The sequence below is a fragment of the Nicotiana sylvestris genome, chromosome 12, assembly GCF_000393655.2.
Source record: "Nicotiana sylvestris chromosome 12, ASM39365v2, whole genome shotgun sequence".
NCBI lineage: Eukaryota > Viridiplantae > Streptophyta > Magnoliopsida > Solanales > Solanaceae > Nicotiana > Nicotiana sylvestris.
In genome coordinates this window covers 43241343-43313431 of record NC_091068.1, presented here as the reverse complement: position 1 = coordinate 43313431, position 72089 = coordinate 43241343, and the positions used below count along the sequence as shown (strand labels likewise).

The window sequence follows — 72089 nt, the reverse complement described above, 5'->3', positions numbered from 1 at the left end:
AAACTTGCTCTTGTGTTTCTTGTTGCCTTGTTGTCCTTCATTCTTTCGGAGACATCCGTTTGTTGCCACCTTGAATTGTAACCTGAGATGTTTTCCCCTTCTTCAGGTGGGTGCCTGACTACTGAACTTGATATGTATTCCCTGCTCTCCAAGCGGGCTCCTGACTTCAAAACGTGAGTGTATCCCCATGCTATCCAGGCGGGCTCCTGATTGCAGACTTGAAATGTATTACCTGCTCTTCAGGCGGGCTCCTGACTTCAACATAAACAAAGCAAAGAATCTGAAAGCTAAACTTAAATGGTACTCCCTTGTTCTCCAGGCAGGCTCCTGACTGCTGCATTTGAAAGTATTCCCTGCTCTCCAGGCGGGCGTCCTGACTGTTGCGCTTGAAAGTATTCCCTGCTCTCCAGACGGGCTCCTGACTTCAACTTGAAATGTATTCCCTTGTTCTCCAGGCGGGCTCCTGACTTCAAAATGAACAAAGCAAAGAATTTGAAAACTAAAACTTCAATTGCACTCCCTTGTTCTCCAGGCGGGATCCCGATTGCTGACTTGAAAGTATTCCCTGCTCTCCAAGCGGGCTCCTGACTTCAACGAAACAGACAAAACAAAGAAAATTTTCTGCCCCAGTTTGGCGGCTGGGGACAGATGTGATTGTAAAACTAAATTATGTTACCAAGTGTTACTAAGGATTTGAAAGCTAGGTCCCATTATTCAAGGGGGGTTCTTGACAACTCTTAACTAACGACAATTTAAAATCTAAGTTATATCTTCTACGGTGAGACTTCTGCTAAATCTTGCTATCTAAGAGGATCTCTAAACTACTCCCCATTATCCAGGAGGGTCCTGAAAATCAAAGATCAAATTATATCTTAAGGGTGACAACTTTCATGTCTGAATTATACTACCCTACAGCAGAGTTTACGCTAAATGTTGGTATTTAATCGAAATCTTAAGCTAAGTCCCATTATTCAGGAGGGTCCTGAAAACTCCTAATTGAATCCTATCTCGGACATGCAAACTTCTAAGCCAACTTATATTCCTTTGGGATACATTTATGCTAGATTATGTTATTTTTGAACTTTAAACTAGGTCCCATTTTCCAAGAGGGTCCTGAAAATTAAAAATCAAACCTGTTTGGTGCCTTCCTTTCTTTATGGAGGGTTTCTCCGAGAAAACCAAAATTTTCTGCCCATGTTTCAATCAAAGAAAATTTTGTCAGTTTAAAATGGTAGTTAGTTGATGGCATTCTTGCTGAAGATCTTTCCGCTACATTGTTTTGTTCTGACTGGCTTCCCCGAACAGGCCCTGAACCGCTTTGACTTTCTGACTGACTTTCAAACCCCCATGACCTTTGACGAACCGAGTGTTCTATACCCATGCTGTTATTTTGCCTCTGACACCTTTATCTAAACCTTTGCATCCCCCATGACATTACCAGTCCCTTCCACCGATGAAACTTCCGGTGATTCCTTGTACCCTCCCCTTACATCGTGTTATCCTTAGTATGCTCTGACCACGATGTGCTTTGCAATTCTGGAAGTTGGTAGTGAGTTTTGAATTGCTTTGAACAAGACTGATATTGAAACATCTGACATTGAAACTTCTTAGACAGATAAACCCAAAAGAAATGAAATACAATGACTTTGCGGGTTAATGATAAGAAGAATCCAAAACCAGATGACTGCTACAAAAGGGAAAAAGAAAAAGAAACTTATCTGAGTGTAACAGCTGGTACCAATGATCATGACGTGTATTTCGGATTAATCGGCCCAATCTGTCCAACCAATCGACTGTTAGTTGACGTACTTCATTACCTCAGAATTTCCATGACCTGATTACTTTACCCAAACCTTGACCTTGTTCATCCTGCGGCGCCTTGAAAGGTTTTCACCAGCAGACCTCTTTCATTCGTTCATCTCTCAACTCGCTTTCGCCTTACGGTGCCCGTGAGGGTTTTCACCAATAAGACTCTCTCATTTTAATTTCTCTCAACTCTCATCGCCTTACGGTGCCTGTGAAGATTTTCACCAATAAGACTCTCTCATTTTTATTTATTTTTCATTTCTCTTCTCCTTTTCCTTTCTTGTTCATTCTTTCTTTTTCTTTTCACTTACTTATCCTCCGTACTTGCGTTTCTGAATTGTGCAGTTGATCCCGAAAGAGGGGTATGAAAGAAAAAATATAAGGCTTAAAAGGGGTGACAATGGATAAAGTGTTTAGATAGCAGAACAAAATGCCTTCGTCATTTCAATCTTCAAAATATGCCAAATACAAACAAGTACAATCAAAGAAAGAAATCATACATAGTATCTCTTGACTGCATCGGAATTGATAGCCATTTCTACACATTTCCCTTCTATAGTTGTCAAATATAATGCGCCATTGCACAACACTTTAGTTACAACAAATGGCCCCTGCCAGTTTGGGGCAAACTTTCCTTTTACTTCAACCTGATGAGGCAAGATACGTCTCAACACTAGTTAACCCACTTCGAACTTCCATGGACGTACCTTCTTGTTATATGCTCTTGCCATTCTCTGTTAGCACAATTGGCCATGACATACTGCCGCCAATCTCTTTTCATCAATCAGACTTAACTGCTCCAAGCGGGTTTTGACCCATTCAACGTCATCAATTTCTGCCTCAGCAACAATCTGAAGGGATGGGATTTCAATTTCTGCGGGTATTACTGCCTCCGTGCCATACACCAACAAATAGGGAGTAGCCCCTACTGAAGTACGAATAGTAGTGCGATAACCCAGCAACGCAAACGGTAGCTTTTCATGCCACTGCCTAGAACCTTCCACCATTTTTCAAAGTATCTTCTTTATATTCTTGTTGGCTGCCTCGACTGCTCCATTTGCCTTAGGGCGATATGGGGTGGAATTGCGATGTATAATCTTAAACTACTGACATGTCTCCATCATCAGATGACTGTTGAGATTAGTGTCATTGTCCGTGATGATCACCTTAGGAATCCCAAACCGACAGATGATATTTGAATGCACAAAGTCGACCACTGCTTTCTTGGTCACAGATTTGAACGTTTTCGTTTCAACCCACTTAGTGAAATAGTCAATGGCTACCAGGATAAACCTGTGTCCGTTCGATTTTGCCAGCTCGATTGGCCCAATGACATCCATGCCCCAAACAACAAAAGGCTGTGGTGCAGACATTGTATGTAATTCAGATGGTGGAGAATGAATCAAATCTGTATGCACTTGGCACTGATGACATTTACAAACAAAACTGATGCAATCCCGCTCCATAGTGAGCCGGTAATAACCTGCTCGGAGAATCTTCTTTGCCAGAACGTACCCACTCATATGCGGTCCACAAACTCCGGAGTGTACCTCGGTCATGATAGTTGTGGCCTGTCTTGCATCTATGCATCTTAGCAATCCCGAATCTGGAGTTCTTTTATACAATACCCTTCCACTGAAGAAAAACCCACTTTCCAACCGTCGAATTGTTCTTTTCTGATCTCCTGTGGCTTGTACCAAGTACACCCCCATCCAGATGTATTCTTTTATATCATGGAACCATGGTTCCCCATCAAGTTCTTCTTCCACCACATTACAGTAAGCGTGTTGATCACGGACTTGAATCTGCAAAGGGTCCACATGAGCCTTACCTGGATGATGTAGCATCGACGCCAAAGTAGCCAAAGCATCTGCAACTTCATTATGGATCCTCAGGATATGCTTGAATTCTATCGACTGAAACCGTTGGCAAAGGTCATGCAAACATTGTCTGTACTGTATGAGTTTCAAATCCTGTGTTTCCCATTCTCCCTGAATTTGGTGCACCAGGAGGTCCGAGTCACTCAAGACTAAGACTTCCTGGACACCCATATCCACAGCTAACCTCAAACCTATAATGCACGCCTCGTACTCAGCCATGTTGTTGGTACAGTAAAAACGAAGCTGAGCTGTAACAGGGTAGTGTTGCCCTGTTTCAGAAATAAGTACCGCTCCTATTCCCACACCCTTCATGTTTGCAGCCTCATCAAAGAAAAGTTTCCATCCCGGCTTCTCAACTTGTTCCAACTCATCAACATGCATCACCTCTCGTCAGGGAAATAAATTTTCAAAGGTTCGTAATCTTCACCAACCGGATTCTCGGCAAAATGGTCTGCCAAGGCCTGTGCTTTCATTGCAGTCCGAGTCACGTAGACAATGTCAAACTCTGTGAGCAGAATCTGCCACTTTTCAAGCCTCACTGTGGGCATAGGTTTCTGAAAGATATACTTCAATGGATCCAAGCGAGATATGAGGTAAGTAGTATAAGATGACAAATAGTGTTTCAGCTTCTGTGCTACCCAAGTTAGGGCGCAACATGTCCTCTCAAGATGAGTGTACTTAACCTCGTAGGATGTGAACTTCTTGCTGAGGTAATAGATGGCCTACTCCTTCTTGCCAGTGATATCATGTTGACCCAATACACAGCCGAATGAATTGTCCAATACCGTCAAATATAGAATCAAAGGTCGCCCTGGTTCTGGCGGGACCAACACGGGTGGATTTGACAAATAGCCTTTTATCTTATCAAACGCCTCTTGACATTCATATGTCCACTTGACCACTGCGTCTTTCTTTAACAGCTTGAAGATAGGATCACAAGTTGTCGTGAGCTGAGCGATGAACCTGCTGATATAATTCAATCTCCCCAACAAACTCATCACCTCGGTCTTGTTCTTCGGAGGTGGTAATTCCTGGATGGCCTTGATTTTTGATGGGTCCAATTCAATACCCCGGCGGCTGACTATGAACCCCAACAACTTTCCAGACGGCACCCCAAAAGCACACTTTGCAGGATTAAGCTTGAGATTGTACCTGCGAAACCTTCGGAAGAATTTCTTCAGATCCCTGACATGGTCAGACTGCTTTCTAGACTTCACGATCACATCATCCACATATACCTCGATTTCCTAGTGTATCATATCATCGAATATTGTTGTCATTGCCCTCATGTAGGTTGCCCCAGAATTTTTCAAACCGAATGGCATGACCCGGTAGCAGTTAGTTCCCCACGGCGTGATGAATGCCGTCTTTTCTGGCTTTGGCAATGCCCATGCTTTCTTTTTCATTTACCTAGATCTTCTAACATCTGCAACGGTAGGGTTGAACCCCAGACCAAAAGTATCTAAATTCCTTGGAAGGGAGACTGGCTGCACAATACCTTGTAGAGATGTACCCAAACCCTTGCCCGGTACGAAATCGTTTTTCAACATTTCGACAGCTACCATGACTGATGCCGCAGCCATCTTTGGAGTTGGCACGCACTTTCCTTCCGAAATTTTCTCTACTGATACTGTGTCGGAAACATGATAAACCCATGGTCCCTTGACATCGTCAACCTCTATGAACGGAACAATGGCACCATTGGGCACACACAAATTATCCTCGCCATGTACAATAATTTCCTGTCGATCCTATTAAAACTTGACCATTTGATGCAGAGTAGATGGGACTGCTTTGGCAGCATGGATCCAGGGTCGTCTCAACAACAGATTGTATGAAATAGCCACATCGAGCACCTGGAATTCCATAGTAAATTCAATTGGCCCTATTTTGAGCTCAAGCACTATGTCCCCAACTAAATCCTTCCCTCCACCGTCGAATCCCCGAATACAAATACTGTTCTTATGAATTCTTTCATCCTCCACTTGCAGCTTGTTCAATGTGGAGAAAGGACAAATGTTCGCGCTAGACCCGTTGTCAACCAGTACCCGAGTAACCACAGAGTCTTCGCATTTCACCGTCAGATAGAAGGCTCTATTGTGCACGGTACCCTCCTCGGGCAACTCATCATCGGAAAAGGTGACTCGATTTATTTCAAATATCTTGTTAGCTATCTTTTCCAAGTGGTTTACTAAGATTTTTTCAGGAACGTGAGCCTCGTTCAAGATCTTCATCAAAGCACGACGGTGTTCGTCTGTATGGATCAATAATGACAAGAGCGAGATCTGAACTGGTGTCTTCCTTAACTGTTCCACAATGGAATAGTCTTGCGCTTTCATCTTTCTCAGGAATTCTTCTACTTCTTCGTCAGTTACTGCTTTCTTCACCAACACTGGATTATCTTTTGAGGTCTTAGCTTTTCTTAACTCTTCGGGAGCAAAGCATCTCCCCGATCGAGTCAAACCATGAGTCTCACACACTTCTTCTCTAACCTCTTTCCCCTGGTAAGTTACTGTCACTCGTTCATAATTCCACGGGACCGCCTTGCTACTGATCACTAGAAGCTGAGTTACTGGTTTTATAATAACAGGCTCTGTGCGATCACCCTTCACGACCATGACAGGTTTACTTGTAACCCCTGATACCACCACTTTAGCTTTCTCTGGTTTCACTGCAACAGTACTTGATGACCTTTTCTCGGCTACCACAGCTGGCTTGTTGTCTACTTCTTTCCACTAGACCACTGATTTCCTACTAGTTACCTTTTCCTTTGAACTGGTTTCACTGGAGCGGATCATCATCACCGTCTGCGAGGGTTTCTTAGCCTCCCCTCCTTTGTGTATCAACTCAATCATATGGGTCTCATGGTGAGCTGGTAGCGGATTCTGGTTAATGTTTGGTGTTTTTGGGGCCTGAACCTCGATCCGATGAGTATTAATGAGCTCTTGTATAGCAGTTTTTATTTTCCAGCATTTCTTTGTGTCATGGCCCAGGGCCCTTGAACAATACTCACAATTCACTGAGCGATCAAGATTTTTGGGAAGGGGATTCGGCATTTTGGCCTCAATCGGATTCAGCATACCCAACTGTCTCAATCTGTGGAATAGGTTGGTATATGATTCTTCCAATGGAGTGAAAGTCTTCTTCTTTTACAACCTCTCATTCTTAAAAACTTGATTAGGTCTAAAACCTATTCCAGGAGGGTTTTTGTAGGCTTTTGGGGTGGATGGGTATTTTGTGGAGCTTGGTAAGGACTCTATGGAGCTGGCACACGCCATTGCGTGTGAGTGGGAGGTTGGGTATAGGTTTGTGCGTGATATACAGAAAAATGGGGATCTGGCGGTGGGTAGTAGTGTTGTGGTGGGCTATATGGAGTGTGGGGGTATGTTTGGGGATAGGGTCGAGGCTGGTTGTAGAATGGTGGAAGGTTCCTGAATCCACCCCAAGCTGCCGACTCGATCGTCGCAATGTCCTCTTTCTTCTTCTTTCCGAGTACACCCCCAGTACCGTTTTGAATGGACTGGGTGGTTGCTTTGATTGCTGAGTAACTCATGATCTTATTGGACTTGAGTCCCTCCTCAACCATGCCTTCCATTTTCACAACTTCATTAAAGGACTTGCCCACTGCTGACACCAAATGACCAAAATAAGTGGGCTCCAAAGCCTGAAAGAAATAATCAACCATTTAGCTTTCTTTCATCGGAGGGTCAACCCTCGCCGCTTGCTCTCTCCAGCGGAACCCATATTCTCGAAAACTCTCACCGGGCTTCTTCTCAATCTTTGTCAACGACAGACGATCTGGGATGATTTCGAGATTATACTGAAAATGACAGGCAAAGGCTTGGGCCAAATCGTCCCATGTGTACCACCTGCTATGATCTTGTCTGGTGTACCATTCTAGCACCGACCCACTCAAACTTTGGCTGAAATATGCCATTAGCAATTTGTCTCTTCCGCCTGCTCCTCTCATCTTGCTATAGAATCCTCTTAAGTGTGCTACCGGGTCGCCATGCCCATCGTACAGATCAAACTTGGGCATTTTGAACCCTACTGGCAACTGAACATCTGGGAACAGACACAAATCCTTATAGGACACACTCACTTGGCCTCCCAACCCCTTCCTATCTCGGAATGATTGCTCTAAGCTTTTGACCTTTCTGATCATCTCTTCATGCTCGGTATTTTTGGGCGGTTTCTCGGTCTCTGTCGGGATCTCAAGATGAGGAGTGTAAGGATATAGTTCTGGAACTTTGAAGGTGGGTTCAGGGGGATAGTACTGGTTGTCATGAGTTTGGAACAGGGGTTCACTAGAAGATCGGTGTAATGTAGCAGGTGGAGGTGCCACAAACATAGGTGTAATTGGTGGAGGAGGGTATGAGACTTGTTTGGGTGGTGGAGCTTGAGAAGTATGGGAAGTGGCGCCATGACATTGTTGGTAGAGGGGAAAGGCTGGAGATGAGTTCACAGTGGGAGGCTCCTGAGGTTGGGCTGATGGTGGGATATAAGCAGGATTGGCGGGATAAACCGGTGGTGCATGCCCTTTCTCCCAAGCTTGGTACATTTCAGCCATCTGCTGTTTCAGCTTATACATTTCTTCCCTCATTGCAATAACATCCATTTCTTCCACCTCTTTCGATGGGTCGACAATACTTGTTTTTGGTTCCTGGTCGACCATATTCAGCCTGTCTTTCGATCGGGTGTTGTAGGAGTGAGTTGCCAGAATGCCAGTCAACTAACCACCTGCCTGAACTTAATACATCAAACAAACAACCTTGTTAGCGATTAGGCTTTAACAGATTGGTAACCGCACATTGGGCATGAATGCACCTAAATAGTTAACCGTCTCTCTATTATGTATTTGATCGGTTGCATGCGTCATCCCGCCCTTTTCTTTATTTTAGTTGCGAACATCCCTTTTTCTTCCTTTCATTTTGGCCTCTGTTCTCTCGTTGTTTTTACTCTCTCTTATTTTCTCTTTTTCTTTCTTGTTTTTCCGCTCTTTCCTTTTCTTTACTATCATGGTTTTCCTCTTATTTCTTTCCTTTTTTTCTCTTTCTTTTTCTTTCTTTTGGTTATGGTCGAATCCTATGGAGATTGCCTACGTATCATGTCCCCGCATGAATCAGATCGAGCGTAGTTCTGGGAGATAAGTATGAAAGTAAATAAAATGTTTTTGGGATTTTCAGTTTTTATAAAAACAGATGCTTCGATTACAAGACTCAATACTAACAAATTCCAAACGACTTACAGACTCTGATGCACAGACTCCGAAAATAAGCCATCATACTCCAAAGAAATACAAACTCAAAAACAGAAAGAAAATACAAACCCAACATGACTTACAGACTCTGACAGAAAATGAAATACAGACTCAAACGGAAAATCACGAGTACATCAATGCTCCTGGTGCCCGCGGGACATCATTCGGTCTCGCCATGGGCCTATGTGCAAGATCCCTTTGAAGTCGGTCCAAGTCGTTCATTATTTTTTTAACAAAGGTCATCATCGCTATAAAGAATGTAGTGCAAGTCATATACTCATAGATGTGGCACTTCATAACGATGTAGTCAGCGATGTTTCTAATTATCTCTCTTATGACGCCCTTTTCTTGTAACAACCGCCCAATCTGCTAGGCCCTAGCCTCCAAAGTTTGCTCAGCTGCATAATTTTGTTCCTGAAGTTGTTGCAGGTCTGTTTCTAACTGCGCCAATGCCGTATAACAGTGTTCCCTTTCAACCTTGAAGTCTTTTGCCTGCTTGATCATTTTATTTTCCATGGCGATGACCCTCTTTTTCAACCCTGCGACCTCATCGTCGTACCTTTCTCTCAACTGCTTAACCAGGCGTACCCATTCATCTGCATTTTTAGCCAATTGTTTTTTAGCCTTGGCTAGTTCATTTTCTGCTTTGTTCAAATCGAAACTATAGTCACTCACTTTCTGCCTCAGGTTAGCTATGAGTTTTTCATCTCTGTCGCTTCGGGCTGGATTTTCTGCCGCTACTTTCATTTTCTGAATTTGAGCTCGAAGGGCCTCATTTTCTTTGGCTAGCCTTTTCTTTTCTCCTTCATCTGCCGCAACTTGCAAGCTACTCTCGAATTGAAGCTCCCTGACTTGCTTTTCCAATTTTCCTATTGTGGCCCTGTACTCATTCTCCTTAGCTACCCAAGCCCACTGTTCTTGTGACGCTTCAACGAATTTCTGAATGTGAGGCTTTTTGGCTGGTCTTTCTGGTTCAGCCCTTGCAGTGTTCTTCTTTCTATACCAAGCAAGATAGGCGGGTGAGACTTTGCCTCTAGATAAATCACGCACTCGAGTGTTTACTGTCAAGTACTGGCATTCATTCCAAATAGAACGAACTGTCTCTTCATGAAATTGACCATCAGAACTAACCTCGGCCGCATGTACACTAAGATCTTCATCTGGGTGCATCATCTGACACCTTCCCAACTGTCTCATCGCCCGGTAAGGAGTGTAAGGCTGAATACCTCGCAGACCCATCAGGAGGAAGTAAGGCCCAGTGGCAGTCATATACACAATTTCTTCAACAGGAAGCCAACCCAATGTCCACTCTATTTGCCCTGCAGTAATGGAGCGAAGGAAGGATATCCACTCTTCAAACCCCTCTGGCAGCTTAAACCCTGCAATTCTTGTGTCAAACTCTTCAATACAACTTTTCTCTATGGATCCATAACTCATATACTGAGGGCGATGGCACAGGTGCTCGATCATCCACATCTATAATAGCAAACTGCACCCCTCGAAGAAATCTGCCCTAACTTTACAGGCTGTGAGAGCTCGGTATATCTCAGACACTATCATAGGGGCGAGAATGCTCTTGACATTGGTAATCAGGACCTTGACGACTCCGGCTACCTGCAAATCAATATTCCCGTCTTTTCGGGGAAATACCACAAGGCCTAAAAAAGCTACCATGAAGGCGAAACGCCTATGCTCATCCCATTTTGTTCGGTTTCCTTTGCTACAAACTCCGCTTGTCGGATCGTTGAATCCCCCCACATGTCCGTACCTCTGGTATATAAAATGTAGAGTAGCAAAACCATCATCCAACTCGGAATACGGGACTCCCTTGCTTATCTTTAGCAAATCCATGAACTTGTGAGAGTTAACGGCACTTGGAGCGATCAGATACTTATGCCTTAGCCCCTCAGTACTTCCCATATAACCTGCTATCTCTTCCAAGGTTGGGGTGAGTTCAAAATTCGAAAAGTGAAATACATTATGGGTCGGATCCCAAAACATAACCAAAGCCTTTACGACATCTACTTTGGGCCTGATTTTTAACAACCCGGTGAGACTTCCCAAATGTATATTGACCTTATCTTGCTCAGATTTTCCCAGATCTTCCCACCACATATGCAACTTCAAAGCGATCTTGTTCATGACTGCTATCGGTAAACATGGACTTGTGCTCATTCTGCACATTTATTAGGGTGACTAAGCAAAATCAAGACTCATTTGACTCAAAGACAAAATCGACACTTTTTTTTTCTTCTCTTTTTTTCAAAAATGAAATTCGATTTTGCAAATATGGCCTTTCAGCACCTTGAAGACGAAGATTTTAAGGCTGTGTTGGCTAACCGGTGAAAACCTTGAAAAATGACCACAGGCGGCTGTTCTTGCAAAAACAGCCTTCCGGCGCCCTTTTAGGGACATTCGGCTATTTTTGACAAGAATGGCACCACCCTAATTATCTTCAAAAAATAAAATTTTTGTTCTTTTGGCCACTTTCGCAAAAAAGGAAGTTGGACCCGATGGGGGTTGCCTACGTATCTCACCCTGTGAGAATCAAACTGGCGTAGTTCGGGCAAATAAAAAAAACTTCTCTTTTTTTTCTTCTTTTTTTCACTCCATTGGCAAAACTCTTTTTTTCAATTGGCAAATAAAACAAACTATTTTTGAAGACAAAGATTATTCAATTTCTCAAAAATTCGACAGAGTTTCGACATGATTTGGACATTGGTTTTTTTTCAAAATAGGCGATTAACTCTCTTTAACCCTCATACTGCTATTTCTTTTCCAAATTCTCTCCATTTATTCAAAAGCCGGTCAGCCTGCAAATCTGGAGCAAATAAATGCACAAGTAGAAAGTAAGATGCATCAGGGTGAATTGCAAGTGAATAAAATGTGTTGAGAAGTCATTGATAGTTCCAAACAGTCCCAAATAATAGCGCTACAGTGTCCAAATAGTTAATGGAACAGTAGATCCTGCTACTGTTCATCGCGGAAAAAAGTGGCGATCTGAGCTCAATGGCCATAATGGCTGGCGACCAGCCTTCATCTATGGCTAGTCAGCCATCAACAAGCTTCGATCCATCAAAAACAACAAAAAATAACAACAAACAACCATTAGATTATAGCAGATTGTTAAAACCATCAACAATCAACAACCAGATGAACGAGAAAGATGCATCAGTTGAGCCAATTCCTTTCAAACCAGCTACATGCTTACATGGACAACCTTTTGTCAAGTTTACAGAATCAGAGGTGGATAGAATGAATATTATTGAAGGTCTACAGTACACTATGATGGGTAAGTTCTCTTACGGATGGCCAGATCTCCAAGAAGTGCATCGATTAATCCCTGTACAATGTGGTATTAAAGGAGATTGTAATATCGGATTGTTGAGAGACAAACATGTACTGATTCATCTAACTTTGAGGGAGGATTTTCAGAAAATCACGTCAAAAAGCACCTACTATATTAAGGCAAAATATGGTTATGAATACCAAATGAGATAGCTCATCTATGATAAAAATTTCAAAGTCGAAGAAGAAACACCTATGGCGATGGCATGGATTTCATTTCCACATTTACTGCCCACGTACTTTGTGAAAGAATGTTTGTTTTCTCTAGCATCTACTGTTGGAAAACCACAACAATTGGATTTGGCAACCATAAACAAAACAAGGCCTAGCTGTGCTAGAGTAAAGGTACTTGTCGACCTACAAGCAGATTTGCCGAAGAGAGTGCGTATAGACATCGAGAATGAGGCTACTGGAGTTACGAGAACTGAATGGGTGAAAATCCAGTATGACTTCGTGCCAAAATATTGCAAGGAATGCAAATTGCAGGGCCATGATATGATAGAGTGTTGGAGCCTATATCCAAATTTAATGGAACACAAATATGACGAGAAACAGACTATTGATGAAGCTGTGGTTCAATCCAATAAGGACTTTGTTTCAGAAAAATAGGGTAATTTGGCTACTATTTCGAACCAAAATGGACCTCTGTTTCAGGGTGATGCAAGGCAATTGTTGAATGCAATAAGAGATGCCAATCACCTACAAGAAAATGACAATGTCACTCAAATGCAGGGAGTGGTCGATGACACTTCACATACTCAGAATAAGACGAAAGGTAAGGCTAGTGCTACAGGAACTATTGCGATCTTCACAGGTCAAAAGCCTACTAGAAATTTAGGAGGACAATGGAAAGAGGTGAAGGATAATCGTGTGAAGCCTGTCAATGCAGTTTCAAATGGTATGGTTGCTCAGACTGAGGAATCTGCTACAGGTTATAACTCATGGTGTAATCGAGCTGATACATCTGCACAACAGGGTAAGGAAGAGGATGGTCGGGAAAAAACTATCGCATTGAATGCAAATGAGAAATCCGACGATCAGCAGATGATGGATGCTAGTACATTAAGTACTGCAATTCGAAATAATGCAGAACTACCAGCTACACTAGTTGGTACATCTCACAATGCTGAAGCAGTTACGCAAGCAGCTCCCCTTGAGTTTGCTGTGAATATTGCATCAGATAGTGCAGCTGATGTTAATACTAATCCTGGGCAGCAGCAGTCCAATGCAAACAAGACTGGGCAAAAGCAGTCCAATGCAAACACAACTGGGCAGCAGCAGTCTAATGCAAACATGACTGGAGCCAAAGTAATGGTAACTGATATACTTGTTATTTCGTTGGAGGACAGAAAGTTGTTGGATGCTTTGGGCAGTCCAAAACCACACAAAAGTGCATACTCATCATACTCAAAAATGACCGGACTGAAGAGGCATGAACCATTGTGGATGGTTATACAAGATGAAGCTAATCAAAAACTTGAGGACAACTTACGCGTTGTCATCTCCGAAGAAGCAAAAGAGGATGACTTTGATTGAATCTTGTCCGGAAGAGGCGGCTACAACTGGAGATTTCACTTCTAACAAATCTGAAAAAAAGAAGGTGACTCAAGAAATAACACTCAAGCAACTCCCAATAAGAGATGAAAAGAAAAAAGGGGTTACCACCTCCAAATCTACGAAGTCCAATAGATACGACAACAAATGAAAAACTTTGAAGATTATTTGAAGACAGTTAAAGAGGATTTTAAGGACGTTCAAATTGAAGAACTCACAAGTTTGATAAATGAGGGGCAAGATTCTAATTTCTACATTGTCTTAGTTTATCATTTTCAAAGCATCATCACTTGTAATAGCATCATAGAGTGTGTTATAAACTCTATGGCGATCATAGAGTACTTGGTACTTTCAAGTTCCTATTTTTTACATGCTTGCTAGAAGATGAGGCATTCTCTTTGCCTCAATAGGATTGGTAAGGTAAGGTTTAGCACGGTTAGTGTTGCCTTGGTCCTATGTCTTTGGAAAAATATCCACATGGCTATGAGATTATATGCCCTCGTGAGACGTTGCCGGCAGCTACACCATGAACCTCTACATGAGGCTGCCATCATAAGGCAATGTGAGGCGCAGAGGAGTGATTATATAGCCAAGGCATATGGGTAACAATACTGGTGCTATTGTCCCCCTTATTTATAATTTTTCTAATTATTGTATTTTTGTTTTTCTTTTATTAATTGCCTAGCGGATTGCCAAAAAAAAAGATGCATCAGGGTGGTCTTTTATCTCGGGTGCACCTGTCCTAGACAGAACCAACCCCTATGTTGAGTCTCCAAAGTCAGATATGCACATGATGCAAGCAAAACGCTCCTACTAGGGATCCGGAATGAGGTATTGTTATACTAGGTTTAAAACCCTGGGTTTATTTGTTCTAGACCTGGCTTACCCAAGCGGACAACTCGAGCTGAGGAGGGGGCTGCGTACCGGTAACCAAAGGATCATTTGGCTTTGCAACTTGTCCGAGCCTCATTCTATTTGGGATTTGACACTAACAGAAAGAAGTCACGACCAGCGTGGACTCCTCAGGAGAGAGAAGAGAGGGGTTCCGTAGCAATTTATATATATAGTTCAGATAATATCAAAGCGATAAAAAGCAACATTTAGCACATTAGGCCCAAACATGTGAACAAAATTAGAGAATAAATAAAGCCAAATACAACAATTCATCTAAGCTCGAATTCTTGAACCCTGAATCAGAGATTCTGGGTTCGATCCCCAGCAGAGTCGTCAGAGCTGTCACACCTCCTTTTTTCATTACATCCTCGAGAGGGGTATAAATACACGGGAGTTTTTCCAATTAAAGGACAATCGAAACGGGAATTATATTAAGAAATTCAGAGTCTCCACTTGGGAGATTTATGGTGTCCCAAGTCACCGGTTGAATCCCGAATCGAGGAAAATATTGACTCTGTAATACAGTCCGCGAACCAGAAATCCGGATAAGGAATTTTGTTAACCCGGGAGAAGGTGTTAGGCATTCCCGAGTCCCTTGGTTCTAGCACGGTCGCTCAATTGTTATATTTGGCTTAATATCTGATTATAAACACATTTTAGCCTATGGTTCAATTTCAACTTTAACCACTTTTATTCATTTTTAAGAATATTGCAACGTTAATAAAACACATCTCGAACCACGTCACATAAATGCACATGCGGTCCTCGACATATTTTAACATTGTCGAGATTGGGATTTGGGTCACATAAATGCGCACCTGAGTTTTAGGAAGGTAATATTATTAAATGACGCGCCTAAAGAAACTACGCGTTTTAACTTTGCGAGGGCCGGGGAAAATTTGCTAAATGGCATGCCTTGGATTTATTAACTAGCTAAGGCTTAACGTGACTTGAATTTAAACTAAACAGACGTATAAGCTAGCCAGAAAAATAAAATGAAGCCCGTATTTAGCTTATGCGAGAAACTCGATTGACCAACAGGCGCAGTTAGCATTTATGCGAGCATGCTCATTGAGAACCCAAAAGGGAAAATAGGTTCGAGTGGAGCCAGTACTTGAAAGCCAAGAGAGAACGTTGTGCCAATGCTATGGATCCCAGATGCACGTTCTGACGTGATTAATTAAGCAAGATCACCCATTATGTGTAGAGCTTAGAATTAAACAATTAGGGGCAGGCTTTTGCAAATGTAGACAAATACAAAGCATGTTTTTGATATTCAAATCCCTCCCAAGATGGCAGCACTCTTTAAGGTCATGAGAACCCAAACATATTCATTTAGACTCTGGCAAACAAACACAACGTCTCCTTCCAATAACTAAATCTCATTCCAACTAGCCTTAAACAAATGGTTAATTTCAAGTGCATACATTACTCCACACCTAATAATATTAAACCTCTGAGATTACTCAATTTTGAAAGTGTTTACAGAATAATATGCAATCCCTCACACTATGTCCCTAAACTCTTTCCTTACAATAGAGCAGACTTCAAGACTACAAGATTCAAACACTCATTTCACATGACATTAAACAGTGGATTGATTCCTGCCCGAAACGTTTAAGCAAGACTAAGGGGTAAATTAAACTATTCTTAACATGGATCTATATATCACAAGTTAGACCTTTTTCTCCAATCAACACTTAACAAGCAAACCTTAGATCACATCACAATATCCTTCCAATAGAAAATTACACTTGTCATTTTGCAAATTCCATATGAAATCGTCACACTGACTCTCAATAGCAATAAATAAAAAAAACTGATAGCATAACCAGCACAAACCATCTGTTGCACTATCCCTAACAGTCCCAAATCAAACATAGGCATACAAACTCGACTGCCTAAATTAGAGATTAAGTAGAAGACACAGGGAATCAAGCTATTAAGACATCATACAAATGAGGAACTTTTAAAGGGCACAGATTCATTTTTACAGCACAACAATTAGGCTAGCATGTATAATATAAGATCTATTACAGATCATTCAAAGAAACAGAAGAAGAGAATGAAGGAAAATCCAGAAGAAAAAAAAACAACTTGTATTCAATCTGGCCTCAACTCGAAGTACATGTTCTGAGTCACTCGTTGACAATGATTTGAAGTAATACCTGGTAATGAACAAGGAAAATAAAAGAGGTGAAGAATCAGCAACACACAGCGGCAGAAATCAAGTTAGCCAAGCAATGAAACGATAACAAAATCAGCAAGTCAAGCCTCAGATTTTCAAACCCAAATTCTGATGTTCAAAAATCCAGATACACCATTTCTGCTGAATCCTTTCAAATCTGACTTCTCACAAGGGAATTAAAACTTGAAATCAAGCAGAAAACTTAACAATTCCAGTATTTTTTGAAAAACAAAAGGACTTCAGCCGTTTTTAATTCTTACAGATTTTTCTTTCTTCTAATCCTTTCAGCTCTCCAATCTCTTAGGTTTTTCTTGAAAGGCAAGAAATGATGCCTTTATAGGCAAGCAAAGTAGGGCAGACTTCATATTGTGATTTTGCACTTTAGCCCTCTTTTAATTTTCATTTTTGCTCATGAAACCTTAGTTTAAAATCAGATTTACCAACTAGCCCCCACCCTAGCTTCCTAGAAGTTTCCTTAGGCTGTTACAAAAGATTGCCTTGCCTATACTACCCATATTACCCTTAACAGCCCTATTTATTACCCCTGGGACCTCAAATGGGTTATGGGTCAAATGACCCAATGGTTAAACTAGACCTGGGCTCAAAAAATCCATTCGAACTCTCAGAATGGTTTTTGAAATGAATTTAGAGCCCAAATGAAATGAACCCAAATTGAGCAGACTATGGCAAATAGTAGAAAATGGCTAAACAATTTTCACAAAACTTAAAACATAAGCTAAGGGACTAAATTATCATATAATCCTAATTGAAGTAAAAAGGCTAAACACACAAAGTAAAGTCAGAAATTAATCGTGTTGTCAAAAAAAGAGCTAGACTGACTAAACAAAAATCACATAACCAACTTGGAACGGAAAACTGAGACGGAACAAGACGCACATCACTCAATCTCAGTTTAGAAACTCGTTCAATTTATTTTCATTAACTGGAGGGAAAAAGAAGAAGATAAGAGGAAAGAAGGATGAAAGAATCACAAGCGTAAATGAGAGGAAAGAAAGAAACTCACCAACTCGGGCTCGACCCTTGGATTGACTTTCGATGTAAACCCCCGAATAACGTCAACCACTTGTTCTTTGACAAATAACGTTACTCCTTGGTAGCACTGGCCCAGGATACTCAAAAAAACTGGGAAAATATCATTGCATGCGCAGATTTGACTCTGACCTCTAAGGCTCGAACCTTAGACTTGAGATTCGAAACGCTCTGGCAAGATTCGAGGGAAACGGAGTGAGGATTCGGTACGAGGGGGTCTTAGTGGCTATGTGGTATTAATCTGGGGTCATTTGGGAAAAGTTGAGCTTTTGGTCTGGTCTTTGATTTAACATTCAAGACTAACGGGTGGGATTCGAAGGACACAAGTCAGGGATTTGGGAAAAGGAGATGAAGGAGGTCTTAGGGTGTAAGTTTGGTGGCGGTTCACGGTGGCGCCGCCGGGGTAAGGCGGTGGAGTTTTGAGGCGGCTCAGTTAGGGTTAGGTACGGGCCTTTTGATAGACGGGGGTGTTTGGGACAATGAAATGAGGGGGGTAGGGAGTTTAGGACATATATATATATATATATATTAAAGGACCCAGGCTTCTCGTCTGTTTGATCAAGAGACCTCGACGGTCCTGATCTGATGCCCATGAAACGACGTCGTTTCACTTAGTTGGGGGAATGGACCGGGTATAGGCGGGTTTGGGCCAGGTATTGGGGCGATTCATTTGGGCTGGGGACAAATAAATGGGTTTTAAGCCCAGATTTTCCATTCATTATTTCCTTTTTTCCAATTCATTTTTTCTTTCTTTTTTTTTTTAACAAAAATCTTTTTCTTTTCCAAAATTGAAATTAAAACTTAAATTGAATCCTAAACTAAATTATCCTACTACATTAAATTAATTAACCCTAATAATTGGTAACTACCAAAATTCTACATTAAAATTAAAAGTGCAAAATAAACTATTTTTGTGATTTTTACCATTTTTTATAGAATAATTAATTTGTCTATTAATCCTAAAATGTAAAATTAAATCCTAAATGCAAATGCAACATATTTTTTATACTTTCTCATCAATTAAAATGCACAAACAAAATACAAACAATTAACAGAAAATGCTACAAAATCCGACAAAATTGCAAACACTGACAGAAATTATTTTGTTTTGAATTTATTGGAGTAATACATATAGGACAAAAATCACGTGCTCATAGGGATCAGTTTCTACTACTCGCAGAGTTTGCATATAACAACAGTTATCAGTCGAGTATTTAGATGGCTTCATATGAGGCTTTGTATGGGAGACGGTGTAGATCTCCAGTTGGTTGGTTTGAGCCGGGTGAGGCTAGGCTTTTGGGTACAGACTTGGTGCAGGATGCCTTAGACAAAGTGAAGGTGATTCAGGAGTGGCTTCGTACAGCGCAGTCGAGACAAAAGAGTTATGCTGACAGGAAGGTTCGTGATGTATCCTACATGGTTGGGGAGACGTTTCTATTGAAGGTTTCACCCATGAAGGGTGTTATGAGATTTGGGAAGAAGAGTAAATTGAGTCCTCGGTTTATTGGGCCTTTTAAGGTGCTTCAGAAGATTAGGGAGGTGGCTTATGAGCTTACTTTGCCACCCAGCTTGTCGAGTGTGCATCCGGTATTTCATGTTTCTATGCCCCAAAAATATATTGGCGATCTGTCACATGTTTTGGATTTCAGCATGGTTCAGTTAGACGGTGATTTGACTTATGATGTGGAGCCAGTGGCTATTTTGGAGCGTCAGGTTCGAAAGTTGAGATCAAAGAATATAACTTCAGTGAAAGTGCAGTGGAGAGGTCGGCCCGTGTAGGAGGCTACCTAGGAGACCGAGCGGGAGATGCAGAGCAGATATCCTCATCTATTTGAGGCTTCAGGTATGTTTCTTGACTCGTTCGAGGGCGAACGTTTGTTTAAGAGGGGGAGGATGTAACGACCAGGTCGGTCGTTTCATTAGTTACCGCTCTGTTTCCCCCATTTCTGCTTTCTTATGTATTGTTTAGCTACATTTCATTGTATCGTGTTGGTTGGTTTGGGTTTGGAGTAGTTTTGGAGTGATATGAGACACTTAGTCTCTTAAGTTGGTCATTTAGTTGGAAAAGTCAATCGGAAGTTAATTTGTGAGTAAACGATCTTAGAACTTGGGTTTTATGGTGCGGATAGCTTCGTGAGGTAATTTGGGACTTAGGAGCGTGATCGGAATGTATTTTGGAGGTCCGTGGTAGATTTAGACATGAATTGGCGAAATTGGAATTTTGTCATTTTCCGGTTAGTAGTGGAAATTTTGATATCGGGGTTGGAATGGAATTTCGAAACTTGCAGTAGATCCATTGTGTCAATTGTCACATGTGTGCAAAATTTCAGGTCATTAGGATGAGGTTTGATGGACTTTTTGATCAATTGCGAAATTTGGAAGTTTTGGAATCCTTAGGCTTGAATCCAATGTTATTTTGATGATTCGATGTTGTTTTGAGTGTTCCGAAGGTTGGTATAAATTTGAATAATTATATGTGACTTGTTCGTATTGTTGGTTGAGGTCCCGGGTGTGAGCACGTAATTTTTGCCTTATATGAATTACTAGCATAAATTCAAGAAAATAATGTTTTCCCATTATTTGCAATTTTGTAGATTTTTCATAGGATTTTTGTCAATTGTTTGCATTTGTCTGTGCATGGTTTATTTTATTTAAATCATGTAATACAAAAATACTCTGCATTTGCATTTAGGATTTATTTTTACATTTTTAGGTTAATTAGTAAATTAGTTTGTTTTATAAAAATAAAAAAATCACAAAAAATGACTCACTTTGCATTTTTAACCTTTTAATTTTAAATTTTGTAGCTCTTCTTTTAATTTAGGAGTTAATAATTTTTGTAAATACTATAATGAGTAACTAGCTTAATTTGGTAAATTATTTTTAATTTAAGAGTTAATTTGGTTTGTTAATTAAGTCAAAAAAAAAGGAAAAGAAAAAAAAGAAATGAAAAATTTTGAAACAAAAGAATAAAAGGGGAATGGGATTTTGATTTGTTAAAACCCAAGTTAATCCCAAATCGGGGTTGAGCCCAAGTAGCAAGATCACCCGCTCCAGCCCAATCACTGTCCCAAATGCCCAGGTCCGCCCTCCCCAGGCCCAAAATTCGGTCCAACTTGGTAATGACCAAAACGACCCCATTTTACCTCACTTAATCTCAGCTCTTCGTCCAATCCAATCCAATGGCTCTGAACTCCCTTCCCAATTCCCATATAACTGTCCTAAGAGCCCCTCCCCCCATCCCAAACCTAGAGACCACCTCTCACTCTTCACCATCTCCCTCTAGCCGCCCAAACCCTCCACTAGCCTAGCCGACGGCGCCGCCGCCAAACTCATCCAAACCCACTCAAATATTTACCCTATAATCCTTAATAATTTCTCACGCCTAATCCATCTTTGTTTTGTTCAAACAAGCAACGAATTCTTTCCAGTTTCGGATCTAGAATACCCCTTTTCTTATTTTTTGGCAAAAATGGAAATGGTGACATAAAGTATTAACCATTAGGATTTTTTTGGACAATACTTGTATCATTATTTCCATGGTTGGCCAAGAACTAGTTTGGGGTGCATCCTTGGGTCAATAAAGAAGATCTAAGCGAAGTCATGCATGCAAGGGGTAAAGATCGGGGTTTAAATCTTTCTTTATGTAATTCTTTTTATTTTTAGGCATCACTGCCGACTAAATAAAAAAAAGAGATTAAAATGTAATTTCTTTCATTAGAAGTGTTCTGTCCAATTCGTTTTTGTTTCTTTCTTTATTTATTATTTTTTGTGTTTTGTTTGTTTTTTTTATTTTATCGGCAGTATGTTTGTTTGTTTTTCTTTTTCTTTTTTGTTTTGTTTGGGTCATGGTTTAATCACTACTTTTCTTCTACCTTTCTTCAACCATACCATAGTCCAAGATTGTTAGGTTTTGTGTAAATTTGGTGGGCTTGTGGCCCAATCTATTTTAAGAGTAAGGGAATTTAATTTTAGGGAGGTAAATACTAGTGTTGGTAAGGGTATTTAGGGCATTTATGACCAAAAAATAATCTGATAACCACCTAGGAAAGTTCTAGGAAGGTGAGGGTGGGGGTCTGAATGAGTAAATAGTGCTAAATTTAGGTGAATTTGGGCAAAAAACAGATTTGTTAAAGATAGGTTTTGAATTTAGAAGTTCTGATTTGTTGCCCTAAGGAGAAGGCTAAATACACAGTATAGGTTGAAGGAAAAAGAGGAAGGGAGGCGGGTACGGCAGAAAACAAAAAAAATTGGCAAAGAAAAACAATTTTTCATCTCAAGCTTTTCTTAGCGCTTTGGTTTTCTTAGCATTTTCTGGTTTCTTTTACTGATCCTGGTCTTGAAGAAGTGTTGAGAAGGACTTTTGTTGTTGCTATAGTGACTGCTGAGCTCCATTTACAATTTTCAGACTTTTATTTTTGATTCACTTTCTAATAGGTATGTAAACTTCATTTTGATAGGAATTTAGAACGAATTCTGCTCATGTTAAGTCCTTGTTTCCAGATCTGTTTTTGCATTCTTCTATCTCTATGAATCCATTTAATTCTCATCCCATAATTAATGTCATGATTTTTGCTTCAATTAAGTATAAAAATCATTTAGGTTAGTAAAGTAATATGTTAAATGTTAGCTTGTGGGGTCCGAAAATGTTCAACTAAACTCATGCATGTCTCACTGATTGGATCCTTTTGTAATAAAAATTATTTACGAAGTGAAGTGTACTGCAAATAGAATCTTTATTATGAAACTCTTTGTGAATGGAGATTAAATTTGTTAGATGGAATTATGTGTATATGTAAATGAAATGTGGTTTGTTATATTGTGTCTTGCTTGATGGTGACTTTTCATTCCATAAGCATGTCCCTTCTGATAGAATGTGTACCTTGGTTAAAAAAGAAAATGTCAAATCGGTAGGGGAGGGATGGAACGTCCCCACTGTTGAATTTTGATATTTGTTCTTGGTAAGGATAGTATCTAACATGCATGTCATTTTCAATTACGACTGTCTTAGTTAGAGAATGTCGAAATTCTTATTGTGTGTGATTTCTTGCACTCGACTTGGTAAATTCCTTGGAATCTGAAGGAAGTTAGCGACGATGAGTCCTTTGAATCGCTACTAAGTCTTAATTAATTGAAGGCGCATACTGTATTACGGATCTTAGTGGAGAACGATAGCCGGAAAATAGTCAGCTGATGGACATGAATAATTCGCCCTAACCATAGTTAGAACATCAAGACTACAGGTATGGTTCCCGTGACATAGTTGCGATGATTAATTTCGAATTCGTTTTAAATATGAATATCCGTAGTTCTTAGTTGAATGTCTTTCCTTTAATAAATTTGAGGTGTGTCATCCAATCACCTAGCCCATGGCCCTCATAAATATCATAACTAGCTATTTAAAATGAACCTCGTAGCAAGCTTTAGGCACGTAACTAAACTATCACAACTACAGGTACGGTTCCCGTGACGTGGTTGTGGTACTTGGTTTTTTTAAATTAGATAAGTAGGAATATCTTTAGTTTGCCTTTAAAAATATATACAAACCTTTTCTTTAAAATAATTTAAGGTGCGCCATACATAAATAAAAATCATAACATATGGCCCTCACAAAGTTAGCCTAGAAAAATGCTTTCAACTTTCGTAGTTGCTTTAGGCGCGTTAATTAAATAATTGTCATGGCTACGAGTACGGTTTCCGTGACGTAGTTGTGATGCTTAATTTCTAAAATCCGTGGGTACATTTATGTGACCCGACCACAATTTAATTTTTTTAATAAAATAAACATGTTGTAGATCGTGAGTACGGTTCTCGTGACATGATTCGCAATATGTAACACTAATTTATTAAAAGCGGTTTAAAAATAATAAATGCACATAGGTTTCAAATATGTTTTAAAATCAAATAAATAGGCCAATAATAACAGTTGAGCGACTGTGCTAAAATCACGGAACCCGGGAATGCCTAACACCTTCTCCCAGGTTAACAGAATTCCTTACCCGGATTTCTGTGTTCGCGGACTGTAATACAGAGTCAATCTTTCCTCGATTCGGAATTTAACCGGTGACTTAGGACACCATAAATTATCCAAGTGGCGAATCTGAATTTTAAATAAATAATCTCGTTTTGATTGTCACTTAAATTGGAAAAAACTCCCTTATACCCTTCCGGGGGTAGTAAAAAGGAGGTGTGACAGCTCTAGCGACTCTGCTCGGGACTAGAACCCAGAATCCCTGGTTCAGGGTTCAAGAATTTGAGCTTAGAATAATTGTTATATTTGGCTTTGTTTATTATCTGGTTGTATTACATGTTTGGGCCTAATGTGCTAAATGCTGCTTTTTACCGCTTTGATACTATTTGAACTGTATATAAACAGCTACGAAACCTTTTTCTTCTCATCTCCGGGAATGTGCACGTTGGCGTGACTCTTTTTCTATTAGTGTCATACCTTAAATTAGGAAGAGGCTCGGACAAGTTACAAATTCGGATGGCCTTTTGGTTCCCGATACGTAGCCCCCCCGGCTCGAGTTGTCCGCTCGGGTACACAAGTCTAGAACCACATAACCAGATTTTGAACTTAGAATAACTCAGCCTCATGTCGGATCCCTAGTAGGAATGCTTGTTTGCATCATATGCATTTGGCTTTGAGGACTCAACACAGGGGTTGGGTCCGTCTAGGACAGGCGTACCCGCAAATAAAAGACCAACTTGATGCATTTTTATGTGCTATCTATGCATTTAATTTGTTTCGGACTACATGTTGACTGGCTTCTATATTAAGTAAGAAAAAACAAAAATTTTGTTAGAGGGAAAAGGAAAAAAAATCAAGTGTGGAGAATGAGAGAAAATTTCATCCTTTGCCCAAAATCCGGTATCCAAAACATCCCGAAACTCTGCCGAAATTTTTGAAAAAAAAAAGAGAGAAAGAGTAGAAAAATCATTTCAAAATGTTTTATTTTTTTCAGTTTTGTCAAATTGGCTGAACTACGCGGATTTGATTCTCACCGGATGTGGGATACGTAGGCAACCCTCATCGGGTCCAGCCCCATTTTTTGAAAATTTTGGAAAAAATATATGAGGCATCATCATTTTATTGTAAATAAAATAGGTCATGCCATTCTTGTCTAAATAGCCGAATGTCCTGACAGGGCGCCGGAAGGCTGTTTTTGCAAGAATAGTTGTTTACTGTGTTTTGCAAAATTTTGGCCACTTAGCGAGCACAGCCCTAAAAACTTCCATTTCAAAGTGTTGAAGGGCCGTATTCGCAAAAGTAGCCCTGATTTCTTAATTTTTTAGAAGTAACCCCTTTTGTCAGTTTTTCAAATGAGATTCACTTTGTGTGTAAACCAGTCACCCTAACCTAAATGTGCAGAATAAGCACGAGCCAAAACTTGCCAATGAAGGTCATGACCAAGATTCCTTTGGAATTGTACATGTGGTGGGAAGATCTGGGAAAATCGGGATGAGATATGGTCAGACAGTACTTGGGGGGGGTCTCACCGGGTTATTGAAGATCAGGCCTAGAGGAGCCATAATAAAAGCATTGTTTACATTTTGGGATCCAGCACACAATGTGTTTCATTTCTCGGAGTTTGAACTCACACCCACTTTAGAAGAGATAGTTGGTTATGTTGAGAGTACCGAAGCTTTGAGACATAAATATCTGGTTGCCCCGAGAGCCGTCACCTCTCACAAGTTTCTTGATTTGCTAAAAATAAGCAAGGGGATCGAATATGAAGATTTGGCAGTTGGGTTTTCTACTCCACAGTTCATATATCAGCGGTACGAACACATAGGGGGATTTGAAAACTCGGAGAGCAAAATTTGCAGCAAAAGGAATCGACTAAAATGGGAAGAGCATAGATGTTTCACCTTCATGGTAGTATTTTGGGTCTTTTATTGTTTCCTAGGAAGGATGGAAATATCGATGTACGTGTAGTCAGGGTCGTCAACACTTTGCTTACCCAGGCCAAAAGCATCCTCGCACCCATGATAGTGTCCAAAATATTCCGAGCTCTCACAGCCTGTAAAGCCGGAGCATACTTTTTCAAAGGGTGTAACTTGTTGCTGCAAATATGGATGACTGAGCATCTATGTCATCGTCCTCGATACATGAACCATGGGTCAATGGGAGAAAGCTGCATAGAGAAGTTTTATACAAGGGTCGACGGGTTCAACATGCCATAAGGGGTCGAAGAATGGATATCTTGCCTCCGTTTCATTACTGCCAATCAAATAGAATGGAAGTTGGGCTGGCTTCCTGCTGATGAAATCATATATTTGCCTGCTACCGGTCCTCACTTCCTTTTGATGGGTTTCAGAAGCATACAGCCTTATGCCCCGCACCGAGTTTTGAGACAGCTGGGGAGGTGTCAGATAGTTCCAAAGGATGAAGACCTTAGTACTCAGGTAGTCGAGATCGGTTCCAATGGTCAGTTTCATGAAGTGGCAGTTTGCTAGATCTCGAGTGAGTGTCAGTACTTGACAGCAAGCACCCAAGTGCGTGATCTATCCAAGTGTGAAGTCTCGCCCAGTTACCTCGCATGGTACAAAAGAAGTGTTGAGTTTGGAAGACCAGCCAAAAGACCCCATCTTCAGGAATTTGTCGAGGCGTCACAGGAACAACAGGATTGGTTGGCCAAAGAAAATGAGTATAGGGCCGCCATAAGCAAACTGGAAAAGCAAGTTAGAGATCTTCAATTTGAGAACGGTTTGCAAGCCGCTGCAGATGAGGGTGAAAAGAGAAAGCTAGCCAAAGAAAATGACGCCCTCCGAGCCCAAATTCAGGAAATGAAAATAGCAGTCGAAAACCCCACTAGAAGTGCAAAAGATGAAAAGCTTATAGGTAACCTTAGGCAGAAAGTGGGTGAATATGGTTTTGATCTAAACAAGGCCAAAGGCGAACTGGAAAGAGCTCGAACAATATTGGCCAAAAATGCGGAGGAACGAGCATGCGTGGTCAAACAGTTAAAAGAGAAATATGACAATGGAATTATAGGGTTGAAGAAAAAGATCACCGTCCTTGAGAATGAAATGACTAAGCAGGCAAGGGATTTCAAAGTAGAAAGAGAACACTGTTATGCACTAATGTCGCAGTTAGAAAAAGACATGTAGCAGCTTCAAGAACAAAATCATACAGCTGAACAAGTTTTGGGGGCCATATCTCAGCAGATTGGACAGTTGCTACAAGAAAAGGGTATCGTCAGGGAGAGGGTTAGAGCAATTGCTGACTACATTGTCACGAAGTGCCATGAATGTGAAGACATGACTCAAACCACCTTCTTTGCTGCAGTAATGACTTTTTTTCGCCAAAGAGTGACCTGGAGCGTCTTCAAGGGGATCTTGTGCATAGGCCCGTGGCAATACTGACTGATGTCCCACGGGCCCCTGGAGCAATTGAGGCATTAATGTATTCATGATTTTCATTCGAGTCTGTATTTTCACTTTCTTTGTTGGATCCTGTTAGTCTGTTTTCGAGTCTGTATTTTCATCTTTCTATTGGAGTCTATTAGTCCCCCTTTTCAAGTCCGTTAGTTTTTATGATTAAATTATGTAGGATGAGTCATTGTAATCAAGGCATTTTTATGGAAAATTTGAAAACCCAAAAATGTTTTTTTATTATTTATTGTTACACTCATCCCCCAGAACTATGCATGGTCTGATTCATGCGGCGTCATGATACGTAGGCAATCCCCAAAGGATTCGATCACAACCGTGAAATAAAAAAAGAAAAAAAAAAGAGAGAAAACAAGATAATTGTGAGAGGTAAATAATAGAAAAACAAGAGAGGAAAATGAGGGAATTAAAGAAAAGCAAGAATCAAGCAAAGAAAAGAAGGAATGAAAGAAGAGAGAAGTTGCAAAATGAAAATTAGGGAAAGCTAGGATAATGCAAGCAACCGATCAAATGCATAATAGAAATGGTTAACTGCTTAGGTGCATTGCATCCCCAATGTGCAGTTGCATATCTGTTAAACCCTAATCGCTAACAAGTGTGTTGTTGTCATCAAGTTCAGGCAGGTGATTAGTTTGTTTGGCCTTCTGGCAACTCATCCGTACAATATCAGGTCCAAATACAAGTTGATCATGGCTAACCAAGAACTGGATGCAAGTGTTATTGATCCGTCAAGAGAGGTGAAAAAATCTGATGTTTATCTGAAAGAGGAGCTGTATAAGTTGAAACACCAGATGGCAGAGATGTACCAGGCATGGGTAAAAGGGCATCCACCACCATCCTACCCCACTAACCCTGCTTTCGTCCTGCCGCTGGCTCAATCCCAAGAACCTTCCACTGTTGATTCATCTCCAGGCTTCCCCATTTACCACCACTACCAGGGCACCACATCCCAAACACCACAAGCTCCACCACCCAAACCAGTTCCATACCCTCCTCTACCAGCCACCCCTATTTTCGTAGCACCCCCACCCGCTACACTCCACCGATCCTCCAATGAGCCTTTATTCCAAACCCATGATAACCAATACTATCCCTTGGAGCCTACTTTCAAGGCCCCGAAACCTTACTCCTACACTCCTCGTTTCGACCTCCCTGTTGAGACTGAAAAACCACCTAAAAACCCAGAACAGGAGGAGATGTTCAGAAAGGTTAAAAGCCTGGAACAGTCATTTAGAAACACGCAGGGATTGGGAGGCCAGGTGAGCATGGTCTACAAAGATTTATGTCTATTTCCCAATGTTCAACTGTAGTTGGGATTCAAGATGCCTAAATTCGATCTATATGACGGGCACGAAGACCTAGTGGCCCATTTGAGGGGATTCTACAGTAAAATGAGAGGAGCCGGTGGGAAAGATGAACTACTGATGGCATACTTTAGCCAGAGACTGAGCTGCGCGGCATTGGAGTGGTATACTCGTCAGGATCACAGCAGATGGTATACATTGGATGATTTGGCCCAAGCATTCGCTTGTCATTTCCAATACAACCTCCAAATTGTTCTAGATTGTTTGTCTCTGACTAAGATTGAAAAGAAGCCTAGTGAAAGTTTCAGGGAGTACGGTTTTCGTTGGAGAGAACAAGCGGCAAGAGTTGACCCTCCGATTAAGGAGAGCGAAATGGTGGATTATTTTCTGTAGGCTCTGGAGCCCGCTTACTTTGGCCATCTAGTATCGGCCATAGGCAAGTCCTTCAACGAGGTAGTGAATATGGGTGGCATGGTGGAAGAAGGGCTTAAATCAAACAAAATCATGAGTTACTCGGTTATCAAGGAAACTACCCAAGCCATTCAAAACGGTACTGGGGGAGTGATCAGAAAGAATAAAAAAGAAGATGTGGAAACAATTTATTTAGGATCATGGTTTGGACGCAGGGGCCCATCACACCATTATACTCAGCCTCGACCCCACCACCAAACCTATACCCAAACCCCGTATAATCCACCCCCAGCATTACTTCCCATCACCAGACCCTCATATATCTGTCCACCACGCCCAGACGTATACTCAACCTCCTACTTACGTACAATGGCATGCCCCATCCCCACAAAACACCTATCCAACTCCACAAAATGCTTACCCACCCCCGCGAGCCTACCGAAACGCTGTCGGCCCAGGTTTCTGACCCAATCCAACATTTAAAAATGAGAGGATGCAGCGGAAGAAAACCTTTACCCCGTTTGGGGAGTCTTATACCAGTTTGTTCAACAAATTGAGGCAATTGGATATGCTGAGGCCAATTGAGTCAAAATTGCCAAACCCTCCTCCAAAGAATATTAATTACTCTGTAAGCTGTGAATATTGTTCTGGTACTCCAGTGCATGATACGGAGAAGTGCTGGCACTTGAAAAATGTCATCTAGAAGCTCATTGACACAAACCGGATTGAAGTTCAAACTCCAGAGGCACCCAACATCAACCAGAACTCATTGTCAACCCATCAGGAAACAAACATAATCGAGATAGTACATAAGGGAGGGAAGCCCAAGAAGCCTTCATAGACCATTATGATGATTCGGTCCAGTGAGGTCAAGCTAGTTAAAAAACCAACAATTGAAGGATCAGTGAACAAGTTTAGCAGGGCAAACAGTGAACCATCTATGGTAGTCAAGGAAGGACCCCCAAGTGATGTCGCGACGAAGAAAGAAAAGTCAAAAGTGGTTGTGCCAGGACTGGAAAACAAGCCTATCATAACTGTAGAGGGTTCCCGTATGGATCCTGTCATCATCAAGCTTGTAACCCAGTTGCTGATAGTCAACAACAAGGCTATCCCATGGAACTATGAATGGGTGATAGTGACATACAAGGGAAAGGAAGTGAAAGAAGAAGTCAATTAGGCCCAGGGATTAACTCGTTTGGGGAGATGCTTTGCCCCGAAAGAGTTAAGGAAAGCTAAAACATCAAGAGATAACCCAGTTCTAGTGAAGAAGCAGTGACTTAAGAAGAGGTGGAGGAGTTTCTACGAAAAATAAAGGTACAAGATTATTCCATCGTGGAGCAATTGAGAAAGACGCCTGCTCAAATTTCATTGTTGTCATTGTTAATCCACTCAGACGAGCATCGTCGGGCCTTGATGAAAATTCTGAACGAGGCTCATGTTCTCGACAAAATTTCAGTAAATCATCTGTAAAAGATCGCCAACAAAATATTTGAGGTGAACAGGGTCACCTTCTCTGGTGATGAGTTGCCTGTGGAAGGTACTGAACAGAATAGAGCTCTCTATATTACGGTAAAATGTGAAGATTTTGTGGTTACCAGGGTATTAGTTGATAATGGTTCTTGTGCAAACATCAGCTTCTCTACTATGAACAAGTTGAAAGTGGATGATGAGAGGATTCACAAGAACAACATCTGCGCTCGGGGATTTGACGGTGGAGGGAAAGATTCAGTTGGTGATATAGTACTTGAGTTGACAATAGGACCAGTGGAATTCACCATGGAGTTCCAAGTGCTGGATGTAGCTGTCTCTTACAATTTGTTGTTAGGTCGACCTTGGATTCATACCACCAAAGCAATCTCGTCCACTCTGCACCAGATGGTCAAGTTCGAATGGGATAGACAGGAGATCGTCATGCATGGTGAAGATAACGTGTGTGCTCACAGTGATGCCTATGTCTCATTCATTGAGGTTGAAGATGACAAAGGGCCCTAGGTCTATCAGGTTTTTGAAACAATGTCGGTCGAGAAAGTTTTAGAAGGGAAATGTATTCCAACTCAAATGTAACTTCCTCATCAGTCATGGTGGCCTTTGAAATATTGAAAAATGGCTTTGTGCCCGGTAAAGGTCTGGGTGCATCTCTGCAGGGTATCATACAGTCAGTGTCCCTCCCTGAAAATTTGGGTACGTTCGGTCTTGGGTTCAAACCTACAACGGAAGATGTGAAAAGGGCTAAAAGGTTGAAATAGAAGGCGTGGTCACTTCCAAAGCCTGTTCCACGTCTCTCTAGGTCTTTTGTCAAGCCTAGTGCCAAGAAACGCCCAGTGATGATAGTTCTAGGTTCTGTGGTTGACATTGATGAGGAGTTAATTGAAAGGTTCCATAGGTTGTTTGATGATGTGAACATGGTGGAAGTTGGAGAAGGTTCTAGCAAAGTGGATGTGCAGTTCGTCGGGTCGAATGCAAAGCTTAACAATTGGAAGTCTACTCCTCTCCCTACTAGGAATGAGTATTGGTAGTTTGTTTTGTTTTCCTTTCTATCTGGGTCATTTCAGGGTTGTGACCCAGATTTTTATTTTTCGCTTGTTGATGTAAGAACCATGTTATCCTTTATTTTAATGAAATGCAATTTCCCTTTCCATCACTCCAGATAGTTTTATTTTTGTTTTTTTTCTTCTCTGTACAGTTCTTTTTATGTTGGTTTCAATGACATGACATGTATTAGGAATCTTCGACCCAGTTTTAAAAGTCAATCTAATTCTGAAATAATAATCCAAGATATAGAGTGTGATAATGAATCAGAATATGATAAGGATGAGGCCTTTGAAGAGATTAGTAAGGAACTAAGTCATTTTGAAGAAAAACCCAAGCCTAATCTGAATGATATGGAATCAATCAATCTAGGGGACCCAGATAATGTCAGAGAAACTAAGATAAGTGTCCATCATGAACCAAAAATTAGGGAAGAAATAATTAAAGCATTGTTTGAGTATAAGGATATTTTTGCATGGTCGTATAATGACATGCCAGGCTTAAGTACCGATTTGGTGGTCCATAAATTGCCAATCGATCCAGCATTCCCTCCCGTCAAGCAGAAGTTGAGAAAATTCAAAACTGACATGATATGAAGATTAAAGAAGAGGTCACAAAGCAGGTTGATGCGAAGGTCATTTGGGTCACGCGGTATCCCACGTGGTTAGCCAATGTTGTGCCTGTGTCAAAGAAGGATGGTAAGACCAGTGTGTGTTGATTACCGTGATCTCAACAAGGCAAGTCCAAAGGACAACTTCCCATTGCCAAATATCCATATTTTGATTGATAATTGTGCCAAGCATGAGATTGGGTCTTTTGTGGATTGCTATGCGGGGTATCATCAGATTTTAATGGACAAGGAGGATGGGAAAAGATGGCATTCATCACATCATGGGGAACATACTGCTACTGGATCATGCCTTTTGGTTTGAAAAACACTGGGGCAACTTACATGAGGGCAGTGACGACCATATTCCACGATATGATACACAAGGAGATCGAGGTTTACGTGGATGATGTGATCATAAAGTCCAAGAAGCGGTCTAACCAAGTCAGAGATTTGAGAAAGTTTTTCTAGAGGCTCCGCAGGTACAATCTTAAGCTCAATCCTGCAAAGTGTGCATTTAGTGTTCCATCGGGGAAATTATTGGGATTCATAGTCAGCTGGCGGGGCATTGAATTAGATCCATCAAAGATCAAAGCTATCCAGGAATTGCCACCGCCAAGGAACAAGACCGAAGTGATGATTTTGTTAAGGAGATTGAACTACATCAGCAGGTTTATTGCTCAGCTCAAGACAACTTGTGAGCCTATCTTTAAGTTGCTAAAGAAGGATGTTGCGGTCAAGTGGACTGATGAGTGTTAGGAAGCATTTGATAAGATAAAGGGGTACTTGTTAAACCCACCTGTGTTGGTCCCACCAGAACTGGGAAGACCTTTGATTCTGTATTTAACGGTTTTGGATAATTCATTTGGTTGTGTGTTGGGTCAGCATGACATCACTGGCAGGAAAGAGCAAGCCATTTACTATCTCAGCAAGAAATTTACATCTTATGAGGTTAAGTATACTCCCCTTGAGAGGACGTGTTGTGCCCTGACTTGGGTAGCACAAACGTTGAAGCATTACTTGTCGTCCTACACTACTTACCTCATCTCTAGCCTGGATCCCTTGAAGTATATATTTCAGAAGCCCATGCCCACAGGGAGGCTCGCAAAGTGGCAGATCTTCCTCACAGAGTTTGACATCGTATATGTGACTCGGACAGCGATGAAAGCCCAAGAATTGGCCGATTATTTGGTCGAGAACCCGGTCGATGAGGAATATGAACCATTGAAAACTTATTTCCCCGATGAAGAGGTGATGCATATTAACGAGGTGGAGCAGGTTGAAAAACCAGGTTGGAAACTTTTCTTTGATGGAGCGGCTAACATGAAAGGTGTCGGGATAGGGGCAGTGCTTATTTATGAAACAGGGCATCACTACCCTGTTACAACCCAACTGCGATTCTACTGTACCAACAACATGGCTGAGTACGAGGCATGCATTCTGGGACCAAGGCTAGCTGTAGATATGGGAATCCAGGAAGTCTTGGTTTTGGGGGACTCGGACCTTCTGGTGCACCAGATTCAGAGAGAATGGGAGACACGAGATTTAAAGCTTATACAGTATCGACAATGTCTACATGATCTTTGTCAACAATTTTGATCAATAGAATTCGGGCACATTCCGAGGATCCATAATGAGGTCGTCGATGCTTTGGCTACCTTGGCGTCGATGTTACATCATCTAGATAAGGCTTATGTTGACCCTTTGCATATTCAGTTCCATGATCAGCATGCTTACTACAATATGGTGGAGGAGGAACTTGATGGTGAACCAAAGTTTCATGACATCAGGGAGTATATCAGGATGGGGGTGTATCCGGTACAAGCCACGGGGGATCAAAAGAGAATAATTTGACATTTAGCGAGTGGATTTTTCTTTATTGGGGGAGTTTTGTACAAAAGAACTCCAGATCTTGGATTATTAAGATGCATAGATGCTAGACAAGCAGCGACTATCATGACCAAACTGCATTCTGGAGTCTGCGGACTGCATATGAGTGGGTATGTTCTGGCAAAGAAAATTCTCCGAGCAGGTTATTATTGGCTCACCATGGAGCGAGATTGTATCAGTTTTGTGCGCAAGTGTGATCAGTGCCAAGTGCATGGAGATTTGATTCATTCTCCGCCGTCCAAATTGCACACAATGTCCGCACCATAGCCCTTTATTGCTTGGGGTATGGATGTCATCCGACCAATTGAGCCAGCAGCATCCAATGGACACATGTACATTCTGGTGGCCATTGACAATTTTACTAAGTGGGTTGAAGCTAAAACTTTCAAATCTGTGACCAAGAAGGCAGTGGTTGATTTTGTTCATTCAAATATCATTTGTCAGTTTGGAATCCCAAAGGTGATCATCACAGATAATGGTGTTAATCTTAACAGTCATCTGATGAAGGAAGTGTGTCAACAGTTTAAGATTACACATCACAACTCCACCCCATACCGCCCCAAGGCGAATGGAGCAGTCAAGGCAGCCAACAAAAACATAAAAAAGATACTTCGGAAAATGGTGCAAGGTTCCAGGCAATGGCATGAGAAGTTGACATTTGCATTATTGGGCTATCTCACTACTGTGCGCACTTCAGTAGGTGAAACTCCTTATTTGTTGGTATACGGCACAGAAGCGGTGATACCCGCGGAAGTTGAAATTCCATCCCTTCGGATTGTCGTTGAAGCCGAAATTAATGATACTAAGTGGGTCAAAACCCGTCTAGAGCAATTGAGTTTGATTGATGAGAAAAGATTGGTAGCAGTATGACATGTCCAGTTGTACAAAAAGAGAATGGCAAGAGCATACAACAAAAAGGTACATCCCCGGAAATTTGAAGTGGGTCAGCAAGTATTGAAACGTATCCTTCCACATCAGGCGGAAGCAAAAGGCAAGTTCGCCCCAAATTGGCAGGGGTCGTTCATCATAACGAGAGTGTTGTCCAATGGTTCTTTGTATTTGACAGATATAGAAGGCAAATGTGTAGATATGGCTATCAATTCTGATGCGGTCAAAAGATATTATGTATGATTTCTTTGGTTTAAGTTGTGTTGTTTGTACTTGGCATGTTTTGAATATTGGAACGATGAAGGTATTTTGTTCCGCTATCTAAACACTTTATCCTTTATTACCGCTTTGAGATTTATTTATTTCGTTTCATACCCCTCTTTTGGAATCAGTAGCAAAGTTCGTAAATACGAGCGCAAAGGTTGAGTAAAGAAGAAAAATAAAAAAGAAAAGAGAAAAGAGAAAGAAAAGAATGGAAAAGAGTGAGAAAAAAAGAGAAAAGAAAAGAAAATAAAAGAAAAGGAAATGAGAGAAAGAAAAAGAAAGGAGAAAAATCACAATAACAAAGTAATTCCTATGGCATAAACTACGTTTGACCTGATTCCTTTTAAGGATACGTAGGCAGCCTCACGGTTCGGTCCCATGAAAATAAAAATTCAAAAGTCCCCAAGCAAAGAAACTGGGCAGAAGTTGTGGTTGTTATAAGAAATCTGATTCCAAGAGTTGTAATATTGAACTCATCCAAGTTGTTTTTGAGCCTTTGTGATACCTTTTCTTTCTAACCATGTCCAAAAGCCCACATTATGGTCCAAAGAAAGACCTTCCGATCAGTCTTTGAGAGATGTCAAGTCAAGCAAGTAGAGGTGATTCATGTCAGGGGCAACACTCCGTTCTGAGCAGAAAAATAATAAATGAGAGAGTCTTAATAGTGAAAACTCTCACAGGTACCGTAAGGCGATGGAAAGCTAAGAGAAATTTTAAAAAAATGATGAGAGAGTCTTATTGGTGAAAACCCTCATGGGAACCGTAAGGCGACGGTGAGTTGAGAGATGAAAATATGAGAGAGTTTTGTTGGTAAAAAGCCCTTCAGGGTACCGCAAGCCGAACAAGGTCAATGATTTGGCGAAGGAATTGGGTTATGGAGCTCCTGGGGCATAAAGTCTGACAACTGAAAGGTGATTGGTTGAATAGGCTGGGCTGATTAATCCGAAATGCATGTCATGATCATTGGTGCCAGTTGTTCCACTCAGATAAGTCTCTTTTCCTTTTCCCCGCTCAAACAGTCATCCAGCTTTAGATTTTCTTTTATTCCCTAACTCTCAAAGTCATTGCATTTCATTTCTTTCGGGTTTATTTCTCTAAGGTTTTTCCAATGTCAGCTTTGTTTAAGCAAGTAAGAAAGGATTTCAAAGCTTACCACCAACTTCCAATTGCACAAATCAAAGTGCAGCCAAAGCATACCAAAGATAGCATGATGTAAAGTGGGAAATAAGTTGTCAGTGAAAGTTCCATTGGTCGAAGGGTTTAGTAATCATGTAGGAGATACAGAGGTTCAGGTAGAAAGGTCATAAATGTAAAGCAACGGTTTGGGCATAGAACACTCGGGTCATCCAAGGTCCTACAGTTGAGAGTCAGTCAGAAAGTCAAACAGTTCTTGGCCAGTTCAAGGCAACCAGTCAAAGCGAAGCACGGCAGTGGAGAGGCCACCTTCAGCAAGAATGTCACAAACTAACCACCATATTTTAAACTCACAAGATTTTTCTTTGATTTGAAATAGGGGCAAAAAATTTCATTTGTTTCGGAGAAACCCTCCGTAAAGAAAGCAAGCACCAGACAGGTTCGACCGTAAATCCTCCTGACCCTCCTGGACAATGGGACTTAGTTAAAATTCAAAACATTCATGAGTAACAAGATCCAGCATAGGCTCTACCTTGGGGAAATATAAGTTGGCTTTGAAGTTTTTATGCTTAGGATGAGATTCAATTTGAAATTTTCAGGACCCTCCTGAATAATGGGACTTAGTTTAAGACCTCCCTTAGAAGTTGAGATCTAGCATAAGTTTCACCATTAGGAAGTTGAATTTAGCTCTAAAATTTTCACCTTTAAGACGAGATTTGATTTCAAATTTCAGGACCCTCCTGGATAATGGGATTTAGTTTTAAGACCTTCACAGATAACAAGATTTAGCGGAAGTCATACCTTTAGGAAATATCATTTAGCTTAAAAAACTGTCAGTTAACTAGGAATTTTCAGGACCCTCCTGGATAATGGGATATAGCTTTCAAATTCTTAGAAATATTTGGTAACATGACTCAGTTAACACTCACAAATGTGCCCAGCTACCAAACTGGGGCAGAAAAATTTTCTTTGTTTTGTCTATTCTGTTGTAATCAGGAGCCCACCTGGAGAGCAAGGGAAAACAACACGAGTTTCGAGAATAGAAAGCAGCTCAGGGTCGAGCAATCAGGCACCCACCTTTAGAAACAACGGGAGGCAGTTCAAAGGAAAAGCAGTCGCAAGAGGAAGTAGTTCAAGTTTAGTAATCAGGAGCCCACCTAGAGAATAAAGGGAAAACAAATCAAGTTCCGAGGAAAAGCGGTTAGAGTTTTGGCAATCAGGCGCCCACCTGGAGAGCAAGTGAATACGGTTAAAGTGTTGGTAATTAGGATCTCACCTGGAGAACAAAGGGAAAGTAATTCAAGTGTTGGTAATCAGGAGCTCACCTGGAGAACAAAGGGGAGCGATTCAAGTATTGGTAATCAGGAGCCCCCTAGAGAACAAAGGGAGAGGCAATTTAGATGTCGACAATTAGGAGCCCACCTGGAGAATAAAGGGAGAAGAAATTCATGTATCGGTAATCAGGAGCCCACCTGGAGAACAAAGGGAAGCAAAAATTCAAGTGTCGGTAATCAGGAGCCCACCTGGAGAACAAAGGGAAGCAGTTCAAGTTTCGAGGAAAAATATTGCAGAAGGGAAGCAGTTCAAGTTTCGAGGAAAAACAATGTAGATGTTGGTAATCAGGCACCCTCCTGAAGAATAAAGGGAAAGCAATCCAAGTGTTGGTAATCAGGAGCCCACCTGGAGAACAAAGGGAAGGCAGCAATGTTCAAAGGAAGACGGTGCAAGTTCGGAAATCTGGCGCCCACCTGGAAAACAAAGGGAAAACAAGTCTAGTGTCGGAGGAAAGGAAGATAATTCAAATGTTGGTAATCAGGCGCCCACCTGGAGAACAAAGGGAAAGCAGCAATGTTCGAAGGAAAATGATTCAAGTTCAGCAATCAAGTGCCCGCCTGAAAAATAAAGGGAAAGCGCCTCAGAATACAATTCAAGCCAGTAGAAAAGGAATTTCACTTGGAGAGTACAAGTCAACAAAGCAACAGAAACTGCATGAGCAAGTTTAAAGATATAGATAGAATTCTTATAACTCATAGATCGTAGTTTCGTCTAGCTTCTTTTATTTTGTCTTGATGTAATAAGGAGTTTCAGCAAGCACTAGCAGCAGCAGCAACAGTGAAATCACAGCTTCCTGGTAGTCCCAGCTACCAAAACTTCCCGAACTATACTGACTTGATTCCTTTATAGCCAAAGATATGTAGGAAACCTAGGAAGTAGGGTGCGGTCAAATCGTTGCAAAATATTTCCCACGGAGTATTCAAGTGGGCAAAAATCGCTCGTATCCGCTTACTGTATCTTTGCACGAAAACTCTTCGTGTTTTCGAGCAAAGAGGGGCAGCTGTGAGCACGTGATTTTTTCCCTATATGAATTACTCCATAAATTCAAGAAAATAATATTTTCCCATTATTTGCAATTTTCGTAAATTTTTCATAGGATTTTTGTTAATTGTTTGCATTTGTCTGTGCATGGTTAATTTTATTTAAATCATGAAAATACAAAAATACTTTGCATTTGCATTTAGGACTTATTTTACATTTTTAGGTTAATTAGTAAATTAGTTTGTTTTATAAAAATGAAAAAATCACAAAAAATGACTCACTTTGCATTTTTACCCTTTTAATTTTAAATTTTGTAGCTCTTATTTTAATTTAGGAGTTAATTAATTTTTATAAATACTATGATGAGCAATTAGCTTAATTTGGTAAATTATTTTTAATTTAAGAGTTAATTTGGTTTGTTAATTAAGTCAAAAAAGGAAAAGAAAAAAAAAGAAATGAAAAATTTTGAAACAAAAGAACAAAAGGGGAATGGGATTTTGATTTGTTAAAACCCAAGCTAAGCTCAAATCGGGGTTGAGCCCAAGTAGCAAGATCACCTGCCCCATCCCAATCACTGTCCCAAATGCCCAGGTCCGCTCTCCCTAGGCCCAGAATCCGGTCCAACTTGGTAATGACCAAAACGACCCCGTTTTACCTCACTTAATCTCAGCCCTTCGTCCAATCCAATCCAATGGCTCCAAACTCCCCTCCCAATTCCATGTAACTGTCCTAAGAACCCCCCCCCCCAAACCTACAGACCACCTCCCACTCTTCTCCATCTCCCTCTAGAGCCCAAACCCTCCACTAGCCTAGCCCAAACCCGTTCAAATCTTTACCCTATAATCCTCAACAATTTCTCACCCCTAATCCATCTTTGTTTTGTTCAAATAAGCAACTGTTTCTTTCCAATTTCGGATCTAGAATACTCCTTTTCTTATTTTTTTGGCAAAAATGGAAATGGTGACACAAAGTATTAGCCACTAGGATTTTTTGGACAATACTTGTATTATTATTTCCATGGTTGGCCAAGAACTAGTTTGGGGTGCATCCTTGGGTCAGCAAAGAAGATCTGAGTGAAGTCATGCATGCAAGGGGCGAAAATCGGGGTTTAAATCTTTCTTTATACAATTCTTTTTATTTTTAGGCATCATTGCCGACTAAAGAAAAAAAAAGAGATTAAAATGTAATTTCTTTCATTAGAAGTGTTCTGTCTAGTTCGTTTTTGTTTCTTTCTTTATTTATTATTTTTTGTGTTTTGTTTGTTTTTTTTATTTTATCAATAGTATGTTTGTTTGTTTGTCTTTTTCTTTTTTATTTTATTTGGGTCATGGTTTAATCACTCCTTTTCTTCTACCTTTTTTCAACCAGACCATAGTCCAAGATTGTTGGGTTTGGTGTAAATTTGTTGGGCTTGTGGCCCAATCTGTTTTAAGGGTAAGGGAGTTTAATTTTAGGGAGGTAAATACCAGTGTTGATAAGGGTATTTAGGGTATTTAGGGTATTTAGGACCAAAGAATAATCTGATAACCATCTAGGAAAGTTCTAGGAAGGTGAAGGTGGGGGTTTGAATGAGTAAATAGTGCTAAATTTAGGTGAATTGGGCAAAAACAGATTTGTTAAGGGTAGGTTTTGAATTTAAAATTTTTGATTTGTTGCCCTAAGGAGAAGGCTATAAATAAACAGTATATGTTGAAGGAAAAAGAAGAAGGGAGGAGGGTACGGCAGAAGACAAAAAAAATTGGCAAGGAAAAAGAATTTTTCATCTCAAACTTTTCTTAGCGCTTTGGTTTTCTTAGCATTTTCTGGTTTCTTTTACTGATCCTGGTCTTGAAGAAGTGTTGAGTAGGACTTTTGTTGTTGCTATAGTGACTACTGAGCTCCATTTACAATTTTTAGATTTTTATTTTTGATTCACTTTCTAATAGGTATGTAAACTTCATTTTGATAGGAATTTAGAACGAATTCTGCTCATGTTATGTCCTTGTTTCCAGATCTGTTTTTGCATTCTTCTATCTCTTTGAATCCATTTAATTCTCATCCCATAATTAATGTCATGATTTTTGCTTCAATTAAGTGTAAAAATTATTTAGGTTAGTAAAGTAATATGTTAAATGTTAGCTTGTGGGGTCCGAAAATGTTCAACTAAACTCATGCATGTCTCGCAGATTGGATCTTTTTTTATTAAAAAAATATTTACGAAGTGAAGTGTACTGCAAATAAAATCTTTATTATGAAACTCTTTGTGAATGGCGATTAAATTTGTTAGATGGAATTATGTGTATAATGTAAATGAAATGTGGTTTGTTATACTGTGTCTTGCTTGATAGAGACTTTTCATTCCATAAGCATGTCCCTTCTGACAGAATGTGTACCTTGGTTAAAAAAGAAAATGTCAAATCGGTAGGGGAGGGATGGAACGTCCCCACTGTTGAATTTTGATATTTGTGCTTGGTAAGGATAGTATCTAACATGAATGTCATTTTCAATTACGACCGTCTTAGCTAGAGAATGTCGAATTTCTTATTGTGTGTGATTTTTTGCACTCGACTTGGTAAATTCCTTGGAATGGGAAGGAAGTTAGGAACGTTGAGTCCTTTGAATCGCTACCGAATTTTAATTAATTGAAGGAGCATACTGTATTACGGATCTTAGTGGAGAACGATAGCCGGAAAATAGTAAGCTGATGGACATGAATAATTTGCCCTAAGCATAGTTAGAACATCACGACTATGGGTACGGTTCCCGTGACGTAGTTGCAATGATTAATTTTGAATTAATTTTAAATATGAATATCCGTAGTTCTTAGTTGAATGTTTTTCCTTTAATAAATTTGAGGTGTGTCATCCAATCACCTAGCCCACGGCCCTCATAAATATCATAACTAGCTATTTAAAATGAACCTCGTAGCTTGATTTAGGCACGTAATTAAACTATCACAACTACGGGTACGGTTCCCGTGACGTAGTTGTGGTACTTGGTTTTTTTAAATTAGATAAGTAGGAATATCTTTAGTTTTCCTTTAAAAATATATACAAACCTTTTCTTTAAAATAATTTGAGGTGCGCCATACACAAATAAAATTAACAACATATGGCCCTCACAAAGTTAGCCTAGAAAAATGCTTCGAACTTTCGTAGTTGCTTTAGGCGCGTTAATTAAATAATTGTCATGGCTACAGGTACGGTTCCCGTGACATAGTTGTGATACTTAATTTCTAAAATACGGGGATACATTTATGTGACCCGGCCACAATTTAATTTTGTTAACAAAATAAACATGTTGTAGATCGTGGGTACGGTTCCCGTGACATGATTCGCAATATGTAACACTAATTTATTAAAAGCGGTTTAAAAGAATAAAATGCACATAGGTTTCAAAGATGTTTTAAAATCAAATAAATAGGCCAATAATAACAGTTGAGCGACCGTGCTAAAACTACAGAATTCGAAAATGCCTAACACCTTCTCCCGGGTTAACAAAATTCCTTACCCGGATTTTTTTGTTCACGGACTGTAAAACAGAGTCAATCTTTCCTCGATTCGGGATTTAACCGATGACTTGGGATACCATAAATTATCCCAAGTGGCGGCTCTGAATTTTAAATAAATAATCTCGTTTCGATTGTCACTTAAATTGAAAAAAACTCCCTTATACCCTTCGGGGGTAGTAAAAAGGAGGTGTGACACCAGGGTCCTCGGGATAGATTCGGAAGATTTTTTGGAAAGTTTGGTTTTGAAAGTGTACAGCTTCAGCTGCTGCCCCTGTCATAACCACACCTGCGGATTGGGGACCGCAGGTGCGAGATCGCAGAAATGCAAGATCAGCTGCAGATGCAGCCATATGAGAGAAGGCCAGAAGTCGCAGGTGCGGGAGGTGCAACGCACCTGCGGTCTCACAGGTGCGGATAGATAGGCGCAGGTGCGGTTCTAGGGAATAAGTGAAAATCGCATATGCAATTGGTTAGACCGCAAAAGCTGTACCGCAGGAGCGGGAAAAGGACCGCAGGTGCGGAATCTCTAGGTCCAAAAGTATATAAGTTCCCCTTCGCAAAATTTGAGTTGTTTTCCACCATTTTTATCCAGAGTTAAAGCTTTTTAGAGGGTTTTGAAGAGGGAATCAAGGAGGTTTCCATTGAGGTGAGTTTCTTGAATCTAACACTCAATTCTATGTTGATTTTCAGTTGTATAAGTATGAAATTTATGAGATTAAGGGTGAAAAATTGGGGAAGTTATGGCTTGAAATTGGAGAGATAAAATTGGGGATTTGAGGGGCCATTTGAGGTTCGATTTTGATGTTCTTGGTATGTATAGACTCGTGGGAGGATAAGGATCTATTGATGTGATTTTTATCAGATTTCGAGCCGTGAGCCCGGGGCCGGGTTTGACCAATTTCGGGATTCTTGATGTAATTTGATTATTTTTGCATGGGCTTCGTTCTCTTAGCATATATTGATGTTATGATTCTGATTTTGGATAGATTCGACGTGAGTTGAGGCCGAGTCGAGAGGCAAGGGCGTTGCGGAGTAGGATTTCATCTAGTTTGAGGTAAGTAGACCTGAGGGTATGAAACCCCAAAATTTCATATTGTTTTGATAAATGAGGTGACACACATGCGAGGTGATGGGCGTGTGGGCATGCACCTGTAGGGATTGTGACTTGGTATGTCCCGTGGCGATTGTATAGTTGCATATTTTGATATACTGTATATGATATCCATGTGTTTTAGCAATGAATCTGTTAACTTGGGCTAAATGCCATGTTTGGGGCCTTTGTGCCGAACTATTTAGACCCTTGGGGGTATTTTACTACTTTCCTCACACTGTTTTGATTTGAAAGAATATCATCAGTCATGTTTTATCTGTTTATTGTTTAATCTGGTTTCATTACTCTACTTCTTAATATATGAAAACTATATGGGTTGAGTTTCCCTGATTTTCACGGACATGCCCGAGTGGCCGTGAGGTTAATGATTGAGAGAGGTTGAGGACCTAATGGTGAGGATTATACTTATGTTATAGACCGGCTGCATTCCGCAGCGATATTATATATGTTATGGATCGGGCTGCACGTCGCAGCGATATTTATATATATATATGGATTGAGTTGCACGCTACAGCGATATGTATTGGATCGGGCTGCGCGCCGCAGCGATATGACGGTTGAGTTGTAGGAGTCCCTCCGGAGTCTGTACACCCCTCGTGAGTGCAGTCGACTATATATATTATGGATCGGGCTGCACGCTGCAGCGGTTATTATTATGGGATATCTATTGAGCTGGAGTGCTGAGTGTGAGTACTGATTGACGAGAGCTGAGTCACAAGTGACTGAAAAGTTTGCCCGAGAGGCCATACCTATGAGTGATACATTGCCCGAGGGGCTTGTCTATGAGATTTTCTATTTTTCACTCTCCTTTTATACTGAGCCTCTATTGAAAATGATGACTAAATGTTTTAAAGGATTTTGATTGAAACTGGAGTTTTTACAAGGTATTTGGTTATTGAACTGTAGATTTTGACTTTGATATTTCTGTTGAGATTCTTGATAAAATATGCATATGATTTTAAATGCTCGTCAGTGCACTCAGACTTTATTTACTTTAGTTACTTAAAGAGTTGTCATACTCACGTTACTCCCTGCACCTTGTGTGCAGATCCAGGTGCACGAGCATCAGAGTGAGAGCTTTCAGCACCTTCAGAGTCTTATCCGGAGATTGCAAGGTAGTTGCACGGCGTTTGCAGCCTTGCCTTTCTCCTTCCTATCCCAGTATTTTGTATTTCAGACTTATTTTGTATTAAGCAGATAGTGTTGAATGTACTTAGTGGCTCATGACTAGTGACACCAGATTCAGGCTGTGTTGATGTATTTACGTACTTATTTCCGCGTATTTTTTTTTTATATTTTAAAAATAAAAGATTTGAGACTTAATCTGTTTAGAAAAATGAATTTTACAAAAGATCCTCATGTTGTTCGTGTTGTTTCTGCTGGCCTAGTACTGTGATAGGCACCATCACAATCGGGGTGTTTGGGGTCGTGATAATATTGTTGATCACGCTTAAAAATATAGAAGGAAATCTTTACGTGTGATTCTTGGAGAGAAAGAATCCTTATTTATTTGAGTTTTCAATTTTTGTATGTGTTTGGCTAATTTTAATAAATCTACAATTATGGCTAGAAGTTTGTAAGCTACTACTTATTTGGGACTTTTCGTAAGATTCCCAAAATTAACACCAACGAAACTAAAGTTTGCTGAGATGTAAAAGTCTTAAAAATCTATTAATAAGTCTATCTATCCAACTGGACATGTTGTGATAAGGTTAACTTGGTTTCTATTATACCTCTGGTCAAAGTTAGGAAAACTACCCCGCTATGTGTCTGACTTTTTATGTGTCTATATGGTTATCACTTGTTCAAAGATAATGGCTTATTTGAATGAAATAAGTCAACATACTTCATTTAATTGTGTATAGTATTACAAATTCAATGGCCATTGATGTAGTATTTACAATATAGTTCCTTAAAGTTTGAATTAATGTGGTTTAATAATATTACAGATATTTAATATATATTTTCAGAAAAAACGTATTACGATCAAAAAGTAGTATACTTCAAATGAAACAAAACAAAAAATAAAAATTATGAGATATAGAGGACTAAACCCTAAATCAATAGCAAGTAGAGACATGACGTTCAATATATATTTTCAGGGAAAAAAAAATGTTCAAGTGAATCTCAATCTCAAACCCACAATGTTCTCAAACGAAATATGTGGTATTATGGCTCAAAATTTGAGTTGTAATATTCAAATTCCATATTGGAGATAGATGAAGATGAATTTTAAATTACTGGATGGAATAATCTTTTGGTTAAACATGTGTTTTTTTTAAGGAATACCAAAGGGATAAATTAAAAAATAGCCAGATTTACAAGTGGTCATTCAAAAATAGCCACAGTTTCAAAAGTAATCAAAATTTAGCCACTTTTCATGTAAAGATAAATCTGAACGAAAATACTGTTCAAAATTCGAAAAATACTCCAACATAATATATTGGAGTTCCAGCATAAGTATACTGGAACTCCAGTATATTATAATGGAGTTCCAGCATAAGTATACTGGAACTCCAGTATATTATAATGGAGTTCCAGCATAAGTATACTGAAACTCCAGCATAATATACTAGAGTTCTAGTATAATATACCGGTCCAGTATAATATGCTGGAAGTTCATACACAGGTGCTCCAATCTCCAGTATATTATGCTGAAACTTTCGCGTGTTGGAGTTTCAGTATAATATGCTGGAAGTTCATACATAGATGCACCGATCTCCAGTATATTATGCTGGACCGGTCCCTATTGCAGCAAAATAGTGGCTATTTTTCAATGACTTTGCAAACGCTGGCTATTTTTGAATGACCAGTCCGAAAACTGGCTAGCCCGTGCTATTTTACTATACCAAAAGATTCAAACAGTTAGGTCATAGATACAATCTAATGTGAAGGCTGCATTGAGTTTCGTTTGACGCAAAATCTGGTCCATTTTTACAACTATTTTAGTTATCTAAATCCGGAATGAGAAATTGTCATTCCTAGTTGTATTTTAGTAATCTTTTGTTAGCTCTATAAATAAATAGCTTAAGAGGATAACATCCTCAAATCAGCGCATTCAGAGAAAAATGGCCTTTTACAAAGCTAGTATCCTTTCTCTCCTCCTATTATCTGGTAAGGCTTCTTTGATATATATATATATATAGCCAAAATGTCATTTTATATCTTTACTTTGTGTTGATTTGGGTGCTTTAATTTATAGGTATATTTCTGTTGGGAATTGGTGAGGTGAAATATGTAAATGCCAAGTCATGTCTCCAGTTTTGTGATAATGAAGTGGCATACATGACTTGTCCCTCTTCAGGAGATGAGCAAATTAGTCCAGTATGTGTCAACTGTTGCACAGCAGATGAAGGTTGTAAACTTTTCCGCACTGATGGATCATTAATTTGTACTGGAACCCAAGATTAACTCATCCTTCTCAAAAATGTAATAATTAACTAAAATCTCTATACATACTCATATCATATGTGTGCAATAAGGCCTGAGTTTATTATTACTCAGGTGATTTCTAATGTGCAATTATGTTTGCATCCTTTGTCTGAGCTTGTAAAGATATGAATAAAAAGTAATAAATTATATCTATCACAATGTTATTTTATTGAAGTTTAAATTCTTTGCATGGTAACAAGCAGCTGAAAAGATAGCGCTAGTGACCTAAAGGGAGAGTTAGTACAGTGAAAAGGTTGAAATACAATAACTTATTATTTGCTGCAAAGTTAGCCGTTGGATTAAATAATAGAGATGGTACAAGGATTATGCACCTGTTAACATAGCAGATTTCTCTTAGACACAAAATTAAATCTTCAAGAACTAATTGTCTCCTTTTATTTTTGTGTTTCTACTGGAGAGGTCTAGGGGAATACTTCATTTCCCGACTGGATTTCTCATTCTTGTTTTCTCTAGTATGTTAAATCCCTAGCAGCAGCAAGGTGGAAAAAGAACAAAAAATGAAAATATAAGTACTATTGTTCTTCTTTGGCTTTTATCCAGCACAGTACTATCATAATATCTAGCAACACAGGATGAAAGAACTCAGACCTCTTCATTTGTTGCTCTTATCTGTTTTTACTCTAAATTTTTCGTACATGCAGGAAGACGACGGTAGTTGTGCTCTGCAGCACGTTTTTCCCCTCCTTTTTTTAATAGTATTAAGACTTACAACTTTTGCTCCACCAGCGTGGGCAAAATAGCAGAGCAAGTATTAGAAGTATAACAGACAAGCTTGCAAGCAATCTGTAGATTATCCTAATTGCAAAACCATGAATCGACTTGGCAAAAAAGAGAGCTGCTATACATAAGGAAGGATACTCAAATATATACACGTGATCTGGTCATTCACTATCTACCTACAGGGCTCTAATTCAAACTGGATCAGCTTTCTGGAAAATCTCTTGAAAACAATATAGAAACAAAAAACAAAAGAATGGGCACAAGGAGATCCACTCCACCACGGGGACAGCCTGCAATCACGGCATCAATACATGCATCAGTATATAACCTAAAAAAAGAGTAATTCCTACATTAACATGGCACTACGACCTTTCTTAAAGAACAAAACATGGCACTAATAGTGTACACCATCCCCCACCCCACTACCAAGAAAAAAGGAAGAAAAGCGGAGGAGAATTTGCAAAATATTTCATGAAAAGACAGTTGCGTATGTAGTTCTATATAGTTTTTATCCATAATAGAAACAGAAATCTATTTCAGTCTCTCACTTGATAGGATGCAATTGTCGTCCAATGGCTAAAACTCACTTTTCAAGGGAAATGATAAATGCAATTCCATCTTGAGAAGAAAGCAAAAAATACTACCTAGCATGACGTTTGAAAACAAATATCATCACAGGAATAAACAAAAGAATGTTGAAAATGAAAGATACTCACTAGAATTTCCTAATGTCTCTGATGTTGGTAATGCCGGCAACGACATCTCTGCAAATTGAAGCAATTCATCAAGACATTTATTTACCGTAAAGATAATTAATATGGAGCTATATGCCAAAAGTAGCTTCACTTTGGCAGAAAGAGAATTTAATGTGAAGTTAAGTCAATTACCGGGAGCACATAGAGAAAAAGATGTGCCGGTCAATGATGAAGGCCATGGAGCAGCAATATTGTCATTTAAGTCGCAAGTAAAGCTGAAACCTGTTGAGTTGTCATACACCAGATCTGCTGGATAACTTCGAAGTAAGCACCCTGCTAATTAATTTAAATGACATAATAAGTACAACCTACACCAAGAAAACCTAAGATGCATTCCACAAGGCAAAAAGCAACGCTGACAAAATACTGGCATTGTAACACGCAGTTGCACTTATTTTTTCAGTCAAACGCAGTTACGAATTTCAGTTTGCTTACCAACAACAGCAGATGCATGCATAAAATTCCAGCTATCCCTAAGCTAGAGGATAATCTTTCAAGTGCTCACTTCTCATAAGTTGTATGCATGCAAATTGTGGAATTAAATAGGTGAATCAGGGAGTAGCGAAATTGCCAAGCTTAAAAGCAGTGACAACCTACTAAAAAATGACAGAACTTTATTAGAGCAGATGGCACTGGTGCTGCTTTTGTTAGGATTATTAACTTTTCTTTGTATTTCTTCACCCTAAACAATATAAGGAATGCAAGGCAATTCCTTGCATTCATGCTCTTACAAATCGTCATTGAGCAACTATGTTTGATGGTCCCATCCCATGAAATCAGCAGGTAATCAATTGAAAATAACCCAATGACACCTTTATATAGCCGTGAGGGTGCACACTGTTGCAAGAGAGTTAAGTAGCTTAATTATCAAAGGCGAATACTCACTTATTATGACTAGTAAGCTAGCTGTAGGGAACCTGCTCTAAGGTATCATGATACTTGTACGGTACCATAGAGCAATTATTCATATTCTCGTCACTAAGAGTAAGGGCTGAAAGTTTAGATTCAGTTTATCGAGAAAATGGAAAAAGAAACTCACTTCAACTCACAGCCCAACAGTACTAAATGTATGCTAATATTAGATAAAACAATAGTTGCAGGGCTGTGGAAAGAGGTAATAACTATCGTCGGCATGAGATACAGAAGGCCCATAATATCTTTATTTTAAAAAAGAAATATATTATGATGGTGATACCCAGGCCAGCTTGCGCGCACCTCAACTATTCCACCAATTACCTGCTACCTCCCACGGTAATTAGCCCATATAATCTTTATTACACCATTATGGCAGATGGAAATACGGAGTCCTACAACAGTAACAAAACTGCAATTTCTCAATCTGTCTAAAAGTTCCAAGTTCTTTAGGAGCTTATATTGGTTGAAACGACTGATATGTATAATAGCATAACAAGTTCAGAGTTTCTGAGAGAAATAAAAACTTATATCCAAATATCTTCGTATGAAAATTTATAAAATTGAGTGCTTTATGCTAAAGAAAGAAACACGGGCCAATATTTATTAACAGCAAATCAGAGAATGAAAAAGCATACAAAATAATAGAGTTAGTACCTTCTTGCCCATATGCTGCTCCATTGCAAACAGACGCCAATCATAAAGAAAGCGAACATCAGATAAAAACAATAGAATAGAAATCAACAAGCAATTAAAAAACAAAATTAAAAAATGAACAATCACCTTGAAGACTAAAGTCTTTCAAGTCAACATCACAAAGCTCATAAACATTTGTCATGACCCCAGCCTTCTGTAACATAGAACCAAACGCCGCAGCACACATAATTGCTTGCTGATTTGTAATCAACATCTGCCTCTGCATCCCAGTAATATAGGCATTTAATGAGCTACAACATGAAGGACTAGGAGCGGCTAAATTTCTGCACGCATTGATCACTTCTAATGGTTGCTTGAATTCCAGGGGACACGCTGCAAACCAAAAGAAAACATGATTAAAAATATGCCCCTAATCACAACTGAAATATGCTAGAACGAATAGTACAATTCTGCTGGTGTGAGCCAACCCGAACTAGTTTTGGTTTGAGGCATGTTTGTTATGGTTGTTGTAGAAGGTATGGTACACAGGTACAAATAGATTTAAGAAAATATTCGAGTTTAGACTTTTGATAAACGTGGATAATCCACAAACTGTTTATCCTTCTCATTTGGGGTAAGAAAGACATGAATATACAACAAGTGGATGACTTCTTATCTCTGATCTCAAGCTAAGTTGCTCGGACTCGGGTGCAGGTGTCCGGTATGGGTGCGAATCTAGAGGTCGGATCCTTCATGATCTAAATTTCAAGATTCGGGGGGTATGAATCCAAGTACAAATATGGGTGCAGGGATTTGACTAAAAATAATTCAAATATCTAAAAATAGAGTTATAAAAATATGTCTATATTATGAGACATTATGCGAAAAACTTACAATGTATTCCGAGAAGGAGAAAATATTGATCAAGAGGAGAATCCGAGGAGATAAAAGGAAAAGGACTGACATAGAAATTTCTATATAAAAGGTATTTTATTTTCTTCAATTTCACCGTAGTTTGTATTTTGATTTCAAAAATTATTGTATCTATGCCGAATTTCTCCGTCGATTTTGGCCAAAGTAATCAAAATCGGTTGACCAGTTCCGGTATGGATCACACACCCACACTCACGTCATGTCGACATGGGTGCAGCACCGAAAGTGAAGAGTCCAAGCAACTTAGATCTCAAGCATAATCCCATTTTAACCGGACCATATACAACTCTAATCCATCGAAGGTAGCTGCTTCTTCATTTCATATTATTTGACCTTAATTCTAAGGAAAGAACTGGATAATTTCATATGGAGGAGAAAAAGTTGGCAAAATATGTCCAACTTGTGGCAAATAGAAGATAAAAATCCAAAATAAAGCTATGTTCTTAAGGATGTGCAATTTTCTTTTTTCTTTTTTTTTTTTTGGGAGAGGGGGGGGAGGAATTAACTTTAAGGATGCGCAAAGTGTCAAGGTTTCTTGTAAGTAGCCGAAAATGGCATATCTCTACAGAGTAGGTGAACCTTGGAAGCCAAGCGCGCAAAAGAAAAAACACATTTATTCAAAAGTTATAACAGGATCAGATTGTAATTGAGCCTTTTGCAAGACACAGTAACACAAGCCATAAGAATTAAGGACAAATATAAGCACTTGCTTATATAAGTTGTACAGCTAACTAGAATTACTTAGTTGAATTTTTTACTTCTCCAGTTGCAAGGAATGCACCCTTTTTCAGTGGTAGAAAGGAATTTAGTAATATTTTATTTTAGTCACCAATAGATTTTTCTTTCTTTTTTTTTTTTTTTTGGGGGGTGGGGGGGGGGGGAAGCTGATGTTAATTCAGTCATCTTCACCTCGACGAATTTTGCTAATCTCTATGTCCTTCACGGTTAATATGGAAAATATACATTTGTTTTATCAGTCAGTGTTGTGATTTTCAAACCACAATTTTAGTTCAAATAGGAAAGGATGAAAGCACTGCTCTGACAAGTCACAAGGAAGATACCAGATCTTACTAAACAAAGATCATTCGTGAGCCCTCGAAAGCTAGGTCCTATAGGTTCCTAAAGCAACATCCTAACCGGGATCAGCATGAAAGACTGAAGATTTAATTTTCATCCCAAAAGAAAAAGGACAGAAGATTTGATCCTCAAACGCTAACATGCAAGGTTAGCATTACAATAATCTAATCTGTATAGTAAATCATTTCCAGAAACAAAACTAAAGGCAATTCACATTATTCAATGGTAGGCTAACATGTACGATGATGCAACAATTAAAAATTTCTTTAAAAAAAGAGAGCTATTCAGAAACATTAACCATGCGTCAAAACCATGAATTAAGCCAAAGCTTTAACCTAGCCATTAAGTGCAATAACATTTGCCGTAACATTCTCATAAAGACCACAAGTTTGAGTTGTTCAAATGCTTTCATGACCACAACTACATCATTCCAGCCTGTGTTATATATTTCAAATCACATATATTCAATTAGAACGTAAAAGTATTCCTTGGTTCGGTTTTGGATAGACAATTACATTTAGATGTGTGGCAGGGGGCATACAATATATTTGAGGCAAACTTGCTCCATTAACAGCCCTATCGGGGTAGGGGTAAGGTCTGCGTACACTCTACCCTCCCCAGACCGCACTTTGTGGAATTTTACTGGGTCGTTGTTGTTGTTGTTGGCTTGTTGCTCCATTAACAATTAGAAGTCATGGGCTGTTATTTTAACCCCTATGGCGATAGAAAAATTTCTACTGAATGCGTCTCAGTCGGAGTGGCCAAAAATCAAACATCCGAACCCCATGTTGACAAAAATATAAATATGAGATTAGAGTCAGGTTCACCATAACAAATTTTGGAGGAAATAGCATAGTCAAATAGAACAGAACGAGAAACATGAGTTCTTCTAGAAGAATAAAAATTTCACAAACACGTTCAGGGCCAGATGTGACAAAAACTAACCTTTGTTAACTTTGCAGGAAGATAACAACCGAAATGCAGAATTGGCATCATCAAATCGTAGTTTTCTTGCAATCCACGAATAGACCACTCCTTTACAGTCACTAAGTGTATCAATTTCACTAGGCACTCCAACTATGTTCTTACCACCATGACTCGTCTTTATTCCTGAGATCTGAAGCACGGCCTCAGAAATAGCATGCTGGCAAACAGGCCTACAGCATTCTTTAAGAGTATCAACTGTGCTGCACGCCTCCAACAACTTGCTTGTATTCACTGTTTTCTCGAAAGTGCCAATGTCCTTCACAGGACAAGACCCACCAGTTATATTTGATGACTTCACAGAGCATAGGCCAGGAATTGAGCTGTTTGCTCCTTTACTAGCTAATATACTGATGATATCTCTAAAACAATCATCAGCTACCGCACTTTGTAAAACTAAAGTATCAGAATGGTTGCTGTAAAATCCCTGGAATATGCGGAGTAAGCTATTGAACTGAGGACAGCATATTACATTTCCTACAACTGTTGACAAAGACCGAGTACAATCAGATGCTGTCTTATCTGTGATGCTTGAAATAACAGAGAAATTCACAGGGCATCTTCCAGTCAAGACAGGGTCATATGTCTTCGGAAACGAAGGGTACATTGGTGGCAATGACTTCACCGGGAAAGGATAATGAGGTATGACAGCAGGCGGTATCTCAATTGGTTCAAAGATTCCACTTTTGGGAGGGCTAGCCAGTTCAGATGTGGAAGAAGTTTCGCCTGTTTTATGTGGCACATGTAGAGCCACTACATTCTGATAGCTGGCCAACCAGATAGCAACGACTAGCAGCTGATGGCTCAACAAACCTGCAATCAGATGCAACAAGTAAGGGCCTGGATAGAAAACAAATGCACATGCATAAGCAGGAGTTGGGCAATATCAAGTTGCATCTTGGAAGTGGTCATTTCATGCAATTAATTTAAGTAAAACAACCCTTGAAATTTTACCGATTTAAAAAAAAACAACCCTTGAAATTTTGACAGAACTTCAGCATTATAAAGATCTTTCAGTGACACAAAGAAACCACAAGGCAAAACCAACTACAGCACGGCATCTTGCTCATCTTCATTCAGAAAGGAATAATATAATGGCCACTACCAGGAAGAAAATGAGAATAGGCTACCAAAAATCAGTACAACCTCTCAACAACTGCCAGCTAAATTATGTCTGCTAAAATACTTTGTAACAACACGTTGGATGCCATTCTTTAGGGGACAAAACAGAAAGCCACCAAGAACATGAGTACATTTACAATAGATGGCACATAGTTAAAGTCCAAAATTCTCTTCCCATGTCTCTAATAAGATGAAGTCTAGCATATTAATTTTCACAAGACCAGTAATGTACCCTTGAGACGAGTGGCGGTCATCGCACAAGCCATGCCTCTGCTAACCCTCCCGCAACATGGAGACACACAATCGATACCTTTATGCTGCTGATGGTACGGGAATTGAGCTGGTCACATAAATATTATGACGTACCAGTACCTACGATAGATTCAGCCGCATAGATTCAGCCACCGGGTTAATTGAGAGATTAAGGCAACAATCAAATAATCTGAAATTGCCTTAGATAGCGCATGGCATACATATTTGTAAATAACTTTTTATCTTATTTGTAAAGAAAGAGGTACAAAAATTTAATAGCAGCAATTTTTTATAACACAGGTATTCGGACCAGCTTGTGCACCTCGATTAATTTCACGGGGTACCTACTACCTCCACCAGCACAGATACCGGGTAACTCTATCTACCAAGGCTTGGACAGATGAAAAGAAACCATCTGGTGTTTTGCCTCCGCTGAGATTTGAACCTGAGACCTCATGGTTCTCAATCCACTTCATTGACCACTAGGTCACACATTCGGGTGCAATAATTTAATAGGGGCATAATAGTTCCAAATGCCTCTTTTTCTCTTTCAAGAAACATAAGCAAACCAATGTTCTTCAATATCATCACAAATAAGTGCCAAGGAACTTCACTACAAAAGAAATGCACAATCTCATGATCATGTCATAAGTAGGAGTAGCAAACGGGCAGGTCGGGTCGGATATGGTTCAGGTCGAAAACAGGTTAAAACGGATAAATTATCCGGCCCGCCCATATTTAATACGGATAAAAAACGGGTTAACAGGCAGATAATATGGGTAACTATATCATCCATGACTTTTTGCATATCATCACTTTTGGGAGAATTCTTAGTCTCCTTAACTTGAGGAACCCCCAATATGAGACTTTACAAATGTAAAAGTTAGACCCATTGGTTATCCATTGGTTATCCATTTAGAAAATGGATAATATGTTTCTTATCCATATTTGACCCGTTTTTAAAAAGTTCATTATCCAACCTATTTTTTAGTGGATAATATGGGTGGATAACTATTTTCTTTGAACCATTTTGCCACCACTAGTCATAAGTTACACTCGTCTCTAGATGCCATGGCAACAAAAGCGGACTGACATGTCTTCAAATATCAAACTATTGTTTTCACCTAATCCCATTATTATGATTTTCCAAATTCGGAGAAATATGGAAGTTTAGGTCCACTATTTCCCCCGACTTTCTATAACCTGAAAGTTCTACCACACAATTGAAACTCTACTACAAAATACATCCGGAAAAGTTACAATCAGAAATTTCATGATTCATCCAACTCTTTCCCCCCCAATTTCTAGTATCACTAGATTTCCTTCTTAACAGAACTATCCTAGTCCATTGATGACATGACCAGAGTCAGATCTAGAATTTGAACATTATGAGTTCGAGATTGGAATTCTACTACAACCCATTTGCTTTATTGTGTTCGAAATCTATTATTGTACTTATTTCTTGGTATAATTATTATACACTGACGCTCTAAATAATATTTACACATCTAGCCACTTAAAAACCTGCTACTACCAACTCAAGTGTATACAACTTAAATCCATATTTCTTTTCCTATTTTTTTATTTATTAAAAAAATTATGCTCATTTCTTCTATAGGGAAAGAATACTCCTTTTTAATAAAAAGAAATGCCAATTAAAAAATTCAAAATTAAAATGATAAAGGAGTTAGCCCTCTAAAATAAAGATTAAAAAACAATTACAAACTCAAGAACTAAACAAACAGGAAGTTAAAATGCGGCTCAAAATACCTAAGATCCAGAGTTACGAAAAGCATAGAAATACACAAAAATTTAACTAACTGCATAGTTATATATAGATAAATAACAGAAATAGAAAAAATAATGAAACATACCTGAAATTCCAATTACCAGACTCATAGAGCCCGGTATTGTTATTTATTGTCACTACCTCCCCGTGTCAGGATTGGGTAATTTGCGCGCCTGCTGCCTTCCTTGGATGTGGTAGCCGTTTCTCAGGCTCCCTCTCCGGAATCGAACCCTAATTCTCCGTCACCCGTCACCACCATGGTAGGTGTCACAGGGGTGTTTTATGCTCCACAAAAACAGCCTGCGCGGCAGCCAAGTCTCTACTTGACTTCAGCCTGTTCCAACACTCGGCCAAAATTCTGCAACTTTGGACTTAGATTTATTTAGGCAGCTTTCAACGTAGTAAGTAGATACTGATTTAGGCAACGGAAAATTGAATGAAGGGACAGAAAATTAAAGTGAACAAAAGGCACAATATACAGGAAACTCTTTTCCCAACTTTGTATTTAACTCGAGAATACAAAGAAAACTCAAACTCCGTAGTACATCCGTGTACAAAATAAGGATCACTCTTGACCCTCACAAGACTACTCTTAGCCTTAGGTTGTTTTCACTCTTGAAAACATGTTTAGGACTCCTTCCTAACTCAATTGTGTGCTCTCACACGTTTTTCTCTCTCTCCAAAAAGGGAAGGGTGCTGTCCATTTATAACATATGAACCAGCCCCATTTACACAATAGTTGCCTATATTTAGGCTTAGGCACTTGCTTAGTCAGCCCACTACTTTAGCTTAGTGTAGTTGACACCCCCAACTACTAGGATCATGTAAATCATGCTAAAGATAATGAGATCATGGCCCTCAAAAACGTGCTAACTCCTGCCAGCTTTTTGGACAATGCTCAACTGCTGCCCATGTGCACAGCATGTGCCGATAACCGCCTTTGACTTTGTCAATCCAAGACTTGCTGCCCAATTTCGTGCCATGGCCTGGACCAGGCGCCAATGCCATTGTATCCAGCTGCATTGTGCCGCAATTAGCCTTGCCATCCGCCCACGAACTTGGCCCGTTTGCCGCAACTCAATGGCATGACAAGTCTGCCCGCGCACTGCCTTTCCGTTGCACATTTGCTTGCCTTTGCCCATCCGTTTTTGCCTTGCCTTGGCATCACTGCCTCATGCCTTGATGCCTTTGCCATGATTAAGTGCCATCCTTAGCCCGCAACTCATTGTCAAGCTCTTGCCAAGCTGCCTCGCCTCCGTCAAAGCCTTGGCCATCACTTGCCCGTTTCCCATTTTTGACATTGGTGCTGCTCATGCACCAAACTTTGCAACACTCTTGCTGCCTCATGACAACACTCTTGTTGTCCCGTCGAGTTCCATTTTTGGGGGTCTAACAAACCACCCACACTCTTTGAAACTCGACGTCCTCGTCGAGGTCAACTCAATGTAAGAGTCCCAAGGGGTTGACAATCAACGCACCTTGACCTCGTTTCTCTTCAGCTACAATTGCATTGACACCAACAGCTTTGTTTGTCACTGTCTAGCGCCTCCAATGCAGCTCTCTTCTCCGCGGCAGTCATGGCATTTAACACTGCCTTGTTCGGACAGTCCCTCGCTCGATGTGGTCCATCACAAAGGAAACAACCACTGAATTTGCTGCCCTTCTCCTTGCTCCTTGAAGTTCCAGCTTCCTGCTTTCCCTTCCCCTTGTCTTCATGTGCATTGCCATTTTCACATTTCTTCCACTCCTTTGCCTTGTCCTTCTTTCCGTCGTTGGACTTTGAAGTAGAAGTCTCATCACTCAAGTGAAAATCGCCCAATGCATCAGCCGCAGCCACAGCACTTGCAAGGCTTTGAATATTCTGCCTTCGCAACTCGAGTTGTGCCCACTGTTGCAGCCCGCTCATGAAGTTGTGCAACTTGTCTTCTTCCGACATGTTGCTGATGCTCAGCATCAAAGATGTGAACTCTTTCACATATGCTCTAACTGATCCGGTGTGTTTCAACTTTTTCAGTTTGTCCCTAGCAATCCAAGATGTATTACTAGGAAGGAACTGATCCTTCAATTCCTTTTTAAGCCGCTCCCACGACTCAATCTTTGGTCTACCCAAACTTTCATCTTCAGCCACACGAGTGCGCCACCATAACTTAGCATCTTCACTCAAATACATGCTAGTCAAGGTTACTTTCTCCATTTCGTCTTGCACACGAATAGCATGAAAGTACTGCTCCATATCCCAAAGAAAATTCTCCAACTCACGTGCACTCCTTGCACCACTAAATGCCTTAGGTTCAGGAATTCTCACCTTGAGACGTTCAGCACCACGTTGAGGAGCATCCTCGCCCACAGCACGTCGTAGCACCACCGTTTCCGTCCTCAGATCCGCATTCTCTTGACTTAGCCTTGCCAATTCTGCTTCAAGGTAGGCAAGCCTTGTCATAAGGGTCTGAAATTCTTCATCATCAGGAACATTTCCCACCAATGCTTCCAGTTTCGTTAGCCTTTCTCGCAGTTCATTGTTACCACCAGCCATGTTCTCGAACAAGACCACGAAATCTGCCACAGCCCGTCGTGTCTCCGTCACGAACCTGCTCCGCTCTGATACCAGTTGTCACAGGGGTGTTTTATGCTCCACAAAAACAGCCTGCGCGGCAGCCAAGTCTCTACTTGACTTCAGCCTGTTCCAACACTCGGCCAAAATTCTGCAACTTTGGACTTAGATTTATTTAGGCAGCTTTCAACGTAGTAAGTAGATACTGATTTAGGCAACGGAAAATTGAATGAAGGGACAGAAAATTAAAGTGAACAAAAGGCACAATATACAGGAAACTCTTTTCCCAACTTTGTATTTAACTCGAGAATACAAAGAAAACTCAAACTCCGTAGTACATCCGTGTACAAAATAAGGATCACTCTTGACCCTCACAAGACTACTCTTAGCCTTAGGTTGTTTTCACTCTTGAAAACATGTTTAGGACTCCTTCCTAACTCAATTGTGTGCTCTCACACGTTTTTCTCTCTCTCCAAAAAGGGAAGGGTGCTGTCCATTTATAACATATGAACCAGCCCCATTTACACAATAGTTGCCTATATTTAGGCTTAGGCACTTGCTTAGTCAGCCCACTACTTTAGCTTAGTGTAGTTGACACCCCCAACTACTAGGATCATGTAAATCATGCTAAAGATAATGAGATCATGGCCCTCAAAAACGTGCTAACTCCTGCCAGCTTTTTGGACAATGCTCAACTGCTGCCCATGTGCACAGCATGTGCCGATAACCGCCTTTGACTTTGTCAATCCAAGACTTGCTGCCCAATTTCGTGCCATGGCCTGGACCAGGCGCCAATGCCATTGTATCCAGCTGCATTGTGCCGCAATTAGCCTTGCCATCCGCCCACGAACTTGGCCCGTTTGCCGCAACTCAATGGCATGACAAGTCTGCCCGCGCACTGCCTTTCCGTTGCACATTTGCTTGCCTTTGCCCATCCGTTTTTGCCTTGCCTTGGCATCACTGCCTCATGCCTTGATGCCTTTGCCATGATTAAGTGCCATCCTTAGCCCGCAACTCATTGTCAAGCTCTTGCCAAGCTGCCTCGCCTCCGTCAAAGCCTTGGCCATCACTTGCCCGTTTCCCATTTTTGACATTGGTGCTGCTCATGCACCAAACTTTGCAACACTCATGCTGCCTCATGACAACACTCTTGTTGTCCCGTCGAGTTCCATTTTTGGGGTCTAACATATGGGGATGTGTTTTCTTTATTTTAGAGGTGCCGTTTTAGGGGAAATTGCCTATTATGTCACATCAGTACATTAGGGGGCGTCTAGACTTAAGAACGGTAAAATAGCAGGGGGAGGGGGAATGCTACTATATTTGTAAATTATTGTTCTATTTGGATATGAATATAATTTTGGACTTTTTAATTTTTGTAATTAATTTAAAATAAAAAAATTTAAAAATAGCTTTTAGAGTTTTTCAAATTTTTCGAAAAATTTCGAAATTTATCTTCAAGTGAAAATAGGTAGGTAATTCATTCTTACGTGAGAACTTTTGCTCCTACGCTCGACCTTTTCTCTCTCTAACACTCAAGAATGTTGCTTCTAAAAATTTCTGTCGGCCACTTTTTTTCCGGGGACACTTCACGTATCGGTGCAGGTAAGGTAAGGTTTTCTCTTCTCCTCCTATTCTCGTTCTCTCCCTTTTCTTTGTTCCCTACTCCCCTTCTCTTTCTCTCGATCTCTTCCCCCCTTTCCCCCTTTCCATGTTTCTTGGTGTCAGTCGCCGGTCATCGGGAATAACCTGTTGTCGGCGGTAGCCTTAGGTCCCAGGCATTACCCCTCTACTCTCTCCCATTTCTCTTTCACTCTCGTCTCTCTCCCTCATCTTTTCAAACCCTAAATTGCCGGTGACAGCTATTGTCCAACAATCCCTTTTCTTTTCTCTTTCTTCCTCTGCTCTTTCTCCTTTCTTACATTGCCCCATTTTATTGCCCGTACCAGTCGCCCTAGGCGGCGACCCAGGCAATTTGTGGTTTTTGTCTTATATCTTGGACAGGGCGGGATAGACAATTGTACTCAGGCTTAAGCACACGGGTTCGGGAGGCAGCAACATACAGCGAATTGGGAAGCGCATCCGGACATCTCCGAATATAATCCATGTTCTATCTTTCTTGAATTGTATTTGCGCACATCTCTTTACTGTTGCCTTGTCGGCAATTTTTGTTTGTGTACACATCTGTTAGTTTTGGCTGCCTTGACGGTAACCCGTAGTTGGATTGACTGCTTTCGGTAGACAACACTTGCTTGTTTTTCTATCTTTTACAACTAGTGGTTTAAGATTAAGGTTTCGTCTATCCCTTTTAATTCTTTGTTTGCATAGCGGTAGTTTCTTAGACGTGGTAGATTCATTGTTCTAGTGACTGCTTGCGTACTTTTCTCATAGTAGTGCCTTTGAGTTGTTTTTAGCTCTCAGATTCCTAGTTTGTATTCATTTGTTCCCGCTATTTATTCTTATTGGTAATGATTACCTAATACCTCTTGCTTATAGTGGTGGTAGTAAATGATGTGAGAGTAAGGTCATGTCCTCGGATGGGGCTGGGGGTAGGGTCCAGGGGTGGAAAGGGGGATAAGAGAGCCTCTAGGCTGAGAGTTGGGTCCTAGAATATTGGGACGTTGATAGGGAAGTCTATAGAGTTAGGTAATATTCTTCGGAAGAGAATAGCAAAAGCTCCTATTTATGGACCTGGAGATGAAGAGGAGTAGGAAGAAGACGGTGGTGTGCAGGCAACCTAAGATCAAGTGGGGTAACTTGACCAAGGACAAAGCTTAGGAGTTAGGGGAGAAGTTGTTAGCTATGAGGGTCTGGATGAGAAAGGGGACGCGTTTAGTATGTGGATCACGACTGCGAATTGCATTAGGAAAGTTGCTAGAGAGGTCTTTGGGGTCACGAAGGGCTTTCCTAGGGGTCATAAAGAGGACTGATGGAAGTGGAAGTGGAGTACGATGGTCCCACTGTACAAGAACAAGGGTGATATCCAAAATTACAATAATTATAAGGGTATCAAGTTGTTGAGTCACACTATGAAGGTTTGGGAGAGGGTGGTGGAGGCCAGGGTGAGGAGGTGCATGTCTATTTCTGAGAATCAGTTTGGATTCATATGGAGGCATTTTACTACGAAAGTGATTCATCTGATAAAGAGATTAATGGAGTAGTATAGGGAGAGGAAGAAGGACTTGTATATGGAGTTCATTGACCTTGAGAAATCGTACGATAAAGTTTCGATGGAGGTTCTATGGAGGTGTTTGAAGGTTAGCGACATTCTGATGGCGTACATTAGGGTGATTAAGGATATGTATGATGGTGCTAAGACTCAGGCGAGGATTGTGGGAGCTGACTCGGAGCATTTCTCTATTGTGATGGGGCTGCACCTGGGATCAACTCTTAGCCCATTTTTATTTGCATTGGCAATGGATGTACTGTCGCGACACATTCAAGGGGCGGTGCCTTGGTGCATGCTATTTGCTGATGATATATTGTTGATTGACGAGACACGAAGTGGAGTTAATGCGAGGTTGGAGCTTTGGAGATAGACCTTGGAGTCTAAAGTTTTCAAGTTAAGTAGAACCAAAACAGAATACTTGGAATGCAAATTCAGTGACGGAACCCATGAAACAGATTGTGATGACTCTATAGGTCATATCTTGTTTTAGAAGTCAAAACTGTATCTCGAGGCCTTAAAAACCTCTTTTTGTCTTACCTCGATTTGCGTACACAGTCTGAGCGTGTTTTCGAAAAGCTTTTATGTGAAGTTTTAGAAAAAAATAATGAATTTGGCCTTTAAAATGGGTTAAAGTTGACTTTGGTCAACATTCTTGGTAAATGGACCCGAACCCGTGATTAAATGGTTTCGTAGGGTCCGTAGTAAAATATGGGACGTGGACGTATGCCCGAAATCGAATTCCTTAGGTCCCAAGCTGGAGAAAAAAAAAATTTAAAAAAATTGTTAGCTAGAAAATATAAAGGATTTTAGAAGTGAAATGATGCAATTTCTTGATGGTATCGGGCCCGTATCTTGGTTCTGGAGCTCGGTACAAGTTTAAAATAATAATCAAGTTGAATCTATGAAAATTGGTAAGAATCGGAATTAGTTTGGTATAAATCGGACCTATAGTTGAGAAAATGGAAATTTCAATGTTCTTGAGCGATTTCATGAATTTGATGTTTAATTCGAAGTTGTTGATGTTATTTTGATGATTTGATCACACGAACAAGTCCGTATGATATTTTTGGGCTTGGGTGCATGTTTGGTTTGGAGCCCCGCGGGCTCGGGTGAGTTGCGGATAGGCTTCGGGGTGTATAGACTTATGAAAAGACATGTGCTGCATCATTCCAGGAATTGCAGGTCTTTGAACCGGGGTCTCGTGGTCCGCGATGAATTTTCATGGCCACACTGGGGATTCTGTTGCTCGGTGGGATTTTGCGGTCAGCGGTGAAAGGTCAGAGTTTTCGCGGTCGCGCTCGATATTTCGCGGTCAGCGGTGAGCTTCGCGGCCGCTGTCCTTTTTCCGCGATCAGCGTTTATGTGGATCGATGAGGGCTATAGAAGAGGGACTTTTCATCCATTTTCATTTTTTTCAAAACCCTAAAGCATAAGAGGCGATTTTTCAAATACTCTTTCTCCCCTAAATCATATGTAAGTGATTTCAAACTCATTTCTTTCACTCCTTAACTTCTTTTTACAAGATTTCATCCTAGAATCTATGGTTTTCATGGTGGGATTGGGAATTTTGGGTAGAACTTAGGAATATCGAAATTTGGGGATTTAGACCTCAAATTGGGGTCGAATTCCAAAACCAATTATATATCCGGGCTCGGAGGTGAATGGGTAATCGGGCTTTGGTCCGAAGTTCGGGTTTGGACCAAGCGGACCCGGGGTCGATTTTTGAATTTTTGGGGAAGACAATGGGAAATCTATTTTCATGTATTATAATTGGCTTATTAGCATTTATTGATGTTATTAATTAATTTATGACTAGATACAAGTGGATTAGAGGTGGAACCGAGAGGTAAGGCAGTAATCGAGGTTTGATATTGTCCGTGGAATCAAGGTAAGTGTTTGGCCTAACCTTAGCTTGAGGAAATAAGAGTTGTGGTCTATTTTCTATGTGTTTGTATCGAGTACGACGTATAGGTGTGGTGACGAGTACATATACGTTGGTGTCAAGCATGCACGTGAGTCTTATATCATGATTGTTGTGACTCTATTATGTATTGATCATGCTCAAATTGATGATTATTAATGTTGAACAAAGCTTATGAAGGTTTCTTGGTAATTGATTATTGTTGAGAATTGGCACAAGTTGAGTTTCATTCTTGTAAACTAATTGTTGAAAACGAGATTGGTTATAGATGAATCCCTTACCGGGATGTTAGGGTTGATATTGTTGATTCTCTTGCCAGGATATTATTGTGATATTGTTGTTTCACTTGCCGAGACATATTATTTCTATTGTTTGGGTAAGGAAAAGTGTAAAGCATGAAGGGTGATGTCGTGCATGATATTGTGAATGGGTGTAATGGACGAAGGGTGATGTCGTGCATGATATTGTGAATGAGTGTAATGGACGAATGGTGATGTCGTGCCGAATTTAAGAGTGTTAATGCACGAAGGATAATGATGTGCCGTGATTTGAGAGTTAATGCATGAAGGGTGATGTCGTGCCGATATTGTGAGGAATAATGTTGATGTCGTGCCATGATTATGTGAGGTAATGCACGAAGGGTGATGCCGTGCCATTTATGATGTTTCATATGGTGAGGACGAGAGTAAAAACACGAAGGGTGATGTCGTGCACGTGTTACCATTTCATTATTTTGTTGATTTTAGATATGATTTTCATTATGCTCCTTTATTGATGCTTCTTTATTGGCTTATTGTTAGAATATGATATTCCCCGTAGCATGTCCCCTTCCCACCTGATTCTGTTGATTTATGTTATGATGTTTCTATCTGTATATGATTTATCTGCACAGGTATATGTGATTGTCGTGTCCTAGCCTCGTCACTACTTCGCCGAAGTTAGGCTCGACACTTACTCAATACATAGGGTCAGTTTTACTGATATTACACTCTGCACTCTTTTGTGTAGATTTCGGTACCGGACCTGGTGAGTAGCTGAGGTAGCTACCTTCGGTCCAGGGAGACCAAGGTAGATCTGCTGGCATCCGCAGAGCCTAAAGCCCCCTTCCCTGTTTTAGCTTTGGATTTATTTTAGCTCTTCCGCATTTATCACATGTTTAACTTTAGTTTCTGTTTATAACTGTTTGGGATTGATTGTTAATGTGTAGGACCATAATAGTTGGCTTGCCTAGCTTTCACGAGTAGGCGCCATCACGACTCCCGAGGGTGGGAAAATTCGGGTTGTGACAAGTTGGTATCAGAGCTCTAGGTTGCTTAGGTCTTACAATTTACGAACAAGCTAAGTAGAGTCTGAGGGATCGGTACGGAGACGTATGTGCTTATCCTTAGAGGCTACAGAGTTGAGGAAAATTTCACATATATTTTTCTCTATTGCGCGATTTGACTTCTCAATGCTAATTGAACTTCTACTTTGTTCTATCCCAGATGGCGAGAACACGTGCTTCTTCATCCGCTGATCAGCAGCCCGAGCCCCCAGTGGTAGCTCCTATGAGGGGTAGAGGACAAGGTCGAGGCTGTGCTAGAGGCTGAGGTAGGGGTAGGGCTCAGCCCAGAGCAGCAACACCAGCGGTGGAGCCTCAAGTAGAGTTTGAGGAGGAGGATCCAGCCTAGACCGTTCCAGCAGAGCCAGCTCAGGTTCCACAGGGGTTCATCGCTACCCCGGTATTCCAGGATGCTCTGGTCCGTCTAGTGGGCCTTATGGAGAGTGTCGCCCAGGCATGCCTACCTCCGGTAGCACCAGCCATCTCTCAGGCTAGGGGAGGAGCACAGACTCTCGCTACCCGCACTCTAGAGCAGATGGCTCCCTAGTTTCAAACTCCAGCAACTCATCTAGTTGGGGTAGTTCAGTCTGGTGTTGTGGCTCAGACCGATGATGGAGCAACTTTGTCTGTTGATGCTTTGTGGAGGTTGGATAGGTTTGTGAGCACGTGAATTTTGCCCTATATGAATTACTCCCATAAATCCAAAACAAAACAATTTCTTTTAGTGTTTGCAATTTTGGGGATTTTCGTGGCATTTTCTGGTAATTGTTTGCATTTGTCTGTGCATTTTTATTTTATTTAATTAATGAAAATTACAAAAAATATGTTGCATTTGCATTTAGGATTTAATTTTATATTTTTAGGATTAATCGACAAATTATTTTATAAAAATAGGAAAAAATCACAAAAATAGTTTATTTTGCACTTTTAATTTTAATTTTGAATTTTAGTAGTTTTTCCTTTAATTTGGTTTTTAGTTATTTGTAGTAACAATTATTAGGGCTAATTAATTTAATTTAGTAGGATAATTTGGTTTAGAATTTAATTTAGGTTTTAATTTTAATTTTGGAAAAAAAGAAAAATGAATTGTGAAATTGGAAAAAAGGAAAAGAAAGAAATAATAGGGTTAAATCTGGGCCAAAATCAACCCAGATTTCCCCAGCCCAAACATAATCACCCATGTACCCGGCCCAAACCCATGCCTCACCCGGTCTAAATCCCCCAACTAAGTCAAACGATGCCGTTTCAGCAGGCTTGATCTGGGCCGTTGATATCGCCTGATCCAACAGATCAGAATTGGGGGGGGGGGTCTCAATATATATATGTCCGAACATACCCTACCCCCCCCCTCATTTCATCGTTCCCACACCCCCGTCTTCAGAGAGCCCTAGCCTAACCCTAACGGAACCGCCCCCTTTTTCGCCACCATCCACCGGCGGCGCCACTTCCAACCACTCCCAAAATGACACCCCATAACCATCAAGAGCCCCTCATTCCAAATTCCCCTTTCATTTGCCTCGAATCAACCCAGAATGTCTGGAATCTGGTTTTGAAAGAAAACCCTAGCGCCGCCCTTATGCTCTCCGGTGGCGGCGGCGCCTCCGTTCAACCCCAAACTAACACCCCACAACCCCCAGGATCCCCTCATGCCAAATCCACAACTACTCTCCTTCGTATCGGCCCGGAGCTCCGTGAATCTCGAATTTGAGGTCAACCCCAAAAGTTTCAAAACCACTCTGTCGTCAATCCTGGTGCATGCATAGGACCGTTCTTCGAGGTCTGAAGTTCGGATTCAATGATTCGACCTTAGCTTTGTTAGGGCTTTCATCTCCGATGGATTCCGAGTCTAAATCGGTAAGCCTTATTCTTCTCTTGTCTTCTCTTCCTTTTGATTGTCTTATTCTCTTCCTCCTCCCCTTTTCTTTAGTTTAAACTTCTTATACCAGTCTGACTGAAACTCGACTAATCTCTCGAGTTTAGATTGGTCTTCCGGTCATTGTCCTTCTCTTTTTCGTGAAAGTTTGTTTTCTGATATCTTTAGTATGTTGTGTCAATAGCATGGATAACTCTCTGATCCTATTTTCTGTTTAGCCATCCAAGTTAGGAGGCGTTTGATAAGATAAAGGGGTATTTGTCAAGCCCACCCGTGTTGGTCCCGCCAGAACCAGGGCGACCTTTGATTCTATATTTGACAGTATTGGACAATTCATTCGGTTGTGTATTGGGTCAACATGATATCACTGGTAGGAAGGAGTAGGCCATATATTATCGCAACAAGAAATTCACACCGTACGAGGTCAAGTACACTCAGCTTGAGAGGACATGTTGCGCCCTAACCTGGGTAGCGCAGAAGCTGAAACATTATTTGTCATCTTACACTACCTATCTCATATCTCGCTTGGATCCATTAAAGTATATCTTTCAGAAGCCTATGCCCACAAGTAGGCTTGCAAAGTGGCAGATCCTGCTCACAGAGTTTGACATTGTCTACGTGACTCGAACTGCAATGAAAGCACAGGCCTTGGCGGACCATTTGGCCGAGAACTCGGTCGATGAAGATTATGAACCTTTGAAAACTTATTTCCCTGATGAAGAGGTGATTCACATTGATGAGTTGAAACAAGTCGAGGAGACGGGATGGAAACTTTTCTTTGATGGAGCCGCAAACATGAAGGACGTGAGGATAGGAGCAGTACTTATTTCTGAAACAGGGCAACACTACCCTGTTACGGCTCGGCTTTGTTTTTATTGTACCAACAACATGGCTGAGTACGAGGCATGTATTCTGGGTTTGAGGTTAGTTGTGGATATGGGTGTCCAGGAAGTCTTGGTCTTGGGTGACTCGGACCTTCTGGTGCACCAAATTTAGGGAGAATGGGAAACACAGGATTTGAAACTCATACCATATAGGCAATGTTTGCATGATCTTTGTCAACGGTTTTAGTCGATAGAATTCAGGCATATCCCAAGGATCTATAATGAAGTCATCAATGCTTTGGCTACTCTGGCATCAATGTTACATCATCCAGATAAGGTTGATGTGTACCCTTTGCAGATTCAGGTCCGTGGTCAACATGCTTACTATAATATGGTAGAATAAGAACTTGATGGGGAGCCATGGTTCCATGATATCAAAGAATACCTCCTGATGGGGGTATATACGGTACATGCCACTGGTGATCAGAAAAGAAAATTCGACGATTGGCAAGCGAATTTTTCTTTAGTGGAGGGGTGTTATACAAAAGAACTCCAGACCTTAGATTGTTAAGATGCATAGATGCCAGACATGCCACTATTATCATGACTGAGGCCCACTTTGGAGTTTGGGGACCGCATATGAGTGGGTACATTCTAGCAAAGAAGATTCTCCGAGCAGGTTATTACTGGCTCACGATGGAGCGGGATTGCATCAGTTTTGTGCGTAAATGTCATCAGTGCCAGGTGCATGGAGATTTGATTCATTCTCCACCATCTGAATTACATACAATGTCTGCACCATGGCCTTTTGTTGCCTGGGGCATGGATGTCATTGGGCCAATCGAGCCAGCAGCCTCAAACGGACACAAGTTTATTCTAGTAGCCATTGATTATTTCACCAAGTGGATTGAAGCGAAAACTTTCAAATCTGTGACCAAGAAAGCGGTGGTCGATTTTGTGCATACAAATATCATCTGTCGGTTTGGGATTCCGAAGGTAATCATCACGGACAATAGTGCTAATATCAACAGTCATCTGATGACGGAGACCTGTCAGCAGTTTAAGATTGTACATCGCAATTCCACCCCATATCGCCCTAAAACGAATGGAGCGGTCGAGGCAACCAACAAGAATATAAAGAAGATACTTCGAAAAATGGTGGAAGGTTCTAGACAGTGGCATGAAAAGTTGTCGTTTGCATTGCTGGGTTATCGCACTACTGTCCGTACTTCGGTAAGGGCCACTCCTTATTTGTTGGTGTATGGCACGGAGACGGTGATACCCGCAGTAATCGAAATCTCATCCCTTCAGATTGTCGCTGATGCGGATATTGATGACGTTGAATGGGTCAAAACCCGCTTGGAACAATTAAGTCTGATTGATGAAAAGGGATTGGCAGCAGGCATTTTGTTATGCTATCTAAACACTTTATCCCTTGTCACCCCTTTTTGAGCCTTATTTATTTTCTTTCATACCCCTCTTTCGGGATCAACGACACAATTCAGAAATACAAGTGCGGAGGATAAGTAAGTGAAAGGGAAAAGAAAAAGTGAACAAGAAAGAAAAAAGAGAAGAAAAATGAAAAGAGAGAAGAAAAAGAGAGGAAAGAAAAAAAAGAGAAAAAGAAAAAAAAAAAAAAAGAAAAGAAAAGAAGAATAACAAAAGAAAAAGAGAGAAAGAAAAGAAAAAGAGAAAAGAAATATCACAACAACGATGTAATTGCTATGACATGAACTACGTTTGACCTGATTCCATTTAAGGATACGAGGCAGTCTCACGGTTCGATCTCATCAAAATAAAAATCCAAAAGTCCCCAAGCAAGAAACTGGGGCAAGAGTTGTGGTTGTTGTAAGAAATCTGATTCCGAAAGTTGTAATTTTGAATCCATGTGAATTGTTTTGAGCCTTTTATACCCTTTCTTGCTAACCCTGTCCGGAAGCCTACATTACGGTCCAAAGAAAGACCATTTGATCAGTCTTCGAGAAATGCCAAGTCAAGTAGGTAAATGTAATTCATGTTAGGGGCAACACTCTGGTTCAAGCAGGAAAAATAAAAATGAGAGAGTCTTATTGGTGAAAACCCTCACGGGCATTATAAGGCGAGAGTGAGTTGAGATATGAACGTATGAAAGAGGTCTGCTGGTGAAAACGTTTCAAGGCACCGCAGGATGAACAAGGTCAAGGTTTGGGTAAAGTAATCAAGTCATGGAAGTCCCGAGGCAACGAAGTACGACAACTAAAAGTTGATTGGTCGGACAGATTGGGTCGATTAATCCAAAATGCATGTCATGATCATTGGTACCAGCTGCTCCACTCAGATAAGTTTCTTTTTCTTTTTTCTTTGGTAATAGTCATTTGGTTTTGGATTCTTCTTATCCTTAACACGCAAAGTCATTACATTTCGTTTTTCTTTTGGGTTTATTTGTCTAAGATGTTTCAATGTTAGTCTTGTTCAAAGCAAGTCAAAGCTCACTACCAACTTCCAAAATTGCAAAGCACATCGTGGGCGGAGCATACTAAGGATAACATGATGTAAGAGGGGGGTACAAGGAATCATCGGAAGTTTCATCGGTGGAATGATTTGGTCATGTCATGGGAGATGCAAAAGTTCAGATAAAGGGGTCGGAGGTAAAGCAACAACGGGGGTATAGAACACTCGGTTCGTCAAAGGTCATGGGGTTTGAAAGTCAGTCAGAAAGTCAAAGCAGTTCAGGGCTAGTTCGGAGAAGCCAGTCAGAACAAAACAGTGCAGCAGAAAAATCTTCAACAAGAATGCCATCAGCTAACCACCACTTTAAACTGACAAAATTTTCTTTGATTGAAACAGGGGCAGAAAATTCGTTCACCTTGGAGAAACTCTCCGCAAGGAAAGAGCAAGCATCAAGACAGGTTTGACCGTAAAACTTTCAGGACCCTCCTGGAAAATGGGACCTAGTTTAAATGTTCATAAATAGCATAATCTAGCATAAATGCATCCCAAAGGAATATAAGTTGACTTAGAAGTGTGCATGTTCGAGATAGGATTCAATTAGGAGTTTTGAGGACCCTCCTGAATAATGGGACTTAGTTTAAGAGTTCAATTAGATAACAACATTTAGCGTAAAGTCTGTTGTAGGGTAGTATAATTCAGCCATAAAAGTTGTCACTCTTAAGATAAAATTGGACTTTTGATTTTCAGGATCCTCCTGGATAATGGGGAGTAGTTTAAAGATCCTCTTAGATAGCAAGATTTAGCAGAAGTCACACCTGTATAAGGTATAACTTAGATTTTAAATTGTCGTTTAGTTAAGAGTTGTCAGGACCCCCTGAATAATGGGACCTAGCTTTCAAATCCTTAGTAATACTTGGTAATATGATTTAGTTTTACAATCACATCTGTCCCCAGCCACCAAACCGGGGCAGAAAATTTTCTTTGTTTTTGTCTATGTTGAAGTCAGGAGCCCGCCTGGAGAACAGGGAATACTTTCAAGCGCAGCAGTCAGGAGCCCGCCTGGAGAACAGGGAATACTTTCAAGTGCAGCAATCAGGAGCCCGCCTAGAGAACAAGGGAGTACAATTTAAATTTTAGCTTTCAAATTCCTTGTTTTGTCTATTATGAAGTCAGGAGCCCGCCTGGAGAGCAGAGAATACATTCAAGTTTAGCAATCAGGAGCCCGCCTGGAGAGTAGGGAATACTTTCAAATGTTGAAGTCAAGAGCCCGCCTGGAGAGCAGGGAATACATTCAAGTTTAGCAATCAAGAGCCCGCCCGGAGAGTAGGGAATACTTTCAAATGTTGAAGTCAGGAGCCCGCCTGGAAAGCAGGGAATACATATCAAGTTCAGCAGTCAGGCACCCACTTGAAGAAGGGGAAAACATCTCAGTTTATAATTCAAGATGACAACAAACGGATGTTTCCGAGAGAATGGAGGATAACAAGGCAACAAGAAACACAAGAGCAAGTTTAAAGATATAGATAGGACTTTTGTAATCCATAGACATAGTCTAATCTAGTTTCTTGTTTTATTTTGACATGGTGTAATAAGGAAGTTCAGTAAGCAGTAGCAACAACAGCAGTAACAGCGAAATCACAGCTTCCTCGTAGTCCCAGCTACCAAAACTTCACGAACTACACTGACCTGATTCCTTTTAGCCAAGGATATGTAGGCAACCTCAGAAGCAGAGTGCGGTCAAATCTTTCAAAAATGCTTCACGTGGAGTATTCGAACGAGCAAAAATTGCTCGTATCCGCTCACTTATCTTTGCACGAAAACTCTTCGTGTTTCCGAGCAAAGAGGGGAAGCTGTAAGCACGTGATTTTTGTCGTATATGAATTACTCCCATAAATCCAAAACAAAACAATTTCTTTCAGTGTTTGCAATTCTGTGGATTTTCGTGGCATTTTCTGGTAATTGTTTGCATTTGTCTGTGCATTTTTATTTTATTTTGATTAATGAAAATTACAAAAAATATGTTGCATTTGCATTTAGGATTTAATTTTAT

The 72089-nt window shown here is 40.4% G+C and overlaps 3 protein-coding genes and 1 long non-coding RNA gene across 7 annotated transcripts; 2 read left to right on the top strand and 2 right to left on the bottom strand.

The window, feature by feature from the left end:
* Positions 1-46348: 46348 nt before the first annotated feature.
* On the top strand, positions 46349-46905 carry LOC104234561 (uncharacterized). Its single transcript, XR_011404510.1, has 2 exons — positions 46349-46434; positions 46523-46905. It is a non-coding gene; the product is annotated as an uncharacterized lncRNA (long non-coding RNA).
* A 687-nt stretch (positions 46906-47592) lies between these two features.
* LOC104234562 (uncharacterized GPI-anchored protein At1g61900-like) lies at positions 47593-54333 on the bottom strand. 4 transcript variants are annotated; one of them, XM_070165088.1, is made up of 7 exons: positions 54145-54333; positions 52752-53603; positions 49944-50189; positions 49818-49832; positions 48381-48524; positions 48210-48257; positions 47593-47783 (listed from the first exon to the last, which is right to left on the bottom strand). In XM_070165088.1, exons 1-7 carry the CDS (start codon positions 54176-54178, stop codon positions 47695-47697), a joined length of 1428 nt encoding a protein of 475 aa, XP_070021189.1. In that variant the 5' UTR covers positions 54179-54333; the 3' UTR covers positions 47593-47694. The 4 variants fall into 4 exon arrangements, with proteins under 4 accessions (XP_070021189.1, XP_070021190.1, XP_070021192.1 ...); XM_070165089.1 differs by having other exon boundaries at positions 48381-48521; XM_070165091.1 differs by having other exon boundaries at positions 48381-48494.
* A 3115-nt stretch (positions 54334-57448) lies between these two features.
* Positions 57449-58486, bottom strand: LOC138882960 (uncharacterized). Its single transcript, XM_070163609.1, has one exon. It carries the CDS (start codon positions 58484-58486, stop codon positions 57449-57451), a length of 1038 nt encoding a protein of 345 aa, XP_070019710.1.
* Positions 58487-61689: 3203 nt separating this feature from the next.
* Positions 61690-62040, top strand: LOC138882959 (secreted RxLR effector protein 78-like). Its single transcript, XM_070163608.1, has one exon. It carries the CDS (start codon positions 61690-61692, stop codon positions 62038-62040), a length of 351 nt encoding a protein of 116 aa, XP_070019709.1.
* Positions 62041-72089: the final 10049 nt, after the last annotated feature.

Excerpts from the sequence above, each read along its gene's own strand:
- LOC104234562 (XM_070165088.1), bottom strand. The coding sequence starts at position 54,178 with ATGGCTTGTGCGATGACCGCCACTCGTCTCAAGG. Across the intron at positions 53,604-54,144 it reads GACCGCCACTCGTCTCAAGG|GTTTGTTGAGCCATCAGCTG; the intron begins GTACATTACTGG and ends ATCTGATTGCAG. Across the intron at positions 50,190-52,751 it reads TTCCTGCAAAGTTAACAAAG|CGTGTCCCCTGGAATTCAAG; the intron begins GTTAGTTTTTGT and ends TTTGGTTTGCAG.
- LOC138882959 (XM_070163608.1), top strand. The coding sequence starts at position 61,690 with ATGGAGTTCATTGACCTTGAGAAATCGTACGATAAAGTTTCGATGGAG.
- LOC138882960 (XM_070163609.1), bottom strand. The coding sequence starts at position 58,486 with ATGGCTGGTGGTAACAATGAACTGCGAGAAAGGCTAACGAAACTGGAA.